This window comes from Quercus robur, chromosome 3, assembly GCF_932294415.1.
Source record: "Quercus robur chromosome 3, dhQueRobu3.1, whole genome shotgun sequence".
NCBI lineage: Eukaryota > Viridiplantae > Streptophyta > Magnoliopsida > Fagales > Fagaceae > Quercus > Quercus robur.
Window position 1 is genome coordinate 49,672,651 of NC_065536.1, and position 59,140 is coordinate 49,731,790.

Here is a 59,140-nt window from a genome sequence, read left to right on the forward strand (position 1 = left end):
TTTAAGGCTCGAGCTAGCATAATTTTTATATTCTCTCTATCATGACGCCTAGATCAGAATTTTGGGGTCCTTGAACTTTTCAACACTGAATCTATAGACTTGTAACTGATACGCTGATTGTAGTAGTTACCGCCCCAGTAGACTCTAATCTTCGAACATGGTTTGTCAGTATAACTTTTGAACGAGGATTAATTTAAACAGCTCCTAAAAAGTAATAACTAAGTTAAAATATTCGCCTGGTAGGCGATTTCCAAGCAAAATACACATATTTTAGCATTATCTTCTGGGAAAACGACGTGAAGAAGGTGAAAGCAATTCAATTTTTTATTTACTTATTATTTATCTTTTTATAAATTAAATATGTATATATGACAACTTATGATATGGGGCTCCATGCCTCCAGGCCAGCTTAACAACTTTAGGAGTTTTAGGTAAAAATTTTAAGTGGGATTTTTTTTTTTTAAATATTAATCAAATAATATATATATTAAATTTTTTTAATTTAAAATATATTTTTCTTGCTTTTTGAAATTCAAAATTGGTATAATAATTTATTATAATAGATAAAGTGAGAAATCGGGTTAAAAAAAAAAGTGAGAACCCGGATTGTCTTATAAGTCGTAACTGTGGGCTGCACTGTACAGTTGCGCACTGGGCAGTGCAGCCTGAGCACTTCAGCCTGTACTCCTATGATCCTATGGCTAAATCTTTTGCATTTTAGGATATAATTAGACCTTTTTAATGCATTTTTTTACCAATAAAAGTGCTTAAATTTTTTTAATTAAAATATATAATTTTTTTTTTACAAGTGGGGCCTCATTTTATTTGGAGCCTTAAATAATTACATCAATTGCATCACCAATTGAGCCGGCTTGCATGCCTTTATCTAATCTTATCAAATGGACTGTACGGCTTTTCATATCCTTTTGAAGCAAACAGATGCATGATCAAGAAATTATAAGGGTACGTTTAGTACACTGAATGTAAATTATATTAGCAATAGTAATCTTTCTTATTGGGAATAGAAGACATTATAATATAATAACTATTACTATTCATAAGTTTGGTTGTTACATATAGAAAGCTTGTAAAATATGATATATAAGGAAACTTTATATTTTTGGAAATATATTTATTTTAAAACTTATTATATGAACTAAAGAATAGCTATTACATCCATTTTAAAGAGAAATAACTATTCTTCAATTTAAAGAATAGTTATTTCAATGTAATAACTAATCTACATAATAAAGATGTAACCAAATGACCGAATTCCTATTACACATGAATAATTATTTAATTACAGAAATTATTACAGCATACCAAACATACCCTAATTGTTTGTGATAGTGCAATCAATGTTAGAAATAATTCAAAGCTTCAAACCCTCTTATCCATTTTAAAATTAGACCAAAAAAAAAAAAAAACTTCATCGCATTTTTATACCCAACATTATATTGAAAAACCAGCACAATTTTTATGGTCATTGTGAGTAGAATTTGGCACTTGTTAGAGGAAAAAAGGGTGAAATTTGACGAAGTAGTTCTTAGGGAAAACCGGAAAAGGAGGATAAAGTGCTTAAAGCATTGACACCAAAAAAAAAAAGTAAGCTGGATATTCAACCATATAGATCTCAATTATGCATTTGTCCACTTATTGGGTAGGACCAAGTGCAATGGATATAGATTTAGACATCAGAATCAGACTTTTGAACCGAGTAAAAGAAAAGGGAATATATATATGGAGAAGTACTTTTGTCAATGCTCAATACACTACGGCAAGTCGACAACACAAAGTTCATATAAAAACTAAAAATGGTGGTAGATGATCCCAACGCACAAAGCAAAAATCAATGGCATCTAAGTTGTTACTTATTAAGTAGATATACATCAGAGTTGTTATTGAGTAGATGATACGTGTCGCCAGTGTTTGGCAAGATAAGTATAACTTCTCTAATAAAAAGATTGAACACTTATAACTTTCAAGGTATTCGAATTTTTTTGAAAAGAATTTCGATTAAATAAAGTGGTTGGGGTTGTTGATATTCTTGATTATTAATGATTAATTAATTACTCAAGGTAAGCCCCTAATTGGAATTTGAAAGATATTGGTAGCCACTTGAAAGTTATTGAACTATTTTTTTTTAGCAAACAAAGAATGAGTTGAGGGCGATCCACGTGGTTACACTGCCTGGGTGTTACCATAATAACAGCCAACTTGCCTTAGGGCATAAATGAATAGGACACCCACAAAGTGCTAATGGGTGTGCTTGAACCTGTGTGCTTGAACCTGTGTGATGTGCATGAAAGCTCGAGTCATTTTCTATCAAGCCACCAATCATGTGTGTTAATTATAGAGTTATTTGTTCAGAAACAACCTAACTGTGAATAAGGTTACGATTTTACCTCAAAGATTTCCAATGTCTAATAGACAATTATTTGTTTATAAATAAATATAAACGACAATTATATATCAGCCGGTGAGACGAAGACTTTGAAAGACACGTACTTATATGAGGGTGTATGTTGCACCGTGTAAAAGATATGTGATGTATTGCATAAGTAATGCCAGTAGGTGAGAAATTATTGTCTACCACTTCGCGTGCAACTGCTTTGGCAGGAATTTATTTTTTAATTTTAAATATTTTTATAGGTTCACCACACCGACCGGTAGTTAAATAGTTTTTCTTCTTTCTTTTTAATCAAAATATACACAATTTGTAAACATACAAATCCACCTCGATGAGATTGAACTGCCAAAACCTCCCCTTAAGAAATAAAAAAGAAATATCATATTATTAAATAGGTTTTATATTTGATTTATATATAACTCAGCTATTTAAATTTATCTATAAAAAAACAGATATTAAAATTGTCATTGTTGAAAGCTTATCAAATCTGGCTATACCTTTCACCTTTGACTATGTGGCTTATAAGAAACAAAGAAATGATATTCTTAAGGAATAATTTAACTACGTATAAAAGTCCAGAGTTCACACCACATTTCTAATTATTTTACAAATTTATAATTTTGTCATGAAAATCATAAAGTTATAAAACTGTTTCAATTTGACTGCTTGAGATTTATGTTTATCTTCACCATTCATTTCTACTATTCTAGATAGTAAGGAAAATAATAAATTAGTAAAATTTTATGTTTCACTTAGCTAAGTTAGATTTTTGGGAAATTATTTTTTCATTTTAAATGAAGTTTTTTTTTTTTTTTTTCTCTATCTAAATAGTCTTCCCTCTCTACCTTTTCTATTCATTGGTTGCCAAATTGATTATGAACAAGTTGTAGGTAAAACACATAGTTTAATTAACGATTTTTTTTGTCTTTCTTTACTCTATTACTATTTAGAATAACGAAAGTAAATAATTGAGATGGACATCGACTTCAAATTAAAATGATTTCATAAATTTAGGATTTTAATTGATAAAAAAAGTTAGAATATAATCTCAAATTTAGATTTTTTCAATATCATTTTCCATTTTTTTAAAGTAGTAGTTTTTTTTTTTTTTGGGAATAAATAATGTTGCAGTCCAAAAACAAAGTAAAAAAGGTGAAGGAAATAGGGGTTTTTATTTATTTTTATCTTCTTCTTTCTTTAGTGACTTGAGCCTATCTTGATGATCATTTAATTGTCTTGGGTCTAATAATTTAGCATACTAGATTCATCAAAATGATGACACTTGGTTAAATGTGAACTCATAACATTTTCTTGGGTCCAAAAGCTTTAGAGTATTGATTCCAAACTTTGCCCTTCGTTGTCAAGGGAACCGTGGACTCAAGAAGAACTAGACGATGAACATGAACCTTATCCCAAATTGCTCGATGTCAAAGGGAATTGTGGACAAAAACCCTTTTGTCCGAGTAGATAGACACTAAAACTAGTCTACTAGATAGTCTAGAGTCTAGACCCATCAACCATATCACATTCACATAGGTTTAGAATTGCTAATTGAATCGATTTTATAGAAATTGAGTGCAATTAATTCTTCCACACTCTTCCCAAGCAAGCACACGTCTCTTTCCACGAAATTGGAATTAAATATCCAAAAGCTGCTCAGCCATACCCTCTCAATAACGGCAAGTCAAAACAATCGGACCGTCCATTCACCCGTGGTGGGCCCCACCCAATCCAGTGGGCTCATCCGCCGTCAACTTCGACCCGACTCCACAGTCCATGCAATTGACCCAAGCCAGTCTAGTTGTCAACCACCCCCCCCCCCCCACCAACAATCATCATCCAACAAATTGCCCCAAGTCTATGCCGAAATTACATCTCTGCCATCACCATGCCATGTCACATACTATAATTGTAACACCAGTTGGAACCTGGAACATTGTTTGAGGTCATGTTCCACTTCCACAGGCACAGCTCCTCTTACCCAAAAAGAAAATAATAATAATATAATAATAGTAATACTCTAATTAGAGTATTATTGTTTTTTTTTTTTTGAGAACTTTAGAGTATTCGCCTTAGCCTATCAAAAAATAAAAATAAAAAGTATTCGCCTTAGTTTAGCAAAATTTTTTGTTTATATTAATCTATTTCTTTTGTTTATTTTATACACTCACTTTTTAAAATATCTCACATTAAATTATTTATTTTATATTATATTTTATTAAAATATTAATTTTTCTTAATTTTTTTAATTGTTTTTTTTTTCACACACAACAACTATCATTCACTCTCTTCTTTCATCCTTAAGATACGTAAAAAAAGAATAAACAATTAAATGCAAAATGAATAGTGTCGATGTAAATTTACACGATTACTATAGCAATCTTGTAAATTTACACAATTATATACAAATTAATATAGGTCATTTTTAGGTAAAACTATGTAAATTTTACATTTTTTTTTTATATTATACACAAATTGATGTGAATACTCTTAGGGTATTTGTTAATGAACAATTTTGTGAAATTTTTTATACTTTTTTTTTATTAGAAATATAAAAAGTTGTAAAAAATATTTTACTTTTTTATTTTTCCATAAGAAGTTCTAAAAAACATTTTATGAACAAATACTCTCAGAGGATACATTAACTTTCTCATTATTATTATGGGTCATATTAATAAATGTTATTAGGGCAATTGTTGATAGATATTTTAGAAAAATTTTGATATAACTTGTATGAAAAATATAAAATATTGTCAAAATAATTAATTACTTTTTTCTATAAAATATTTCTTTAACCAATAAGTGTGGTTAACTTTTCCTTCTTATTATTTTTAGTAATAATGAAGGGTCACGTTCCACCACCACATCCACATGTCTTAGCTAAGGATGCATCCCGAATCTTGATTGTTGAGGCCACGTAAAAATCAACGTCCCAGGTTGCGGGAATCATCGGGGTTTATTTTTATTAATTTTTTTTAGGAATCATCGTTAATTCTAGAAATGAGATATTGTAGTTTAGGACAATTTAGTAAAAGTGTGGCTTCCACTAGCTAAAACAACCGGTGGTTCACATTGAACTTTATTGTTTAATTAATCAAGCCACAAATATTTCTTTGTGGCGTGTGATTACCATAAAAGTGCCTCGGAATCACTTGTCAAAATCAAATCAAAATCAAAATCAGACGTGAAAGTTAAAAGTATAATTGATATTTCTCTTGTTGATTACCATGAAATGATTAATATGGGTTTCTCTTAGACTTTTGAATTTCTGTGGGCTATTGCTAAAACCGGATTTTATCTTGTACATGACAATTGACAAGCACTATTATTGGTGCCAGGCATTGAGATTCTCGGTTTTTGGTTCAGCAAGTCCCTAGTGTCAGAAAATGCATGGTTCGCTATGAAAATCTGCTTTTTTATGTATTTGACGGTATGGATAATGCGAGTGATGGTGAAGTTGAACGTTGTGTCTATATCCAAAGAGGATAGAAACATTTGATGAATCATCCCACTTGATCAAAGCTATATGTTAAAAGGCTCTGTTTTAAGGGTTACGGTAAATTTGGCTACCACTCGGATAAATTTTTTATCATTTTAAATTTTGATTTTGATTTTTTTAAAGTTGTAATTAATGAGGTATAAATTGATTCATTGAATAGATGGTTTTTAAATTTCTTTTTGGATAAATTATATATTTAATCTTTATCTCTTACATTGTATTTTAATTTGACTCCTAACTTTTCAATTCTATCAATTTGTTCTTCTAATCTTTCAGTGTCGTGTCAATTTAGTTTCTATTGTTATATTTTGAATGAAAATGGATAACATAATAAACGATCAAAATAAAATTCTAGTTAATTGTTATATCAACGAAAGCTAATTTTTTATTTTTGCTATTAGACATGTTATCAAATTTCATCTAAAAGATAACGGCTCCTAACTTTTCAATTCTGCCAATTTGTTCTTCTAACCTTTCAGTGTCGTGTCAATTTAGTTTCTATTGTTATATCTTGAATGAAAATGGATAACATAATAAACGATCAAAATAAAATTCTAGTTAATTGTTATATCAACGAAAGCTAATTTTTTATTTTTGTTATTAGACATGTTATCAAATTTCATCTAAAATATAACAGCAGAAACTAAATTGACACAGTACTGAAAGGTTAAAAACCAAATTAACATAATTGAAATATTAAGAATCAAATTGAAATATGATGTATTTGATAGGAACCAAAAACATAGTTTACCTTTTTTTAAAAAAAAATTATTACATGCAATTAAAATTACATTGAAGAAATTAAATTCAATAAGAACTAGTATAAAAGTTTTTATTAACATCCTTGTCATGTAAACTTTTCACAAATAGTGTATAATATGTTAAAGTGAAAATTCAATAAAAAATTCAAATAGATTCTAATTGGATCTCAATTTTTTATGTTATTGAACTATAATTTGATGTAAATTGTCTTTAAATTTTCAGTACATTCTAATTGGTTGCTGTCCCCCGTGTTTTGTCGTTTTTGTGTGGGATGAAGCAGGCAGCTAGTTGTATTTTTGGCTCTTCTTTGTTAATAAAGAATTTTCACTCGTAAAAAAATAAATAAATAAATAAAATAAAATAAAATTGTCATACCAAATGTGTGCATTTATATATACCGATTTTCGTTGCCACCATTAACATGATCTTTGCCACTAGATCACCATAACGCTGCGATCGACAAGATAACTAGCGGGAATGATCCAACTACCAAATCTCCCTTGGTGGATTGGTCGACAACCCACATACCCATAATCGAAAGCTAATTATAGAGGCTTTCAAAGCTAATGTGATAAAGTCGATTGATGGATTAACAACAAACTCGAACCCACTTGACATATGATCACCCCTTATTTCTCCCAAAAGTCCAAACAACCTAGCATAACATCACCCTCGGAGCACAAATTGTATCACACACTCATGAACGTTGTGCTGTATTCTTGATCCTAAAATATTTGACAATTGTTGCCATTGTGTACTTCCTTCTAGCCACCACCTCGAACGATCAGATGGGTGACCTAGATGTCTTGACTAGGTGATTGGGCACCATGCATGGCGACAATGTTCCCAAGGGATAAAGTGGGTTTGCTTGTAACCAATGCCACAAAGAAGGTGATGGAGCAACATGAGAGAGAGAGAGAGAGAGAGAGAGAGAGTAGGGATGGCAATGGGGCGGGACGGGGCCGAAGGATGAGATCTTCACCTTCACCTCGCATGAGATCTTCACCTCCGCCTCGCATGGATTTTTCTTGCCCCATCCCTGCCCCGCCCTACATGACGAGGAAAATTTCTTGCCCCATCCCCACCCCTTAAGGCCCCGTGAAGACCCGCGAAGCCCCGCCCTTCACCGTAAAACTTTATTTCTTGTTAATTTTCCCTACAACTATTACCATTTTTTTCAAATAAAATGACATGTTTCAATAATAAAAATATACTTGAAATTATAAATAAATTTATCCTATCAAATCAAACTAATTTTTAGCAAAAACTAAATAATATTATCTAAATGTTTAACAAGACAATATCACAACAAAAATCTCATAGTATGACACAATAAAATAATCCAAACTCCTAATACATAACAAAATAAAAATTGCCTAGTTCTTCAAAAAGAATCTCCACTTTCTTCCATCATTGTGACACCACTTTCTTCTTCATCATCATAATCATCCAGGATATTTTGGAATTTATCTTCAATTCCATCTATGGTAGATGAAGAACCTAAAAAAAAGATAAAATAAATTCAATCAAACAATTGAAAAATATAATAAAGAATGCAGCAACATAAATCATTGCATAATTAAACTAGTAAATTTAATTACCATTAATTTCAGCCCATAACCAATTTTGAGCACACATTAATGCCTCCACAGTCTTTTGATGAAGTTTCCTGCAATGTGGACTTAACAATCGACCACTTGTGCTAAATGATGACTCTGAGGCAACAGTTGACACTGGAATGGTAAGGATATCCCTTGCAATACGTTGCAAAGTAGGATACTTTGGCTCATTAGATTTCCACCATGCCAAAATATCAAAATCCATAATTCTTGGCATTAAATCATCCTCAAGGTAATGGTCCAACTCCAATTTAATATTCCCACCCCTTTTTTTCTGACTAAGATATCTTTCAAAATCCATAAGGGAGTCATCAACTTGCAGATCCTCTCCTACACAAGGGCCACGAGTACCTTCCTTACCCATTCTCCTAGAACTGTAGTCACGAATCATTTCATAACAAATATCTCTAATCCTTTGAATTTCATTATCAGCTTCATTACCATAAATTATTGGAAAATAATATTCTAACAATTCAATCTTATATCTTGGGTCTAAAATGATTGCCACAGCCATAACACCATGAATTACATTCCAATAACAATCAAATTTTTCCAACATCTTAAATGCCATACTCCTAATCACATCATTTGCGCTTGTAAACCAAGAATTCAAAGCTATTTTTATTCCACACACCTTAGGAAAGAAAAGATTGGTTGTAGGGTATGAGGTACCTGAAAATAGCTCTGTAACCTTGTGAAACACTGCCAATCTCTCACATATATTACTTGCCATCTCCCATTCTTCCTCCATTGGAATGCACTTATAAGATGACTCACCTATGTTCAATTGATAAAAGACATTTTGATACTTTATAGCAATAGAAAGCATGAGATAGGTAGAGTTTCAACGAGTCTTACAATCAAGGGCTAGTTCTTTGGTACATTCAACATGTGCTTGTTGAGCTGTCTCTTCAAACTTCTGCCTTCTCTTTGTTGATGTAGTCCAAAATCCCACACTTTCTCGAACCTTTTCAATGCATGATCCAATTACATCCAAAACATCCTGAACAATCAAATTAAGAACATGTGCAGCACAACGCATATGCAACATTGATCCACACATAATAAGTGCACCACGTTGAAGCTTATCTAAGATAATTTTTATAACTGCGTCATTGGTACTGCAATTGTCCATAGTCACAGTAGATAACTTCCTATCAATATTCCACTCCGACAAAGTATCTAGAAGGACACTAGAAAACACTTCTTTCGTATGTGGAGATGGCACATAAATAAACCTTAAATGAGAAATTTAAATAATTAGAACCAACAATGATATAAGTTCATAAAACATTTGAAAAGAATTTAATTGAAACATAAAAATGAATATATACTTTAAAAAAAGTACCTCATAACTCGGCTTTGTAATCTCCACAAACCATCAATGAAGTGTGCTGTTACAACTATAAACCCTCGCTTTTTGTTTTGTGAAGTCCACATATAAGTGGTAATAGAAATTCTACCCTGATTCTTATCAATTTCATGCTTTGATTTCTCCCTTTCTTTCTCATAGATGCTCAAAATGTCCTTCTTGATTGTGTTCCTAGAAACCATCCTAAACAATGGTTGAAGAGAAGTTGAATATTTTCTAAAACCGATGTGGTCAACTATAGAGAGGGGATACTCATGCAAGATGATCATACGAGCAAGTTCATTTCTTGATACCTTTTGATCAAAATTATAAGCATTCACACCCGCCATTGAATCCACTTTATTTTGATCCCTTGCCAAAAATTTTTGATTCATATCCCTAATGTCTTGAAACTTTCTCCTTGGACATATTTTCACGTGGTCATGCAAATGTTTAGTGCCATAATTGGATCCCTTTACTAGCAATTTCTTACAATAATTGCACTCAGCCTTGTCTTTCTCATCAACTCTCTTTCTTTTAAATTGATTCCAAACAATTGATTTGTACTTCCCCTCTTCTTGAATTATTTCATTGCTAGGCTGGATTGCTTGGACATCGTTTGGCATATTCAACAGAGGTGATGATGGGATTGCATTATCTTCATCTACTATCAAAGGAAATCGATTGCTGCCAGATGGATTGGAGCTACCAATATTTTCATGTGAAGTCATTTTTTTCCTGATGTTAATTTAGCAACTTAGTAATGGACAAATTATATTTCTCCAACAAAGATAATATAAAATAATGGGAACGAAAAAAAAAAAAATTAAAACAAATCTCCTTGGCAATGTTGTTAAACAATTAAAATATATTTAGCAATGTCGTTAAACAATTAAATTAAAAATCATAGCACCCGTAGCACATACACAAATGGGTATTCATATTTCATTGGCCTAAAAAACACTAAAACAAATCTCCTTTATACTAAGTAGTCAGTAGTATGCATTAGTTAATTCCTCCCATTTTGTGACTATTTCATAGAGAATGGGACAAAGTCTCAAACCTGTACCCCTTTCAAAAAAAAAAAAAAAAAAAAACCTATACCTTATATTTTTTTAATAAAAATACATAAAGCAAAATTAAATTGTAAATAATTTTTTGCATGGAGAACGAGAATGAACAACTAGAGCTAGTAGCCTAGCACATGATTGATGCCATCATATTGGCAATCAAACCAATAGGGAAACATATCCTTGACCCTCATCATCTTGTTCTCCAAAAATTAAAAAACAAAAACCTAGCTTGTAAAATAGATATGTATTTTAACAAGCATAAAGAAGCAGTGTTGTTAAGTAGCCAAATGCCCACACAAAATTACAAAAACAATGACACAGACACATATTTAGAGCCACAGACCCGAACCTCATTAAAAAAAATTATATTATTTTCATGATGAAAAGTAAGTTAAGAAAGACCGTATGAATCATGAATGAAATCAACAATTCAATAATATATAAATTTGTTTCTAATAAAGACAAAAAAAGTTAAAATTGGTACCTTATTTCCAACTTTGCTAGAGAGAAAAAAGAGGTAAAGCCACGTTAGGTAGAATAAAATAAGCTGATGATATTTTAGTTTAAATAGTAGGGTTTTAGGGTATGATAAAATTACAATTTAACCCTTATTAATGCGGGGTGGGGTAGGGCTGGGTGGGTCTAAAAAGTGTAAACCTATCCCCGTCCTGCCCCGTGGTGCGGGTCTAAAATCTCGACCCATCCCCACCCCACCACCTTTGCAGGGCGGAGAAAACCCGCACGAGGCAAAGCGGGGAGGGGTGAGTCAAGCAGGGCGGGGAAAAATTGCCATCCCTAAGAGAGACCATATTTAATTTGATAGTTACAATATTGCTTTTTAAAAGAATTAACAATTGCATTTCTAATGTGAGCGAAAGGAAATGTTAAGCTGACAATAATTACAAATTAAAAAGTCGTGAATTATAGTTAATTTAACTAGTAAAGTCTCTTGTCATCAAATAAGAGATTTGGAGTTTAAACTCTACCTACACCATAAACTAATTGATGTCTTGACTTGATAACAAAAAACAATCATTATGGAGTAGACATCATAAATTAAAATTATATTGTATTTATAAATAAATAAACGATACAAAATTGACAAAATTAGAGTCCAAGTAACAAATAATCTAAATTTTAAAAAATATAAAATAAAATTTAGCCAAATAAATATTATCAAAGATGCGCACGCATGATCGTAATAATTGGACGAGCATAAAAGAGATAAATTATCAAAACATTGACAGGCATGTATCTCAATATTGTTTGTATTTTATTTTATTCTTTGATGGGATTAAGATGATATTTTATATAGCTAAATGTAATATTTAAAATTTTTTAATTTATACTTATTTAGATTCCTTTTCTTAGCAGTTGTTACCTTCATATGATTTGAAAGTAATTATTAGAAGTTTTTGGAGCACGATGATATGGTATGCTAGTATTTCCTCTTCTTACATTCAAAGTAGATCCACACAAATTAAATTTACAATGAAATCCACGTGATTGTGAGAGGAAGAATGCACCAAATCATAAAATTTATCATATTAATAATTTATAAAATAGTTTATGTCTGTAGTATTACTTAAATAAAAGAGAAATGATATGTCTACAACATTTTTACAACCAGTAAGTGGCAGGTTGTTACTGGTTGTTATTGTTAGGGCAAAAAGTAATCTTAATGTTAATTTCAAATTTGAACCAATAACAACTAACTACCTGTGATTTGTTATAAAAATGTTGTAGACGTAACATCTCTCTAAATAAAATAATGAGAATTTTGGTAAAAATTTATCTTGAAGTCAACGTAACTGTTTTTTTGCCCTAAATAAAGGAAGAAAATGACTTTGAGGAAGTGATTATCTGATTGATCAGCCACGACTTGTTTTCTCAATTTGACAACAAGAATTTCATTTTACAGAGCACCTTGTGCCTAAATTTACCACACCCAAAACTTTCAACCCAAAAGTAGAGTAGGGAACTAAGTACCCCACATACGCATGTACCAATTCAGCATAACTAATTTTTTTATTTTATTTTTTATTTAATTTTAACCTCTAAAAAATATTGACCGTGAATGATCGATAATTACCATATATAAATCTACTATAATCTTTTATAGTTTTAACTTGTCCAATAATTGATTATGAATGGTGAATAATAACTTTACATAATACTATAATCTTTTATAGTTTTAACTTGTCCAATAATTGATTATGAATGGTGAATAATAACTTTACATAATACTATAATCTTTTATAGTTTTAACTTGTCCAATAATTGATTATGAATGGTGAATAATAACTTTACATAATTTTACCATATTTTATTTATAGCTTAAGCTAAATATTGTATTTGTTAATACAATATTTTAAAAAAAAAATTATTACTATTTTTATAAGAAATATAAAAAGTTATAAATTTTTTAAAAATTTTTTTATAAAAATATTTCTAAACATATCTAGCAGATTGGACGCACGGAATCATAATCCCAAAAAGTGATCACGGATTTAGTCATAATCCCAAAACTAGACCTAAAATCCAGCGGCTCAAAAACGTGTACATGGATAGAGTCATAGAGAACACTTCTGTCTGAGTAAGCAATTTTCACCTTATCCCATCAGTCTAACTTTTTTGACACACACAAAATAATTAGAAAAGAAAAACAAAACAGAATGTAATATTTATAGATAAATTGTATAGTAAAAAAAGTATTCCTTTATGTCGGGAATAATACACAAAGATAATGCTGTGCTGGTCTTTTTCCTTATTACCAGTTAGGCAAATATCTCTCATACATATATTTCTATTTCTCTGACGTGGTCGGGTTCTGTCAATTTTATCTTTCCCTCTTGTTTTGGCTCTCCTTGATATTCCTATAAAACCACCCACTCTGCATTCACAATTGCCTCACCTTATATTTCATACACACACACATATATATTATTCTTTCTTTTTTCCCAGCTCTGTAACAATCTCTTTGGATTTGGAATTTGATAACATCCTCGTTTTTCAGGTATTACTTTTGTCTCTAATCTTTGTTTCTTTTCATTGTACTAGTTCATGACTTTTGATTTCAGATCCACCAACATTTGCTCCTCTGATTCCTATGTTAGTGCTTACTATGACATTTTTAGAAATCTATATTTTGTTTTGCTTGTTTCTCGCTTATGCCCAGATTTTATTTTTGAGGTTGTGATTTTTTACGTTGGTTTTTTTTTTTGTTCTGCAAAATGGTATTTTGTCAACTGGGGTCTCGGTAAATATAGATTTTTTCATGACATTAAATCGAAAATTTGAACTTTTTTTGAAATTTTTTTGTGGTTGTGTCTAGCTTTCAATGTCAAATATGGTACAATAGCTCTTTCATTAGTGTTTTAGCTCTTATGAGTATATAAATACATGAAGTTTTTCTCTATTTTCTGCACACTCTCTCTCTTTCTTTGTGTTTCAATTGTTGAGCTCCTATCTCTCGCTTTATTTGTTTCTATTTAGTATTTACTACCTCCACCTTTACTTGATACACTAAACTTGTTCTAATAGCTTTTAATTCCTAAAGTTTTCACTTTGTCATTCTTTAAGCAATTGACTTCAGATCTGGTTATTAAACTCTCTCTCTTGTTTGTAAATTTCGAGGTGAGGATATTAGATCTGATCTATTCATGCTTTTCAATTGGAAAAACAAACACATAGCTACGTGGCCAGTTAACGATCTACTAATCCCTATAGCTTGAGTTTTACTTGTTTGTGAATATTTAGTTCTGCACCTTGGTTTTAACATCTATGCTGAATAATGATTTAGAAAAAAAAAATTGTATAAATCTTTGATCTTTATATTTCTAGGCTCTTCTATTGTTATATTGTTATTGTATTGGTAGGTGGGTCGGCGAGTGGCCTTTGAATTTACGCGTTTTGAAGTTTAAAGAGGAATATATAATAAGGCCTTTTTTGGATTGTTTATTGGGTCAATTTCATTTGCCTACCACTTCCAATAAAGTAGTGCCCTTTTTTTTTAATTTATTTTTTATGCGGTGATGAAACGTGATGTATAGATATGAACACAGGAAGTTGGAGAAAATGCTTTTTTTTTTTTTTTTTTTTAATTTTTAATTTCAACCGTTTGTTTGCAATTATGGTGTTTATGACCAGGCTAATAGGCCCTTGTAGGCCCCGTTCTTTGAAAACGGTAGTCGTGACTTTTTGAGTTTTATAATTCTCTTAGCTTTTCTGTTTGATTCTTGGTAATTTTTTTAAAGATACTTTGTGTTCATCATCCTGAAAGTGAAGTAATTCTCTTTTTCCATAAAACTTATCAAAGAAGAGAAAAAAGATAGTTATCATGACTACTGAAAAAAGTTTATGCATTTGTTGAGTCCATGTTAGAATTTCAGCCATAGGCTTAGCTGTTAATGTCAATGTTTTTTTCTTCGTGGGGTCTTTAACTCAATTTTCAGCGATACTAATTTGAATTGACTTTTCTTCTTCTTATATGATCAGGTTGTCCTGTACTTCAATCAAATGGAAGTTACAGGGGGTTAAAACTTGCTGATTTTTATGGCCTTGACTGGTATGAGATTCCCATCATGTTTAAGTCAATGATTTTATGTATAAACGTCTGTACTTTTGCATTCCTGTTTTGAAAAGTAGGCAGTGATAAATTTGTTGTATGCTATGTAGATATTTGGGCAATGTGCGGAGGAAGAAACAACTTTGGAGGCTTTAATAATTCATTGCATAGAAGAACAAGAAGAAACTATTCTAAGGGCAAAACTTTTGGCATGGCATTTGAATCAGACTGGACGAAACACAGAAAATCCTCAGCATTTACAGCTCAAGTGATTCGTTCTGCAACATCTTTTATGCCTTGGTCTTGCAGAATTCCTATTGGGGAAGGATACCATGAATTTCTCTAGTTTAAAGTCTGTCATTTAAATATATTGATACATTTTCTGGGTGATATAGTTGATGAGACAAGAATCAGCTATATATTTCAAGATTTATATAACTGCTCAATTCAGCCAATGGTGGGATTTGTGAGTGGAAAGAAGAGAGTGACAAAACCGAATATGTGTTTCACCAATCCAGTCCAGCAAAATATACCCACTTGTGGGAAAAGCAATCCTCGTTTATGTTCCCAGGTTGTTGATGATCTTGACAGCCCTGTTCTACCTGGGCTGCCTGATGATGTGGCAAAGCATTGCCTTGCACTTGTTCCTCGTTCCAATTTCCCAGCTATGGGTGGTGTGTGCAAAAGGTGGAGGTCGTTTATCCAAAGCAAAGAATTCATATCTGTGCGGAAATTAGCTGGGGTGCTAGAGGAATGGCTCTATGTCTTAACTCTCGATGCTGAAGAGAAGGAAAGCCACTGGGAGGTTCTGGATTGTTTGGGCCAGAAACACTGCCTTCTTCCACAGATGCCTGGTCCACTGAAAGCTGGATTTGGGGTGGTGGTTCTTGATGGAAAGCTTCTTGTCATGGCTGGCTATTCTGTAGTCGATGGGACGGGCTCTGCCTCCGCAGATGTTTACCAATATGATTCTTGCCTCAACAGGTTTATTTTCTGTTATAGGTTTTTTAAACGCTTGGAACTATGTTGCTTTATACTTGATTGATATATCTCAACTGGTTATGGCAATAGATTCAGATCAGTTGTCATATTTAATTGAAATTTTATTAATTTATATTTCAGGCTTGTAAATATTTTGCAGCATTTTGCTGGATGGTAATTTTTTATTTTCTTTTTCTAAATGGTTTTTTATATAACTCTGGAGATTTTGAGTTTAAAACAGCCTTAACGTGGTAATTTTGTTCAAAAGAAATAACAGATTTGTACTGTTTGACCAACTTATTAGTTTCACACTTTCACTGCTTACAATAACGGTAATAATAGGGTATTGTTAATGGTTGGCCTAAGGCCATAGGGTAAGAGATACTAAATATTCAATTATGAGATGTAATTCACTCGATTAAAAAAAAAACAGTAGGCAATGATTTATTGGTTGTATGCACTATATGAGTACAAATTCAAGGCGGTTGTGTGTTACTTTTAATAGTTGTATACAATTTGCCTTTATTTGTTTCATAAAGGATAAAAAAGAAATCATTAATAGGATTAAATACATTTGAACTTATGCCTATAGGGTAGTTGCTAACAAAATCCTTTATAATATTACTACCTTAAAATATTTAGAACTTCCCTTGAGATTACATGTAGTATTACAATCAATGGTGTTCTTCGAAAGCAGAATTCCATATAGAGATTTGTGCTGTGACCACTAAATCATTTAATAAGATACATTGTTCACTAGAATATGCAATACTTTTCCTGTCCAAAAATGAATTTATGAATTAGTTCCTATGTTTCTTGCCCCATAGCAGAAAATAAAAATGTGATAAGACTGTAAGCATAGACATCCTTAGTGCAATATCCTGTTCCAAGAGAAATTTGAGCCTAATTTTGGGGGTATTGACTTCAAGTTCGTTCGGGTTGATGTGCTTCAGTTTCAAAATATTACAGAACTAATCTTTCTTTTTTCTATCATTTCCACCCATACTGAAGTGTTACAGAACCAAATCAAAACAACTTCAGTTGAGGTAGGAATAGTGAGGGAGATTTGACCCTTGTCTGCACGAATGCCTTGTTTTAGTCAGCATTGTGTTGCAATACCAAGTTGTTGCTTTCTTGTGTTTGATTTGGTGGGTTCTCCATTTAGTTTAAGTATTGAATTGGGTTTCTACTCTCCCAACCGCAAGATATCAAACACCATAAAAGATCTTGGTTTCAACAAGGGACTTGGTCTAACCTTCAAAAACGAAGCCCCCCTCCCCTATATTTCCCCTTTTCTTTACTTCAATTTTTTAAATCTCTTTGGCTAGTTTTGTGACATTTTTTTTTTTTGTTACTGCAGCTGGAGTAAATTAGCAAACATGAATGAGGCTCGGTATGACTTTGCTTGTGCAGAGGTTAAAGGTATGGTTTATGCAGTTGGAGGTTATGGGATGGATGGCAACAGTCTATCTAGTGTTGAGGTGTACAACCCAGATACTGACAAATGGACCCTGATAGAAAGTCTTCGCCGCCCAAGGTGGGGTTGCTTTGCCTGTGGGCTTGAGGGAAAGCTGTATGTCATGGGTGGAAGATCAAACTTCACAATTGGGAATTCTAAGTTTGTTGACGTGTACAACACTGAGAGGCACACCTGGTGTGAAATGAAGAATGGCTGCGTCATGGTCACGGCTCATGCTGTGCTGGGAAAGAAGCTCTTTTGTATGGAGTGGAAGAACCAGCGGAAACTGGCAATCTTCAATCCAGATGACAATTCATGGAAGATGGTTCCAGTTCCATTGACAGGGAGCTCAAGTATTGGGTTTCGATTTGGAATACTGGATGGAAAATTGTTGTTGTTCTCACTCCAGGAGGAACCTGGTTACAGTACTCTGTTGTATGATCCAAATGCAGCCCCGGGCTCTGAGTGGAAGACTTCTGATATAAAGCCATCAGGTTTTTGCCTCTGCAGTGTGACAATCAAGGTGTAAAAGCTGTCTTTGGAAGTTGAGGATCTTCTCAACAGTTATGCATTTCTAAATGTGTCGGTCTTTTGCATTGACTAATTTATGGCACTAGTCATAATTTACCCGTTTCTTATGTTGAGTTGTCAGGTACTATATGACTTATTGGATCTCAGTTTAATTTTGTTATGTATTCTGGTTCTGGATGCTACTTTTAATTTAGAACATTTCCTATGCCTGATGTTAAATACAAGTTTTATCTTGTTGGAACATTCTTAGTTGCAGCGTGTTTCATGAACAAAATTGATTTACGTATACAATAGTTATATATAGTCAGTGTCTTTCAGTTGAACAGGCGGATTAAAAGAGGGATGTTGTCGAGTAGCAATAATTGCTGCCCACTCTTTAGGATTGTCAATAAAAAGGAAGCGATTAAATGAGTGAGTGAAGTAGCTCAACACTCCCAAGCTGGAAGCCATTGTCCCAAAAAGTGGAGGGGAGTCTAGCATTTGAAGTGTTGAGCATACTTAAGAGAGCGCAGTGATGTCCTCAAGGGTAGCCGTAAATTAGATACGTTTAAGGACAGCCATAGCGAGGAGTAATGCAGCGGAGTTAATTCCTCTGTTCTAATGAGAAGCACCCTTAATAGAACTCAATCCGTAGCTTCTAGCTGCGGCTCTGTTGCTTTCATGTCAAGAAGTGACCACTACTGATTGCCCGACTCGACTTCTGCAGCTCTCTGCTGTAGTACTAGTGATGAAGGTTCACTACACCAAACATCATATCCCCTGGAAGTGGAACTCTCCAATTGCCACAACAAAGCATAAAGGATGGTTCTCCTCCCTTTTGTTTGTGATTGCAATAATTGTGTATCAGCATTGGAGCTAAGTTTGCCCCTCGTGTAGAAAATTTACTACAAATCCTGATGAGATCTCGTTCCACATTACCCCAAGTTAAAGAAGCCGGCTGTTCAAGAGACTCAATACTGCCAAGTTAACTTTTAAAACAGTATAAAGAAGCCTTGGCCTCCCCAAGTAAGGCAATTCTCTGATCCTTCAAATCAATTCTATCAAGTATAAATGAAAAAGAAGATTAATGAGAAGTTCAAGGAAGCTATTTGCGAGTAGACATTTGTGTAGCTCTTCTACTGAAATTGCACAAACTGGTGCCCAATTTTTTTGGGGAGGGGTGTTATAACTTATAATGTTGTTCGAGACATTGTATGCATGAAATAAACTGTGTCTGATTTATTCATTAAAGTGAGGGTGTGCTAATTGCTAATTTAGATGAACAATTGTGATTTTTTTATTTTATTTTTTATGGAAGTTAGAGGATTTTGATTTGATTTGTAGTTTTAATTTATTAGAATGTGTAACAGTGTAAGTTATTTTTTTATTTTTTTTATTTTCAAGGTTGTCATATTAAAAAAAAAAACCACATTTCACAAAAAAAAAAAAAAAAATCACTAGTTTTGTGAAAGGACTTGGTTTAGGTTCAATGTACTAAACCAGTCAGATGGTGACATGTGTCCAAAAGTGGATACGTATCACTATCTTAACACTGGATCCAAACTTAATCCTTTACTTAAAATTACAAAATAGAAATAATATATACTGAGTTTTATAAATAAAAAAACCCTAATCAGTGAGCTGTTAATTGTTTTCAAGACCATTTTGCCCCTAATAGGTCATCAAGTACCAGGCTCATTCATACGTATCTTTTGGTAATATGAAAACAACAACCCTTATGTCACTTGCTGGTGACCGTATAACCTTTATCGATATTTTTTTGTTTTTTTGGAGAACGAAATATAATTTTTGTGATTGGTCTTTTAACTCATTTATAAACTTCATTTAATCATACCCTTGGTTCACTTTCTTAGGAAGAAAAAACAAAAAATTATATTCGTGAAAAAAAAAATTAGCACTATAAACAAATCAATTCAAGTTGAGTGTCAAAAATTCAAACTTGTTTATTTAGTTTTATTTCAAATAAAAGTCAAGTTTATAACTCATTACTAAACAAAATTACATATTCAAGTTTAATTTTATTTTTGTCAAACAAGGTTGAGATTACTCTCAAACAATTTATTATATTTGAGACTGACTTGTTTAATAGTAGAATCTAAACTTAAACTTGTCTTATTTGCTAAACAAACAAATATAAAAAAATATTTTTTTCAAACTAAAAATCAAGCCATTCATAAACAACTTGGTTTGATGATAAACTGATAGTTTAGATGGTTATTATTATTATTATTATTATTATATTTTTATTTTCAATAAATGCCCCTCCCCAATATCAGTAAAAAAAAAAAAAAAAAAGAGTTAAAAACAAATTTTTGACTAAAGAATTAAAAACAAATTTAAATTGGCAGCATAAAAGTTTCACGGCTTCTGGCGCCCAAACACAAAATTCTCAGATCTCACCATCTCTCAGTCCTTCTCAACTTCAGCCCTCAAGCCAAATATCCCAAGCACTAAACACTCAAAAAAAAAAAAAAAAAAGGAAAAAGAAAAGTTGGAGCACCTGAGCTGCAGAACTCAAAATGAGGCTCTGTGTTTAAGCAAAGAAACCCCCCACATTTTCCAGTTTCCCTCTTCTCACCACCACCACCACCACCACCCCAACAACAACAAGAGCAAAAATGTTCGGCACTCCGTCCTCAACCCCAGCCTTCGGCACTCCATCCTCCACCCCAGCATTCGGCACTCCTTCCTCCACTCCAGCATTCGGCACTCCGTCTTCCACCCCAGCATTCGGTACTCCGTCTTCAACTCCAGCTTTCGGCACTCCAACGACGCCGTCTTTCGCCGGCGGTTTCGGCTCCTCTCTCTTCTCCACACCATTCTCCTCTCAACAACAACAGCAACAACAGCAGCAGCAACAGCAACAGCAACAGACTTCGTTGTTTCAGCAACAGTCGCCATCTACCGGTTTCGGCTTCCAATCGACGCCGTTTTCTACGCCGCAGCCAACTCCTTTCCCCAATGCGCAATTGACTACTCAGATGGCTCCTGTGTCTCCTCTCCCTTTCTCGCTCGCCGATCGCGATATTCAAGTAAAACCCTAACCCTAACCCTAACCCTAACCCTAAGCTCTTTTTCATTTTTGCATTTTGGTTTTGAGTTTTTGATTTTCTTTTGTGTTATCTGGATTAGGCGATTGTCGATGCTTATAAAGAAGAGCCTGGAAACCCTAAATATGCTTTCAAGGTTCGTTTATACGTTATCTTTTTCGGTGTCTCTCTGTTTAGATTTTCGAATGCATTGGATAACTTAATGGAGTAAATTCAGCTTAGGTTGTGTTTGTGGAGTGAAAATTTATTGTTCTTAAATAATGGAGTGAAAATTTCAGTTTGATTCAATGCCATTTCTGAGCAAAGGAATTGAGAAATTAGGGTTTTGGAGGTTTATGTTATGTGTTTACGATTGTGTTGATTTTGCAGCATTTGTTGTTCAGCGTAACGGATCCGCAGTTCAGGGTGAAGCCTGCTGGTGTATCAGATGTGAGTTTATGTTTGCATTGGTTTTTGTATTGTGAGCTACAAATTTTTTTGTTTGAGTCATTTTTGCTAAGTTTTGAGATAGTTTGTGTTCCCAGATTATGTGGGCGGAGGCAATGGGAAAGCTGGAAGGTATGGAAAGTGCTGACAGGGAGCGCCTATGGCCTCAGCTCGTTCAGGGTTTTAAGGATCTTTCACAACGTCTTAAGGTAATGTATGTTAATTTGAACCACAAATGGTAGCTTTCACAAGTGATCTTCTTAGAAGTTTGTACTGAAAAGATTGTTGTTTTGGATCCAACAAAAATAATATTGTTGATTTGAACAATTTCCATGCAATTTTTAGTTATCGAGAAAAAAATGATAATGGAATTATGGAAGCTATATTATTGCTATGACTTGATTGAAACTTATGGATGCAGAAGGAAAAGTCTTTGTATATTAGTAATGGTTTTGTAATGAATGAGTCCTAATGAAATAATTTTGAGTGAAGGAAATAGCATCAAGTATATGATACCACTTATGCTTTGGGTTAGACAAATGGCTATGATAGAAAGAAAAGGGTTAAAAATGAATTCATTTATTGGAACTTTGTATAGCTAGGTGATGACGCATATCGAGTAAGATGTTATGGCTGTATTGAGTAAGATGTTATGGCAGTAAACAATCTACAGCAATGAATGAGTTAAATGGGGGGAATATATATATATATATATATATTCTGTTGGTAAAGTGAAATATTTTATATGAAAGGAATAAATTTAGCGATGAGGAGAAGATTACCTTGTTGAGGCTGCTATAGTTATTTTTCTGTTGTTTCTAATGTTGCACTTCCAAGGAGAAAAAATGGCAAGGATAATAGGATGTTCTAGTAAACCTTACCTTATGGATTGTGCCCTCTTCCCTTTTATTTATCATATTTTGGGGTAGGCCAGTATAACATTTTACTACTGGCTTGATGCAGCTCCAAGATGATGTCATTGTTTCAGATGCTGAGAGATTGCGAATTACCCAAAGCAATGTGAAGATGGTACTGTCTCTCTCTGTTTGTCTCTCTCTCTCTCTCACATGGATTTAGCATTTACATAACGAATAATCTCTGCAGCTTCAAAGACATTTGCAAGCTGACACTCTTCCGTTGATTGAAAGAATGAGACAGAAAGAGCAAGGTCTTCAAAGGCGTCTTTTAAGGGTGAGGACAAATTCTACTCTGTTTGAGAAACTATGCTAACTGTGTAGAATGATCTAGTCAATTGCATCAGAAAATCAATCTGTCTTGTCTGTTCTTCACTCTACTTTTGGTCCTTGAAATTTTGGGGTTCAAGTTTGGTCCTTCAAATATCAAAAAGTTCGGATTTAGTCCAGGAAACATAAAAAAATTCCACAATTTTGTCCCTCCGTCTATGGGGTCAATTCAATTTTGGTCTCTTAAATATATGATTAGTTTGATTTGACCCCTCAAAAATGGGGTTCCTTAGCATCCTGTTAGTCACATAAACCAAAAAATAAATTGGGGGATGAAACTGTTCACTTTTTGAATTATCAGGGACCAAATCTAAAAGGATTGAATCCACACACAGTTTTAGGGACTAAAAGTATGATTTAGGTTTCTCAGGGTTTGCTTCTTTTACTGTTCTCTATTTTTTAGTCAAATCTGCAATTGGCTCTGAGGCTCGGGATAAAGAATTTCCTTGTAATTTCTTTTGACTTCTATCTTTGCATGTGATATTCCTAAAGGTAATGAGAATGGTGGAGGCATTGGAGGGTAAGGGTTTCCGATTACCCTTAATGAAAGGGGAAGTTGAATTGGCTGAGAAGTTAGCTGCAATAACTAGACAGGTAGACGTTTCATGCCCTTTACCCTCATTTTGATGCTTGGTAATTCTCTTGGGCTGTTATCTGGAGATGGTACTGATAAGTACAAATTTTCAGCTGAAAGGATCTGGAGCAGAACTTTCTAGAAGAGTACAAAACCTGCTGACTTTGTCCCGTGTTCAAGCAAATGGCATTGGTGCCGGAGGTTCTGTTTATCTTCCAGGATCAACCAAAATACATGAACAGAGTCTTGTTGATATGCAGGAGGTGAGAGCAGACTAAAATTTGAAAGCTCATCATTTTTTTCTTGACGTTTTAATTATTTTGAGGAACACTTTTTTTTTTGGGGGGGGTTAGAGTGCACTAATATCGCATAATAATTTATAACTTCTCAGTATGGGGCTTTACTACTCTTTAAGTTTCATTATTAGAATTCTGAAAATTTATGATGTATGACATCCTTGTATCTTCATTTTTTGTGGCCCAGGTTGTACAACAGCAGACGGAGGCCATTGCTAGGCTTGGCAATGTTTTGAAGAGAGATATCAGGGACATGGAGATCATTATGGCCGAGGACACAGAATTGACAGATTGAGCTAATAAAGCTTAAACGCCGGACACTTTTGCATTTGTTTCTGATGATATTTTCAATGTGTTAAAAAAGCTTTTGCCTTTGAGGTAGCAAAAAAATCACTGGCGGCTGATATAACTCGATACCTATAGAAAAATTTTAAGTAAAATAGCAGAATTCGTTTAAGCTAACCTTTAGAGCATTAGAAACTCTCATTTACTCGTCATAATAAAAAATCCCCATTTTATAGAGAACAGGTCAGGCCATGAGGCAAAAATGACGAATATAGGTTTTTTTTTTCTTTTGGCCCAGTGAGCACACTCTAATACAGTATGATGTAGACTAACAATTGGGTTCCATTAATATGCATTCATGATAATTACAGCCAGTGGATGAAATTTGCTGCATTTGTTGCTTTTCTCCTGTGAACGTTTTCATAGGTCGAATTTTTTCTTTGAACTTTTATAAAACGGTTTGAATGATCTAATATAGTTGTGATTCAAACATCATTCCCGTTTCTTTAAGTACTTTTCATCAGTTGTCGGTTTTAAAGCACTGTATTCTTTTAAACAGATGAAAGAAATCACGGTCTACAATCACTATCTTCTGACTTCTCTCTCACTAAAAAAAAAAAAAATCGCGTCTCCAAGTTTAAAATATCTATTAGATAGTCCCAGCTCTTTATCCAGATAAGAAAATGCTTCCGGTTAATTTATATTCAATGTTAATACGTGTTTGCATTGATATTCCCATTTAGAACTCTTCACGCATTTGTCAACTTTAGAAATCCAGTGCTTGCTTATCATATATGCAAACCTAGTCGAACATTTAGCACAGGTACCTGGTGTGCGGACAAGTTGCTAACCATGGATTGATCAGTATTCTGATTCTTTCTAATTGCACACTTCACTGGACTTGCACATCAATAACAATATTTGGGAGATTCCAAAGGGCACGCCTAGTCATGTTATCATCTGTTTTCATCTTCAACTAAAAAAAAGAAAAACTGAAATAAAATGCTTGATACAAGCTCCTGCAACATTGGATCCTCCAAAACATTATGCCACAATGATGCACGCAAAAGGGCAAGTGTGCAAATGTCGATACCAATGATTTTATCAACTTATAATTTCCCTTAAAACTGTAGGAAAAGGTGAAACAAAAAAGGAAAAAAAAAAAAAAAAAAAGGGATGCTCCGACCATTAAACATCTAATGATATATTACGGCACAACTGATTCCAAGTATCCTAACTTTCGCCATAAGCTTCTGCCATCATTAATACCACAAGTGCCGTCCAACCAGTAAATACACGGGCGCCTTTTCCCTTGCCTTTCCTCTGATCATATTGTTCCCACAGAAACCCAGTCTGGTGATAATTGCGTACCACATTTCTGCAGCAAGGTTTGAATAATATTTAAATTAACTAATGAGTTCACGAGAGCTTCGGCCATATTCAGGCATTGTGGGCAAAAGAATCCGAAACAGTACCTAATCAAATTGCCTCGCAAGTCAACGTAGATGGTTCTGGCTTTGTCTCTATATGGTCCATCCTCTGCTACAATCAACCCAAAAAGATTTGTTGTAAAAGATTTTCTTTGTGGTTCTTTTTGTTTGAATGAGGTGCCGAGTTATACCTTTAGAGTAATGGTGGAGTGCTGAAAGAATCATGTAATTCATGTTCATCCAAATAGGACCTCTCCAATACGGTGGGTCGTGCTCTGTGTTGCGTTTCATGTATAATGAGCTGCAGCATACAAAATGAGACGTGGTGGTCTGATTAGTTCTAGGAAAAACATGATCTCAAGCAAATTATGTATCAAAGTACATTAATTAGATAGAATAGATTAACACCTTGTTTTGGAAAGAGAACGGAGTCCATAGTCAGTCCATAGGATGCTCTGGTTTGAAATGAGGTCAAGCTGTTTCTCCAGAATCCATGATTCCTGTGTAAAACAGTTCACATGAGAGATCTACGAGAACAAATGGACACAATCCACCCCCCTCTCCCCCCCCCCCAAAAAAAAAGACCCCACACACACTGGGAAAAAAAAGGAGAAACAACTTTATATTACAATGCTACAAAGTACAAAAAGCCAAGCACCAGAAAATTGGTCAAACATTGTCATCAAGATTTTGATTTTCTGTAACTTACAGGTGGAATGATCCTCCCCATGAATGGAAAAAGACTAACATAGCCAACATGAGGAACCAGTCTCAACTCAGGCCTTTCTAACACTTCACGTACAAGCTCTCGAGTTGCATAATTGTGTCCTACCATATTTTCTTTCCAGTGCAGACGAACCTAGCATGGTTAAACCAAAATTCAATACAAACAGGTGATCTTGTAAGCAAAAAGGTAATATCTAGGCATGTTCTCCTAACAATATATGTGATTCAGCAGGGCAAGGGCCTATTCCACAACAGAGTCAATCTATATCTAATGTTTCAATGATGATAGCAAATGCTAGCATGTCAAGCCTGCAGATTCAATGTCTAATGTACTAAGAAGCCTAGAGAAGTCCCTGAATCAATTCTTATTCAATTACCTGCAGAGTAGATAGATTGGTGGTAATTGATGAACCTTTTTAAATTCTTACCAAATGAATAAGATGAAAACATGTTTATGTAAAAGGAGAGTAAGGTGTAACGATGAGAAAAGCTATCTAGGAGACTATGAGAACTCATATATTACTCAATTGACCTTTAAATGAAACAATGCAGGACAATGGTGAAGTCACGGGTTCAATCCGACAAGATGCATGTGTAACTCACCAGTTTGTGAAAAGTGCACCACAAACATCATATCATATTGAGAGAAACAGAAACATGCAAGCAGCATACCTTTTCTGTATGATTTCCAAAATCAAAGTAAGCTCCGTATTTATCATCCAAGTGCATCTGTTTAAACATCAAGCACATATGAGACATAAAATAAATCTTTAATGGCAACCCTACTCTTATATGTACTCTACCTAAACATCTAATCAAATACTCAACTACATCCTTCTTTCACGGCTTGGAGTTACTTCCTAGAGTTTATATTTTGCGGCTCAAAACTTTATTTGTATTTTTCATTTGGACTTTTCATTCTCTTCCTTTTTCCTTTTCTTAGAAGGGTTTACTCTTGTAGAAACCCCGCGCTCTTGGGTTGAGCTTTGCTTTTATGCTTTTTAATAGAGTTTACTCAACTCCTCCCCCTCCAAACCAAAAAAAAAAAAAAAAAAAGCAAAAGGACAAAAAGAAAAGTCATCAAAATTTATAACACCTTTTTTTTTTCTCCTCACTTCACTGACAACAGTAAGGGAAGAATTGTTTGTGATCAATATTCCAATAGTACTACCTATTTACTCAATAAAATAAAAACGACATATCATAGATTACCTAATGATAAGCACAAAAAGTAGAGGAATTAACACTTTCAGACAGCATGATAATAAAACTAACCTGATTCAGAATTTGAAAATCTGAGAGCAGCTTAGCTGTTGCACCATAATCCTGCATCATTTAATTTCAAAGGTCAATTAAGTAATAGATGAGTTCTACTTCTTTTTTGATAATTCAAGAGTTACAATGGGGGAGCGGGGGGGTTGGAATTCTAGATGAGACCTCTAATAGTTTTCAAGATATCTTTTCTCATTACCTTTCCAGGTTTAGTATCCTTATCAAGAAGCTCTGCAATGGAATGCATGCAATCTGAAGCAAGATACATCCAGCATCTAAGATCCAAGTGACGTTCATCTTCACTTGGGTGTGAAGCACGTGGATAATCATCCAAACCGGAGCTCAGTGTCTGGAAATGCCAGAAACAATGTAAGTTTACCACTAGTTTTCAATTAGGGAAACGTTTCCAAGGAATCCAACATCACATTGATAAAGGGGTCAATAAATAATGCACAAAATGAAGTCCAATTTCTAGATCTACACATGACATCATATTACTCCTAAGATCGCCTAAATCAATAGAGTCAAGTTTGCCAGAATTATTTTTGAGAAGATTATGGTGACAAGTAATAAGGTTTGGTAAATTTGCAAATATACGCAGATGTGTTTTTGTTACCAAAAACACTCTACTGAATCCCTAGGGGCAAACATAGTTAGAAGTAGGGATAAAGCACAATAGTTATATATTTGGTCCCAGTAATTCATTGTACCAGAAATGCTTTAAAAAAAGAACAAAATAAATAAAAGGAAAAAAGATGATACAGCATGATGTGAAGGCACTCACTTAACAAACTCATAAGATAATAGTTGTCATTTATTGAAACTTCAAAAGAATTTAATTTGGACATGTCCAATAAATTAAAAAATAAAAATAAAAGATTCAACCTATGTTATAAAAAAGCTACCTGATAATGAAAACATATGAAGAACATAATTAAAAGCTAACCTTAATAGATTTTTTCTCAAAATTTGGACCTTGTATATTGTAAAATTGATGCTATTTCTATATTTACACACCAAAAGAAAGTCATTTTCCTTGTTTCTAATTATGAAATGCTGAAACATAGAACCTTTGGATTTAATTCACGAATTGTTGTAACGTCTCTCCCATGCCAATAATAGCTGCTCATCTCCTTCCCTGTGCAAAGACAATAGTCCAGATCTATCAGAAATTTGAAAAATAAAAATCCAGCATTGTGAAAGAATAGACACACATCTATTTATCCACAAAAGAAGAAGAAGAAGAGAGCATAGATGCAAATGAATGTGAGTGCACAATTGTGCATTCTTGCACTCGAGAATGTGTCTCTTGGTATTATACTTGTGGCAAAAAAGCACATATAAACTAAGATATTTCAACAAATAAAATTGAAACTGAACAATAAAAATGAAAGATCAATAGTTATTTTAAGTTACGTGGTGAAAACACATTGTGTAAGACCAGGTAAATTATTAAAACAATTTAAAATACATAATGAAACTTCTTTTTTACATTTCTTGAAACATTTGGAAATTGAGTTTTAAATTTTTAATTGAAGTAAGATTTTAAAGGCCAAAATAAAATTACACCCTTTAAACTTGGTGAATTGTCTTTTTATTGTCAGCAATGGTCCTTCCATCCATAAACTCCATTAACTACTAAAGAAATATTTTTTTAATGACAATTTATCAAACCTATGGGGTGTACATTGTATTTTTGTCATAAATAGAATGAAATTTTATTATCTTTTAGAATCAAAAAATATTTTTTAGTAGTTAATACTTAATAGAGATTGATGGAAGGGCCAACATTGACGACAAACACAAACATTCCGGACTAAAATGACCCCAAAAAAAAAAAATTTAAGGGACCAAAATGACAAATTACCAAGATTTTGCTTATTTTAAATATACCAAACCCATGGGTAATAGAGTTCTATAGAAGACAACAATGTTGACAAGAGCTATGTTATACCTTTAAAATAAAAGGGGAAAAAGAACTGTTCATGAGGCATAAGGAGAAAAAAAACATACACACATACAAAAAAAAAAAAAAAAAAAAAAAATTAAAAAGGACATCCAGTCGACACAACCACAATTTGTAGGAAAATTTTATAATAAAAGTATATGATATGATATACAAATACAAGCATATACATTTACATACACCATGCCAGCAATGGCTATATATAGTCTATATCCTTGAGTAATATTAAACACAATCATATACTATTTTAGATGACATCAAGCTCAGAGAATGGAGCTTCACATAGGTTGATGTAATTTTTTTTGATAAGTAACAATCAATGTAAACATTATAAACAAAAACATACATTGATGTCAAATGTGCTTTTTATAGTCTACAGCTTCGCAAAATTACAGCCCCAACCACCACAGGAAATTTAAAAAAAAAAAAAAGAAAAAAAAAAAAAAAAAGAGGAAAAGAAAGATAAACCTTATATACCTGACTGTGTAGTGTTGAACCATTGGAACCATGCTTCAAGGCGAACATAAGCCCGCTCTAGGAATGAAGAGATCTCCTTGCTTTCCATGGAAGTAAACTTGTTTCTCTTTAAGCTATGAACAATGTCTAGAAGAAGCAAAGTTTCGCACCACATGGAAAATTAGGTTTATAGAAAGATGGTAAACTATTATTAGATTTTTTTTTTTTTTTTTGGATAGGTGTATGTTTTTTGATAAGTAAAAGTAAATGATATTATTGAGTTCCTACTGGGAGTCGAACCCAGGTCGCTGGATTCAAAGTCCAGAGTGCTAAATTATTATTTAGATAACAAATGCATACAAGGAATAGGGAAAGAAACAGAGTAGCAAATTCTTTAATCTACCATCATCAACCTTTTTAAATTTTCTTAGATCTTTTGAATCTCAGTTTGTAATTTTAAGGAGTGGTTTTCGAACTAGCTCTTCTTTCGAATAACATTATTTTGCTTATAAAAAAAATGGGGACAGAAAGAAATAGAGTAGCAAGTTCTTTAATCTCCTGTAATCATGCATAACTGAATGACAAAAACAAGAGACATGCACGATTCTGGAAGAAAAGAAAAAAAGAAAGAAAGAGAAGAAGAAACTGACTTGTTTTAAACAATGTGCCACAGATACAGAAAACAGGGCATGGGCAATAACTTCAATTCTTCTACATAAAAAGTGAAGGGATGTTCACCCACTGTATGAACATAAGTTCTCTCCTTCTACTTGTTTGAAATGGCATCTTCATAATCAAATTAACAAATAACCCATGTCCCAAGCAAGTTAATTTAAAATCCAATTTGAGTCATTGATTCCTAAATTTCTCAACTACCTTTGAATCCAAATCCCAGTCAGAACTCCCAAGTCAGTATGGTCCAATTTTATTTCTATAAGTTAGTGGAATTTTGCAGTTGGGCTCAATATTGCTGAATGAGCCATGAGTGCTACCCTATAAGAAAAATATGAGCTATGGTTGTTGATTCTCAGATCTTTTTTTCTTTTTAATTGGTAAGTTATATATGCACATAGTGGGTTTTGAACCCATGATCTCACCTTCCAACTTGCTCTTATAAGGGAAAGAGATGCCATTTGAGCTAGATCTCCTTTGTAGATTTTCAAATCAAGATGACTTTTCATTCACTTAACCAGAAAAAAGATATTAATTTATCTTAACCTCTGTTGATAAATTATTAATCATTAATAGAAAGTGCATCAGATAAGACTCAGCCACTACTTCAATATGAAATCCCAATCTTGAGAATCTAAGGATCATATTTAGCTTTGTTTTTTGATTGGTAATTGGTAAGTTACACATGCACCTAGTGGGTTTTCAACCCATAACATCACCCTCCATCCCAATATTATGAAGGAAGTGCCAATTAAACTATAGTTCGTTGACAAATTATAGCTTTGTTATTTGTATAACTGGCACTTTAAAGCTAGCAATGGTTCCACATTTCTTACTATAGTTCACTATTCATCTTTTTAAAAAAAGAAAATAAGTACCATAGTTCACTATTTATCATTAAAGATATAAAAGTTTAATAAAGTATCATCTCATTGTTGTTTTGACATCCATATCAGCCTCAATATTGCGGCATGAAACAGCACTATAGCAGATTCAGTTTCAGAGATATTCTTCCGATGGTGATTTTCTCCATATTTATTCCATATAAATGCTCTTAATTCTGATCACCCACATCTAGGAAGTGGTAAATCATAAACTGATGCATCATGTACAAATGTAATCTTGAAGGGATCCATTCCCTAATTATTAATTGTCCCTTGCTTGTAAGCTTTGTACTAATTGCCCCACTACAAAGTAAGCACATTTGAAGGGAGAGAGGCACATTATCAAAGAGAGAATCTAGTCTACAAAAACTTGATTTTTTGCTAAGCAATAAGTAACCACAACTACAGTACTCAGTATCAAACTACTTTCTACATAAGGATTCAATTCAGAGAATCAAGGCCTTATGTGATCTTGCACTAGGCCATAACTTGTATCAACTTAAGCATCACCATCAACTCATTGACATTATTGTTCAACTTAACATATAAGAAGCCTCATAAAATGATCAGAAATTGATTCTCCAGTAACATATTTATGTAAAGTTATTGCGAGAGAACCTTACCACGCAGGGCCAAAAAAAGAGTTGGTGGATTTCCATTAGTGGGATGCTGGGGAATGAATTCCTCTGGGACCTTACTGCAAGTGCACAAGAAAAGACTTTGCATTACTGCACCGGAAAAATCTAAAACTCTTAACTTTATTGTGCATAATTGAAAAAGATTCTCTACACAACAAAATAAAAAAAATAAAAAAAAGGGAAGAGGAAGAAGAAAAGAAAAGAGCACAGCCAAATGAAGATTCAATTTTACCTTCGAGCTTCGGCACCCAAAATTTGCTCACGTGGAATCCATCCATCAATATTCATTAGATCTAACCAGTGTCCAATGATATCCAAGCTAATGTGAACATCCCAATGCCTGCTCAAAGTTAAATAATATACATATGGTGTTAATAATAAGTATTAGTATTTAAAAAAGCAATCAACTTCATACTGTCAGAGAAATTGCATATTTCCTTAAACATACTGGTAACAGAAAATCTGCACTTGTGACAATGGAAAAAAAAATGCAGATTGAACAATAAAAGAGACAACTAACCAGATCAGCAGCTGATGAAAACCTTCATCCCATAAAAATCCCCTTGGGAAGAAGGGTCGACTTGGAACAGTTGAGTAAAGCTCAGCTGGCCAATATGAAATAAAATTATTGAGACCCCCAAGCTGCAGAGAAAATGGCCCACTATAGGACTTTGTCAGATGTCCAAATTGATGACAGCTGATGACATATATGAATAATAGCAGTTTCACAAATTGTAAAACGAAGGGGAATAGATGAAAACTAAATAAAACAATGAAACATTTTTATATTTCAATTGTTACAAGTGCGGGGATGGGGGATTCAAATCCTTGGTTCTCCACATAAAGGGGACTAGGCATTGCCACCGAGCTACAAGACTTGATAATGTCCCATTGTTAAAAAATGTTAGAATGTAATTACTAACATGAACAACAGAAGTTAATGCAAAAAACCTAACACATAATACTTGACGGTTTCTTTTCCCCCTGATGTATACTACTACTCTCAATGACAAAGGTTTCAGAAGTGAACCAAATCAAGTGATATTTCGTTATTTAGCGAGACTCTCTAATTATGTTATTGGAAAGCCCCAAGAAAGACAGGAAACCACTGAAATCTTTAGTTACTTTTTACTCTTACCGTCCACTAATCATGGAAAGCTTTATTTTCGTTATTTTGCCAGTCTCTAATTATGTCCATTAATCATTCTTTTAACAGTCACATGTCTAAAATACTTAACAAGATCTAAAATTCCATCTTAATCACTATAAGCACTCTAACTAACTAGAAATCGGGCTTGATAATGGTGCAGCTTAAGACATGGAATAATACCTCAAATCATGTAGAACAAGAACTTCATCATATGGCTGATGTTATCATTTATGTTTGGAATAATCAATGTTCATTTAAATACTTCAATGCTACTGAAAGAGAACTTAGTTCACATAAAGAAAATCAAACAAATTCATATTACTCACATTAGGGTTTCCTGGGAGCGAAATTTTCGACTGGCCATAGAAATAGCCTATGCCACCCAACATGTTTCCAATAGCAGCTTTACCAGCAATCATGGATTCAGAATCGAGCTGAAAATATAACCCCACAAATTCAGAATTCTTCAAGTTTAGGCAGAATAAAGTAGGCGAATAAAACAAAACTTAAGGGAAAAAGACTTTTAATGAGTTTTGACTCTTCCTTCCATTAATTTCCATTTGTAATTTTAACTTTCTTAAAATTAAATCATATATATAAGTTCAAGTAATCACAAATGTACAAATTATGCATTGTCAGTTGCACTGTTTTTAATGAAATGTATTTAACCAATCTCAATAATTGTTCGGTTTTAGTGTTTGATATTTCAGAGATGGCTGGGTCAAAACTAAATATCACATCAGAAAGCATAAATAGCACCCTAAAATTTAAAGGCAGGGTGAGGGAAGGCATGAATACAAGGGAAATAAGGACTTAGGTAGGCTGCAAACATCACATCTCATACTTCAACAAAGTACTCAAGATGGTGGGCAGGGGCATTTAGTTATCAAGCTTTAGTCAGCTTATCCAGCATAGTCTCCACCATATTACTCAGGATCAAATTGATATCTTAAACAAAATGATATCATTGAAGGGAACTCTAAATTCTTCTTCTTTTTATATATATATTTTAAATTAAAAGGGAATTCTATCTGTTACATCACTTCATCTAATGCAACTATAAAAACGAGAGACATCACTGGTGTCATGACAATAAAAAATCAGGTATGATAAAGTAGATGGAAAAAGCTTCCAAAGATTTAACAATTGATACCTTGTCAGCCAGATTAAAGCTCTTCTCAAATTTAGTGTCAAATTCTCTTTGCTTCTCTTTCAATTGATCAGTCAGTGAGGTACCTAAAATTTAACAGTAAAACAAACAGAGTTAGAAAGGAGAAACAACAACTTTTAATTTGGAAGCTAAAGTAGAAAACTTCCCCTGGATTCAGGAAAGACCTGCCCCTGGGTCTGGGCTCAACTGGCAAAGAGAGGTTCAAGCCAAAAAGGGAGGGGAAAAGGACTATAAAACTATATATAGAGAAATACATCCTAGATAATTAGCAGAGAAACTGAAACACATTCTAGATAATTAGCAGGAAGGAGAACTATGATTTATGGATTGACAAAAACCATAATAGAAAGCAACATTAGCAGTAAGATTGAAGGCAGAGTGAAATTGGTTCGATAATTAAATCATAAAGGCTAGCGACAATACTTTTCAAAGACTAAACCCACAGATAACCCTATCTAGAACTTCAATTTTATGTAGCTCAAATTTCAAGTGGCGGCTTTCTATTATCTTGTACATTTCTGATTTTTCTCATATATAATTTGTTGCCAGCAGACATTGGAAAACTCAATGAACAGATAAATAAAACATTTGCAAATGCATATCATAGACATATTGAATGCATGTGGAAGGCACCTGTAAGGCTGTTGACACGTTCTTCAACTCCTGAGCTATGCAATCCAGTTCCAGAGACAAACACAATATCTGTTTTGAAAGGAATCCTAGCAGAAACCTGCATAGAATTGCATAACTTCAAAAGAAGGTAGATGATAATGAAAAATTCAAGGATGGAAGGTGTCAGTTAGCTTATTTATTAAAGTCTTGGTTTCATATCAGAGACTATGAATTGAAACACACTTTCACTAGGGACACCCTTAATTAAATATTTATTTTTTTGGGAGAAGGGGGGTGGTTTGGTAGCTGCTAGCCTTCTGTAGTAGCCCATAAGCTCAAGTGGCCTCCAATGGATTGGTGAAAAAAATTCTTGAGCAGTTAACAGATAATTCACAGCTTTAAGATCCTAAATTAGTTAAATAGTTGAATATAATTCAAAGAATACGTGGTACCCAATCACTCTATAACCATCTACCTGAAAAACTAGAATATTTGGAGAGCCATCAGATGTGTCAGACAGCTGCAGCCGACCATACTTTCTTGCCTGGTGGCGTTATGAAGCAAAGAAATTAATAACCAGGTTAATAATTTGAAGCTGCAAAGTTTTTCTAATAATACAAAAAAGAAAAGAAAAAAAGGAAATGGAAATTGGGATGCAACTATAAATATGACATACTTGAGCTCCAAGGTTTTCCTGGACAAGCTCAGATAAATTGTGAATGTGATTAGTCTTAAAACCAGAATAATGGACTTCCAAATCATCCTGCAAAAGCACAAACACAAAGTAGGCTACAGGTAGGTATCCAAACTAGGAAAAAGATTAAATTAATAATGCTACTCCATGGAAAACTTGATAATATCTACAAATATAACACCAGAAAAGCTAGGTGGCTCATGTTCATGTGATTCCTCAAGGGCAATACTTCTATCATTCACAAAGAAGCAAAATTTTGGCTACTTTATTATTTCATTCCATTGCTAACATTACCATTGATTTTAAATGTAGCTGCCAACCTCCAACATCTATTCGTGAACCCGATGCAAGGAGAGAACCTTCATGAACATCCAAGTTATCTCTACTCAAACTTAGAGCGTGGCCATCTTCATCAGCCATATAGAAAAATATATGTGCAGTTCTCAACATATCCTCACTCCTTTCAGATCTGTTGATGAATTACAACAACTATTAATGTATGAATGGCTAATCAAGAAATCCTGAGTCTGCCAAAAACCATGTGCATGGCAAGTGTATAAAGTATGCAGGCAATCTTTTAACTGTAGGCATTATGTTGAAAATATAACACTCATTCCCTCAGGCAATCTTCTATTAATAAATGAATGATGCACGCAACTTCTGGACTGTGGCTTGTCTTATGCCTACTGATGTACCTCATTTCGTACAAAATTTGTGTTGCAAAATGAGACCGGCAAAGCTTCCACCCCCCCCCCCCCCCCCCTCCTCTCTCTTTCTGTAAGATTAACAGATCATCATTTTCTAACAAAAAAGATTAACACAACACTAATGTGGTTCACATTTTTGTGCTAGCATCAAAGTAGGGATATGCATGTGTAACTAGCAACAAGAAGCAGGAGAAAAATAAAATAAAATAACCCCTGTTGGCTAACCCATGCCGTTCAGTCACTTCTCTCCAAGATATTAACCTAAAATACGTGATTTACAAAGTGCTTAAGAGCTATATATTAGTAATAAAAAGCATTAGAAACTTCATAAATTTCTTTAAACAACTTAAAATAATCAACTATGGTCTTTATGAATCAGAGCCAGAAAAGAATGCCAGAGAGATTACTTGATGCAGTCCTAACAGGTCCATCATTTTTTAACTCAATTTGAGATGCTACTTTTTCTTTCTTTCTTTGAAGATGATTTTTTCCTTATATTTATTATTAATTTTTATTAAAGCTTAACATAGTATATGCATTTGATAAAGCAAAGATCATAACTAGCAGGTCAGGTCATTTACTGCTTGCTTTGAACATCAATCCGAACAGCCCAATCTCCTCCATAGCCACTGCCATCAACCTTGGATTTCAGGAAACTTGTTGCCAAAGTCATGTCCTGGTCAACCAGAATTTGGTGCCCAAAGTCACGTCCATTATGATGTGTCCAACCGTATGTGCTTAGCTCATCTGAATCTTGGCAGACATGTCTCATGGCATATCTTCCATCCTTTACACCAATCCACATCAAGCCAGCAAGCAAAGACCGTGGAGTCCTGCCACTTAAAGCAGCTTATGACCACATCTTTTGTAATTCATAAAGTTGGATGAAAGTGAATAATAAAACAAACATAAAAACAATCAGATGCTGACAAAAATGTTTTCTTTTTCCTCTTCTTTCTAACATATAACAGCCATGTGATCTTCCCAACTATATCATTTTGCCAGGAACTGGCTTTCTGATTGTAGCAATACAAAGTTACTTACTTTAGTGTTTAAAGTAACTTTAGTCATGTCCAAACATGAACTCCAAGTACACAACACGCACAATTGCAGATCTGGGATCATGAAATTCCTCAATTTTGATTTCAAACTAAAGTCTATTTATCTACTGTTGCAAACCAAAAACGAAACCAAAGTAAGGTGTTTTTTTTTTTTTGGATAAGTACTGTGTAAAAGGTGTTTGATACTTTGAAGTTTAAATCTGGATCTTTATTTACATACTTCAGCACAGAATATGAACAGCCATAATCAACCACCCACTTTTTTACACTTAAACCCCAACTCCTATAAAATGTATATATTAAGAAGGTAGATTACTTCATGTGTATGATGATGAACACAAAGTAACTTAATAAATTACAAAGAATTATACACAAAATCTAAGTGAATCTCGGCACTCAAAAATGGAATTCCCATGTGTAGAACACCGCATTTGAGACTAATCAAACAAAGTTCAAATCAACAAGGATTCCAACTGATCCATTGGTCTCTCTGTATCTTCCAAAGTGCGGCTTATTATGTTCCCTCCACAATGTCCACATCAAAAACAGCAAAATAAGATTCCGAACATCCCAAGAGTATTACCCAAACCAAATCCTCTACCCAAAACAATAGTTCTGGTATCATCTTTGGCTACTTTCAATGAAACTTCCAAATGTTCTAAAAACTACACTCCAAACAAATTCCTATAATATTTACACTGAAACTGGTTTAAACATAAACTCTACTACAAAAACAAATAAATCAATTACTAGAAACATTTGGTCTCTCTTTTTTTGAATTTTCAGGATTATCATCATGACCTGGATAATAATCTATATGACCATTCCTTCATTCCCATACATAGTTCATTTCACAAAGAACATGTTGTAATTATTAAAAAAAAAAAAAAAAAAAAATCCTCAAACAAATAAGAATATTCACTATACCTGGCACGAATTCCGAGATAAACATGAGGGCGATAGGTTCCCCAATACAAACTCTCTCTGTGCTCTCCTTGAAACTGCCAAAACCAATTCAATTCACTCCATAGACATATAGTAATACCAATAAAACTAACACTGAATGACTAATCAACCAGAATTCAAAAAAAAAATAATTCACATTTCACCTGAGGAAGGTCCATGATTTTTGGCGCCGGAAATGGCGTTACAACCCTCGGTCTCCGAATTTCTTCAGCAGGATTTACAAGGCGGCGAATTAAGAAGAAGATCACAAAGAACGCAAAAACGCTGACTCCTAGCATGACTTTGAGATTGACGTCGAAGATCCGAATAGAGTTGTGAGCTCTATTTCTATCTTTACGTAGTTTCGGGTTTGGTTTTGTGTTACGGAGAGGATCGTCGCCGTCGGCATCGGTGGCGGATTTGGTTCTGCTCCGAGTAGTTCTCCGGCCATTTCCCCTCATTTTCAGATTAGGGTTTATCTGTGCTCAAATGCACAGCATGTCGATTTTTGTGGATATATTCAGTGATCGATATAAGGTTGAAACTGAGGGTGTTAGATCAAACGCAGACACAGTCTATATAACTGGAACTGATAGTCACGACGGAGAGAGTGTCCTTATGAGTTCACGATGGAAATAAAATTGAAGTTAGGCCTAAGATGGGCTTGTATTTGGGCCTGGCAGTGTGTGTTGTTCCCAAAAAGCATAGCCCAGGAAATAAATAGAATGTTAGAAAACTGGGCCGAAAGACTGGTTAAGGAGTGGTTTGGATCATTGTTATTAATTCTATTTTGGACCCGTTCGGTTTGTCTAGTAGAACAGACTATTTCAGTACCGGCCAATTCTAGCGTACCGTTTCAAAGTGTTTCGGGTTTTTAAAAAAAATTAAAAATATATATACAATATAATTTTTTTCATACTTATTATTATAATAAATTAATTCCCTCATGTTGTGTGGTAAAGAAAACTCCATGCCTACATTCTAGGCAAAATTTGCTCAACAGTATATATTTTGGAAAAAATTCGGTGGCTAGCATGCGTTTGAAGTTATTTAGTAAGTTGGACTATTTTTTGAAAATCGAGTTTCTCAAACTTGATTTACACCTGACCTTGATTTAAAAAAAAAAAAAAAAAAAAAAAAGTGGAACTCGAGTTTACTAAACTTGAGTTCCATGATTTAAAAAAAAAATAACCCAAATGGAACTCGAGTGTAGAAAACAGTTCCATGATTTAAAAAAAAATAACCCAAATGGAACTCAAGTGTAGAAAACACGAGTTTTGTTATTTTTTTTAAATGGAACTCGAGTTCCACCTTTTTTTTTTCTTTTTCTTTTTTTTTTAAATCAAGGTCAGGCATAAATCGAGTTTGAGAAACTTGATTTTGGGTTGGAACTCGAGTTTCACAAACTCGATTTTCAAAAAACAGTCCAACTTACTAAATAACTTCAAACGCGTGCTGTTTATCTAATATTTTTTTGAAAAAATGCTATTGAAAAAATTTTGCCCTATATTCTATATCCAATGTACTTCAATAGGCAAGTAGATACTAATAAGTAATAACCCCTCAGTCCATCACACCATTCAAAAATTAAATAAAATAATAATTTTCAGATTCACTAAAAGACAATTATATCTTGGAAGTAGGAGTCATTAAAAACTTTACCAAACCACATTGTTCAGAAATAACAAGTCTCAGTTTTTTAGCATTCAGCTTAACAAAGAAAAAAGTCTCAAGCTCTTAGCACTCTGAAGGTTTGAGGAAATGTGAAGACAAGCAAGCGAAAAAATGTAGTGAAGAAAGAAAATAAAGCCAAAAATGAAAAGGGAAAAGAAAAGATAGAGCATGCAAATGAAGGTTGGACACTGCCATTGTTGTTAATTTCCTTCTCTCTTCTTAATTACTTTTTGGGTTGTGATTTATTTTCTTATGAATTTAAAGCTTTAGATCTTGTCAAAATAGAAGCTTTATATGTGTGAATGGATCTGTGAACATCTGATTTGAGATGTAAAACAACGTAGTTGCAGGATAGAATTTTTTTTTTTTTTTTTTTAAGGCAAAACCAGTACCGGCTGAAATTCCCATTTTACTCGAAATTGGCCGGAATTGACAGGAACGGCTGAAACACCCCGAAACAGGCTGGAATTTAACCTGAGGTGGAATGGGTGGTAGTAGCTTTTCCGATTGCACACTGGCACGAGAAATTTTGATCGTTCCGGCCAAAATGGAACGGAATTAATAACATTGGTTTGGATAGTTGAAAAGCAGCGTGTTTTGTGTCTGCGTTTTTTTTTTTTTTTTTTTTGAGCCGTGATTTTTGACTTTTCTGTCAGTGCACTGTTCACTCAGCAAAATAAGCGGTGGACAGTGCACACCAGTGGGTTCCGTGCACTATTTACAGGACCCATAAAGCTCAATTTTTAGCAACTTTTTTTATTAAAAATGGGTCTCACAGTACTATTCACACATTTAAAAATTATTTTACTACAGTGTTTTTAGTTTTTAGTTTTTAGTTTTTAGCAAAATAAGCTATATCCAAATGGACCCTAAGTCTATTATCACTGAAGGCCTAGGCGCCAAGCCATTCTTAGAAGTAGAGCTCAATCGGGTGGCAATTCAATGGACATGGACCATGGGCAGGAAACATGTTAACTCTTCTAATTTTTGGGGTAAAATATGTTACTTCATTTGTTCTAAATTGTTTGGCCTATATTTCATTTTGAGATGTCTCAAAATTAAGTCCTCTTTGAAGAATCAAACCCCATTATTTTATTAACATTCCCATTATGCCCCTGTAGAATTTATCAATACTTGTATTAAAATTTAATTTGAAGACTAAGATTGTATTTAAATGAGACTTGACTGCTATAGAATTTAAATTTGAAGGTAAGTTTGTGATTTAAAGCAAATAGAATTGTAGAAATAGTACACCAATAGAGTTTGTATTCTACAATAATTTTGAAAATTGAACATTGTAAAACTTTTTATTTTTTATTTTTTATATCTATAGTTGTTTAAATTTTTGATAAATTTGTTTAAGAGTAATTTAGGAAGCTTTTAACTTTTTAAAAAAGGATAAGGCATTTAATGATGTTTCCATAAATAGTTGGGTTTTTTAAGTAAGCCAAACAATTTGGGATGAAAAGAGTAATAATTAGAGTCGAGCATTGTCAAAATCTAAACTGAATCTAAATAGCTTCTAATTTCAGTATGATTTTATGGCAAGTGTCTATTTTAAATTTTTTTTTTAAAGTGATCCATTCATAATATTTAAAATCGATATAACTACTTTACTTACTTAGATAAGACTACTTCATTGTTACTCTATTGAATGTTTTCATGTAAATACTTAAGCACGGATTATATAACCTAGTACTATTCATATGTTCTTACAACTAAATTAATTAAATTTTTCTATAGAAAAACTAAATTAATTAAAAAAATTAAACAAAAATGGCAAACGGGAATCCAACTTGTAATAGGATTTATTGGCCTATTTAAAGGTTCTTTAAGGAAAATTCAAGGGCTAGGTGCCTTACATTATTTGGTGTAATGGCTTGCTAAAAGTCTTGTTAAGGCAAGGGATGAAACCTAACTATTTATTGGTATGTTCTTAACAATAATTTTATGGTTTTAATGCTTATGTTCTTGTGTTTTTAATTGATTTTACTTATCTAGAAAAAGTGTTTAGTTCTATATAATTATTTGATTTAGCGTAGATTTTGGATATGTTAATTGCTTAAAATTCTCTGTGAGTTAATTCATCGATTTGTCCTGTCTAAAATTAATCAATTTTATCGATGCCTCGCGGCCTTCGACCACTTCAGACAATGACGTGTGCTTCCCACACATGTGGATAGGGCTTGGAGAAATGGGCAGCAGGGCACTTGCAGTCCCTTCTTCCCCTATTTTTCCTCTTTTTGAGAATGAATTATGCTTTGGGGTGTGAACTATGACTAATGAGTCATTTTTAATTAAGGTTCAAGAGTTACCACCAATCATTGAGTTTTTCTAAGGTGTGAACTGGTCACCTAACTCTATGTTGATTTTATTACCAATCCTAGATTAAGAAAAAATTAGTTTTTTTTCCAAATCTTAATGGATGATAAAAATCTTGATTCTTGGATTCAGAAGTCAGGTTACATGTGGGGAAGGTGTTAAGCACTCCACAATGCCTATCGTAAGACAGTCCTTTGTTTTGGTAAACTCTTAATTTTTGGTCATTGGTAGATAAAAACAAGCTATTGGTAGTAGCTTTCAGGGCTTTATAGACATTGGTCTTTGAGATTTGATTTGGGAAGGGCGTGTGGCCTTCATCAATGCTTTGCTAGCACATTAGAATTGTTACCAAATTTCTACGACGAAAATCTGGTAGTATTTTGCCTTATTTTGGTAGCAGGAATCCGGTAGCATTTTGGGTTAGGTGCATCATGTCATGCATAACGTTAATTTCACCAAGCTTCGCAGTGAGAATATGGCAAGAAGATGCCACATTTTCACAGCAAAAATTTGGTAGGGTTTCATGTTAGGTGTGCCACGGCACACCAATAGGGTTTCATGCCTATGTATATGACATGCATCAATATGCTTGGACTAAGGCATGCTGAGGCTCACCAAAGTACTAAACATGTGATGTGTGTCGTATACATGGGGAAACCAATGTCACTAGTTGACATGTACAGGGGCAATCACACGCGTAGTAAATCATGCACCCAATAAAGCGTGGATATACATCTACAACACAAGCCTTGAATGCATACCTATACTCCAAGGTCAAGAGCAACGATGATTAGGGAGGGGTTGCCTTCCTAATCATGAACGCCCATCATCCGAAGTGCATGACTACCTTTACATATAGCATGGACAATATAACAACACATAGAGTAGAAAAGTGGACATATCCACACCTAGATGGTGTGGCCCAAGCAAGGTACAAGAAACGAACCCTAATCTAGGATAGCGACTAGACATGGTTCTAATGAAAATGCTAGGAAAGAAAGGACCTCATAGAGGGGCTAAGCCCCCAATCTACTGATCAATGCCCTTTTTGTTTCGTCTTGGAAGTTACGTGCATGCTCCATACATCACATTCAATAAGCAAACAAGAACACAAAGTAGACAAGCAAACACATTGCAAACAAGTAAAGAAAGGAAAGCATGCAAGCAGACAAACAAACAAAAAGAAAGTGTGTTCACAAGGAACGAATGTAAGTTTGGATTTGGTGTCCGTAGATCCATTGAATTGAATTACGGATGACACATGTGCCAACAAGCAAAGCTCCTAAAAGCGAATCTAAGGATTTCATGTATAGAGATAGGTGTTCTCATGACCCAAACCTGTACTTCAGATTTTAGAGCATAATTAGCATGTTAATATCAGGTTAAACTCAATACTAACACAAACCAACTAAAGTTGAAGGTGATTATAAAAATTTCATTTTTCGTCTACCTTTGTATCTCCTTGTCCAAAAGCCATAATATACAAAATTTCATAAAACTTAAAACTTCATTACTTTCAAACTTGTAAGTTTAACCACTTTGTTGAAACTTAAGATTTTCGTGTAAATATTACATAACTAAATGTTTAGCAAAAACACTTATTTACAAACCTAACCTCAGAGACACACAGTTAGGATTTCAAAACAAGCGTAACAAACTAAGGTTCCAAAATATATCTATGCTCAAAAGGATCAAGTACATCTTGATTCCTCCAATACAACAAAAGAGATATATCTTCCATACAACAAAAGAACTATACATTCTAACAAATGTGAACCATAGATCCCTTCTCACCTTTAATACTCTCATTGCTTTCAAGAAAGAACTTGTGCACTCAAAAATAATAGGGTGAATTGCAAAGGCTAGTAAAGTTTAAGTTCTACAAGCATTTAATAAGAATGTGTGTAAATCAAATGTCTTATGGATATGCTAGCTTTGATAAATAGTCTTCATACTATTCTTAAAATAGCTTATGAAGTTTCGTATGAAAATAAATCATTTTCCCTTTCAAGTAAAAATAAATGGACAAAATGAGGAACTTACATTAAATAACTTTTTTCACTTTAACATAATTCAGTAACCTTATCGTTAAATAAACTATAAAAGATTTTATCATAAACTTTCTATCAGACTTATAATACATTCATGATTCACCATACTTTTCTTATAATCATACTTTTTTTTTTTTTAATAATTTTGAATAGCTTAATAGCTCACAAATAATATATTAGTCAGTTAGTCAATTTGTAATTCTGTCACAACTTTTGGGAGGCTTCCAACACACTGTGCTAGGCATCTAGCATTCTTCACAATGTTAGGAAATCCCAAGATCATATTAGAAAATATCATACCTTTTCAGTGTGATCAAATCATAAACAATGGGGGTTGGTTGGCATCCTCCATAAGTTGGTATTTTCCAATAAGGGAGGTATAACAGAGTCCTCACCACTTTCAATGATCAATCAATCAATATTTCCATGGAATGCCAATAATTTAACCCCTACTAGTCGAGTTCAGATCATAACATTGGACATATCCCAAAAACTAAATCTTTCTAACAATTATGCTTTTACATAAATATTTCATAATAGTAGCATATCCAATTCATTTTAAATATTATGTTCGTGGTATGAGTAATAACATTAATATGCTAAAAAAAATCATATATTAGATTAAAAAAATTCATGAACATATATCTTTACTCAAATAATGATTATATGCAACATTTCTAATTAAAATGTTTTAATGCATAATAATTTTATTAACAAACCTCATGCTCAAGTGTCCACATTCTCGTCACCTAAATGAAGGTCCAAACTTATTATTGACAATTTTTCCTAAGTATAAAAACTTGCACATGAATCACAACTTAACTCTCAAACTTAAGAAAATCTTAAATCTCACCTCAAAAAGGTTCCCCACAGCACACACATACATACATACATATAAAAATATACGATTCATATAATCAAAGGAATCCATTATTCATATCAAACAATATTGTACCAAAAGACAAGTCCCAAAGGTGAGTTCCTTCTATGACACACTTAGCTAACTCCTTAATAAATAACATTTGCCCTTTGTAAAATTGCACCTAATCATTATTTTGTTGAAATAGTAAAACCGGCCCATAGACTAAGTTTTGAATTTATGAAGCTTCTGCCTTGCTAAGTAATCATAATAGAAAATTCCTACTGCAACTTGTTATCCAGATTATACTTATTGTTGATACTATATTTTGTTCGGCCCTAATTAACACGTCAAAATAATGATAAAAATTCAAGAAAGGGTGAAAATTGTGATTTTAAAAGCCAAAAAGGAGTAATAAACAAATGCAACATGATCGAACGTTGAATCAAAAAGTTGAGACAATTTAATCCCTTTTGATAAGAATTAAGACCCAAATCCCTAATTGGGATCGGTCAAAAAGTTGACTTTTTTATCTGGCCGTCCGATCAGACTAAATTTTGGACCATTTTGTAGGTCATATTTTTCCCTTTGAAACAACGGTTCATGGGCCAAATCAAAATTAAAACAAATGAGATATTAATAAAATTCTGAAACCCTAATTAAATGTTTCACTTTTTTTTCCCAAGTCAAAAGGGTTGCTTTTTGGTCGCTTTCATGCAAAAAATTGTACCAATTGAATAGTAATTAGGGCAATCTGTCTAAACATGATTGAAGTATGATGCCTCGAATACCTCCCATAAAAAAGGCTCAATGATAACTACCACAGATTGAGAGAAATGAATTTTTCAAGAAAAACGTTGCAGAATTTCCTACACTGCGTCACCTCTCTTCTCAACGTGATATCTAGACGACCGTAACTCCAAATCGACTGAAACTCCAACTTCTGCCATAACTCTGTGTCCAATATCTTTGAAAAGTGAAAACCCAGATAAGAAACACTACAATTTTCTTTGGATGAATTAGATTTTCATTCAAAGAAATCAAAAACTGCACAGAATAGAAGCAAACCAATTATTGATAAAGAGATATGAACACTTCTTATCTGCCAAGAAAAGAGTGACTCTAATTTTCTCTACAATTGCGTAGGTAATTTCATGCAATGAACTTGGAAGTTTCCTAGTTTGAATAAGCGCATTGACTTCGATCTTTTGAGTATTGACTTGAAACCGAAGGAACAAAGTTTCTCTCCAAACTAGTTTGGAGAGAAAGTCTTCAAACTTCTCATATATTTCTTTTTTGAGTACGAATTTTGAAAATCTAACTATTGAATTTCATGTTCCTTATGTTCTTAACATACGTATCAAATTTCATTCAAATTGGATGTTATTTACTATTTGATCAATTAACTTATTTTTTATATACAATTTTAGATCACAAAAACTTGAAATTATAACATTTATTTGATGATCTAGCAATTGATCTTTGATCTTCTTGAAATTTTGTAAGCATTAAGAATGCAATAATAACATACAATCTAACGGTTAGATTTTCAAAATTCACACTCAATATAAAGATATAAGATGAGTTTGTAGGGTTTCTCTTCAAACTAGTTTGGAGAGAAACTTTGTTCATAAGGGAGATACCCAAAGAGTCTTCTTTTTCTTTTTATTTTTTTTTTCATTTGGGTTAGCACTCTTTTTTCGAAAGTAGTTTTCAAGAATCAAGATGTCCCGATTTTGGATGTATACATCTATCCACTGAGAATTACATTCTAATATACCCGTAAATAAAAAAACTAAACCTTCAAAATGTCGCCATATGTATATTAAATCTTGTTGATGTTTTAGAAGTTTATAAAATAGCAATTTTTTAACCATAATAATAATAGTATTTTGATGTTAATAATTATTAATAATAGTATACTAATATAAACAACATTTTTATTCTTTTATTTTGTTCATTCTTTTTCTTCCCCCCCCCCCCCCCTTTCAATGATTTGTAGAAGAAACGTTTCTTGTGTCCTCTAGGCGTTTCTTGTGTCCTCTAGGCTGTCGAAACCATCCAATCCAAACATACTAAAGTGGGATACTTTTTATACAATGGGCCTAGACCTATCCGACCATGATAACCCAAAATGACACAGTCAAATAATTCCCCCATAATAAGTCTTTTTGTTTTTTTCAATAAACTGGAAAATATTATAGAAGAGACTAAAGAGTTATGGCACTGCTACTGCACCACCTACGTAAACAGCACCCAAGGCATAAATCCTAATTTGATTCAAAATAAAAGAAGGGGGAATGACAAAAGAAACAAAATCAGTAAGCATCCTAGCTCCCATTCTAGCCAAAGTGTCAGCACACCTATTAGCCTCCTGAATGCAGTGCTGAATCTTGTGATGTAGAATCCTGATGAGAAGGACCCTACAATCATCAATTAGAGGAGATAAGGTTCTAGAGAATCTGTTATTATTGCAAAGCAAATTAATAATCATAGAGGCATCCAATTCAATATTAAGAGACTGAATATGGAACTGGTTGAAGAGACTGAGTCCATCTCTAAGAGCCCAAAGCTCCGCAATAACGCTAGATGTTGACCCAATGGCACACGCTAAACCTCCCCTAGCCTTGCCAGGATTACCTAAGAAGGAGCCGTTAGTATTAAGTTTATACCAGTTGACCATAGGCAGGGATGGAGCCATGTTGGACTAGGGCCCTATGTTTTATTTATTTATTTATTTATTTTTTATTATATATACTAGTCGCAGACTCACGCGTTGTACGTAATAATTTTTTAGATAAAATAGTATTTTAGTCCCTAAACTTTATAAAGAGTTTTTATTTTTTAAAAATAGTTTTATCATATTTTTCATAATCTTGCCTATAACATTTTTTACCATTATCATATATTTATTGGTTGATAATTTGCATAACATAGACATTAAATAAGAGATAAAACTGTTCATTAATTTTTTTTAAGTCATGGTGTATGAAGATTATGATTATATATATATATATAATTTCCCTAGTTAGAGTTTGATTAGTTTTAAGTTTAAATTTTGTATTATTATATTTGTAAGGGCACAATTTTAGTGGCCCAATCTTTGTCAGTCAAGTCTTGGCCCAAAAAGTCCCACACAATAAATTTTTTTGTAGAGTATGAGTTAAAAAACTTGGTTTCAGTTAGTTTAAACGGTTTGTTGCATGGGTTAAGGGAATACAGAAATAAGAACGAAAATGCCACCGTGAAGAGAGGTCCCTCACAGATGATAAGGCTAAAAACTTGATTAATGGACACAGATCAATGCAGTAAAACTTCTCTACCATATTTTCTCCTCCTATTTCTCCGTCCCCTTTCTTGGGGGACTTTTACATGTTATATAGGCCCTCTCCAATCATCTGGGCTTTACACTTGTTGATCATCCAAACCCCTACTTGAGCACCTGTCCCATCAGACACCCCTATCAATTCTTTGTGAGTTGCGGTAGCCAAGGTAGCACTGTTCAGGGGTCTTCTCTTCATTAATGCGGCTAGGAGAGTAGTTGTAATACATTTAATGTGGTGGTGGCAGCCTTTGCTGAGATATTTTGGGTTTCCTTCCTTTTTACGTATTTGGAAGATGGACTATAGTGGTTTGAATGCACCTTTGATCCATATCCGAGGAGAAATTACTCCTCGGACATGATCTCTTTGCCCCAGTAGACCTGAATAAGGATTGCTTGGGTCACGATGTCTCCTCGGACAGGCTACGTCCTCAGACGGGCCTAGGGCCCAGCCTGCCTATTATTTTGGGCCGGTCCCCACAATATTTATTTGTTGATTATTGATTTAATTAAATGAATGTTTTGGTTGATTTTATTACACTATAAAGTTTTCAATGTCCTCTGTGTAGTCATCTCTATTCTATTTCTTACTCCTCTTGACCACCTTTTTATTTTCCAAATAACGGTTATTAATTGACGTTTGATTTCATTTCATTTTATTTTCCTTCATTTTTTCTTTATTACTTTGTATGTTCCTGGCTAGTTGTAAATTTTATGGTTATCAATAAGAAATAGATATTATAGATGGCTTAAATAGTTATAGACGTAGTTACGTTAGTGGTATGTCAAATTTTTTTTTTTCCTTTTGAATTTTCAAGGAAATATGAAAGGCATTTCTCTAGTTTGGTCTCAATCAATTAAGATATCTATAATATATTAACGGAAGTAATAATGAGCCTTAAAATTCTTTTAATGTATGAAATGGTTAGGTTAGTGGTATGTCAAAGGTTTTATTAAAAAAAAAAATTAAAATAATTCCGAGGAAATGTAAAAGGCCTTTAAAAAAAAAAAATTGTGACTTTTTGAATTGTAGAAATATGATTGTTTTAATTACCTTGTTTATAGATTTCATTATTAAGTTATAAACATCTAAATTAAAGAAGATGAATGTATAAATGCAAAATTATATGTAACCGCACAAGATAAATATGTATATATATATATATATATATATATTATTTTTCATGAATCATTATTTCATTGTTTACTTATAAATATCTAAATTAAAGTTTTTTTTTATAAAAAAAATCTAAATTAAAATAGATGAATATGTAAAGGTAAAATTATATGAAAAGTTAAAAATATCCAAGATGAACATTTAACTACTGGTAGATGTGTGTTCTTTGAAGACTAAAAGTATACACAATTGCTTTAATTGGAACTATATAACTATGTAAATATTGTTGCAAGTGGTTCCATCATTTACAAATTATCAAGTTTGGTAGACTTACAAAACAGATATTTCATTTCGTAAAAAACTTTAAATGAACTCCACTTTTGTGACAATTCTTTTTTTTTTTTTTTTTGCCAAAACAACTTAAGAATATAAGACTTAAGTTATCACATGTGATAGTTGTAAAACACGTCAGTGATATGAAAAATAGAAAGGTTTAAATATTAAAAAAAAACATTTTTAGTAGATTGTTATATAAAACATTTTTTCCTCAATATTTTATGTAACTTTTCCCATAAGATCAATATTTAAATATATAGTAGTATTCTTAAATGATATATAGTAGTTCATATTTTTTTTAGACTCGATTCAAAAAGTTCATTCTCAATAGCCTTTTAAGTTTACAAATTGCTCAATCTATGGACCTAGACACATTTAAAGGGTGCTATCTAAATTATAAATTATAAGACCCTTTATCACACAAATATTTTGATTCCCCCAATGTATGGTAAAGGAAGGCAGGTTTATGTCTAGCCACTTTCTTGATTTGTGTTACATAATTTAATAGTATGGAGGATGTGACTGGATTTAAATGATGAATAAAATGAGATGAGAGGAAAAAAGAGTAAAAATAAAATATACAGTAATAAACATCAAATTATCCAAGTCATTCTATGTAATATAATAACATTATTTTATTATATACTATATGTATAATGTAGTAGGATAATATTTAATCAAAGAGAATATAAAAGATAACAAACTTAAAACACAAAACTAAATTGCATCAACCCAAAGTAGAATTCTAATTAACACAAAAATAATCAACCTAAAGAATTGATGTAATAAAAAAAAATCAAACAAAAAAAATGAAAAACAAATTGAGAGAGAGAGAGAGAGAGAGAGAGAGAAGTAACCTGTTGTTTTGTGTGGGAAAACTATGCATAAAATGAAAAAGAAAATGTCAAATTTATAATAAGATGTTGAGAATAAGATGAGTCAAAATAAAGGAAAATAAAAAGGTAGAGAAAGAATGATATTAATGTAGAAAGTAGTGGGGAGATGAAGAGGTAAAAGGGAGAGAGAGTTTTGGAAAATTAATAATAAAAATAATTGTTAAAAGATATTTTAATTTTTAAATAATGGAGTTTTTAAGTCACCTTAAATGAGAAAATGTTTAAAAAAATATATAAAAAAAATTGGAAACAAAAAATGATAACGTGGTTGTTGAATGTGAGCGTAGTAACATAAAATGCCTTGCTTCAGATTTTAGTAATACTAGCCGCGAACCCATGTGTTGTGCGTAATAATCATTTTTATGGTAGTTTTATTAGTTTTTTTTTTTAAAATTTAAACTTTAATAAAGAATAATATATTTCATAATCATATTTTTATTTATTATAGGAACAATCATAAATGTAATATAAGAACAATCATAAATCATAAATCATAAATATAAATTTTGTTGTATCAAAATAAAAATAATACAATTTTTCTTAGAAATTCAATAGGCAAGTTAACAAAAATATTCATTTTTTAATAAAATTTATTTATAACATTTGTGAATCATTAAAAAGAATATAAAATTTGTAAATTATTCTTTTATTTTTAAACAAACTTTCTCAAACCTTATTTTTTCTGCCTACAATCCAAAACACCGAAAAACGTAACTAAGAAAATTAATAAACTTAACAATGGTTAATTGGACCAATTAGGAAAAAAAATTTGTTGTTGATAATCTATTAAAGTTATTTTCTTTGCAGAAATTGTAATTTCACCCACCCAAAACATATTATCAAATAACCAATTATTAGCAAAATCTAAGAATTAAATTTCTATATATGCATTGTTATAAAATAATAATAACTGTGGGAGGAACGAATCTACCCCAAGAAAGAATTGTCTGTTTTGGGTTCAGGTGTGACCCTCACGGATTTGCTCAATCCCACATCGAGGAGAGACGACCCTTACCTTTTAAAATGATGATATATATATATATATATATTAATAAACAATTTTATGCATTAGAATTCACAAATAATGAAAAACTATGGACGAAAAATGGAACTTCACCATGATGAGTGTGATGTGCAATTCATATATAAAACCCAAAAAAAGGGGTTTATGAGGAAACATTTGATCTAGGCTTGCTTCTCTATCAAGTGTTTTCTCATAATCGAAAGTAAATTAAATATTTTTTTTTAATTTACTTTGGATTCAAACTAAGAAGCAAGTAGTTAAGCCTAGCTCTTATATATAAATAATATATTTGTACGGAGATGAATTAATTCAATTGATTCTCTATTTTTTTAATCTAAATGTCTCTTGCTGCTTAGTTTCCTTTTCTCTTCGCTTCCCAAACTCTCTTATTTCTCTTTTCAGTTTCTTGTTCGTTGCTTTCAACTCAGTCACTCATCAACCTTGAAAACGCACACTGGTTAATAGACAAGACTATAACTTCCCAAGTCTTGTGGAAGTTTTGAGTAAAGACCAAAAGACTTGGTGAAACACACGGTGGTTGAATGAAAGATATCTGCCATCAATTTGTAATAGAGAAAACAAAATACAACTATTCTTACCAAAAGATTCAATGAACCTTGAAAACGTGTGGTTTGGATTAGTAGACTTACTACTAACGTTTCACAAGTCTTTGGTCATTGTTTGGAACTCCCAAAGACTTTGGAAAGTTGAAGTCTTGGAAGTTTGGACTGTATAACAATTGCTTGATGCCAGTAAATTGTTCTCTGCCATCAGCTCCCTTGCACAATGAACTGGCCATTTTTTCCTCTCATGTACTGTACAAGTCATTTCTAGTCACTGTTGTTGCTATTACTAGCTCTCTATTTTGGCATTTACTCCTAGTCATGTTGTTGTTGCGTGGAAGTATCCCTTTTAAAAAACAATTGTGTAAATAATTGTGTGTATATATATATATATATATATATTATCATTGTTTTTTCATAATAAAAAACGTTTAATGTAACTATAGTCAAGCATCCGAAGTGGTTATTTATTTATTTATTTTAAAGAGGAAAACAATTACTTAGCCATTTATTCCTTATCGTTTATGGTACAAGTATTTTGTTTAAACGGAATTGGTTTTTTTTAGGAAATGCTTTAAAAATATTTTTATTAAGAAAAAAACATAATAGTAGTATGAAATTTTTTAAAAATAATTAATTAATAAATACCTTTTTTTAGGAAATGCTTTTAAAAACTTTTTATTTTTTTAAAAAAGCACAATAGTAGTAAGAAAATTTTCTAAAATAATTAACTAATAAAAAGACAGTTATTTGAGAACTTTGTTTCAAAAAAATTCTTGGCCCCCCGAAAATTAAAAATCAGCCTCGAAAATTGAAATTTGTCCTTAAAAACTCAAACATTGAAGTGGCCACTTAAATTATATTTGGTTATACACTATATCTATGTATCTGGTCTGAGAAATTGGCTTGTTGCTTATTTAGACTACAAAATTAAAGTTTGGGATTTCAATATCGGGGTATGTGTTGTCTAACTCTATCTAAAAGATTGTTTAGTTGTTTTTTTTTTTTTTTGGTTCTCAACAAGATGACTTTGCAATTTTGCATCATTATTAACTATTAATTTTCTATGTTACAATAAATTCTTTAGTAAAAAAATAAATTAAATATCAATTTAGTGAACATTAAATAAATTCTCGATCCTCATGATCTACATGAACTGTTTTTTTTTTTCCTTTTAAAATGATGATATATTTTTTTTAATAAAAAATTTTATGCATTAGAATTCACAAATAATGAAAAATTATAGACGAAAAATAGAACTTCACCATGATGAGTGTGATGTGCAGTTCATATATAAAACCGGAAAAAGGGGTTTATGAGGAAACACTTGATCTAGGCTTGCTTCTCGATCAAGTGTTTCCTAATAATCCAAAGTAAATTAATTTTTTTTTTTTTTAATTTACTTTGGATTCAAACTAAGAAGCCAGTAGTTAAGCCTAGCTCTTATATATAAATAATATATTTGTTCTGAGATGAATTAATTCAATTGATTTTATATATTTTTTTTAATCTAAATGTCTCTGGCTTCTTAGTTTCCTTTTCTCTTTGCTTCCCAAACACTCTTATTTCTCTTTTTAGTTTCTTGTTCGTTGCTTTCAACTTAGTCATTCATCAACCTTGAAAACGCACACTGGTTAATAGACAAGACTATAACTTCCCAAGTCTTGTGGAAGTTCCGAGCAAAGACCAAAAGACTTGGTGAAACACACGGTGGTTGAATGAAAGATATCTGCTATCAATTTGTATGAGAGAAAACAAAATATGACTATTCTTACTAAAAGATTCAATGAACCTTGAAAACGTGTAGTTTAGATTAGTAGACTTACTGTTAACGTTTCACAAGTCTTTGGTCATTGTTTGGAACTCCCAAAGATTTTGGAAAACTGAAGTCTTGGAAGTTTGGACTGTATAATAATTGCTTAATGCCAGTAAATTGCTCTCTACCATCACATCCCTTTCACAATGAATTGGCCATTTTTTCCTCTCATGTACTATACAAGTCATTTCTAGTCACTATTGTTGCTATTGCTAGCTCTCTATTTTGGCATTTACTCCTAGGCATGTTGTTGTTGCGTGGAAGTATCCCATTTAAAGAGAATTGTGTAAATAATTGTGTATATATATATTATCATTGTTTTTTCGTAATAAAAAAAGTTTAATGTGACTATAGTCAAGCATCCGAAGTGGTTTTATTTATTTATTTTAAAGATGAAAACAATTACTTAGCCATTTATTCCTTGTCGTTTATGGTACAAGTATTTTGTTTAAATGGAATTGGGTTTTTTAGGAAATGCTTTTAAAAACTTTTTATTAAAAAAAAAAAAACATAATAGTAGTATGAAATTTTTTAAAAATAATTAATTAATAAATACCCCTTTTTTAGGAAATGCTTTTAAAAACTTTTTTTTTTAAATGCACAATAGTAGTAAGAAAATTTTCTAAAATAATTAATTAATAAATAGACCGTTATTAAAAAATAGGTTTTGCTATAAAGTTGAAAATGATATACTAATAGAATCGTAGGCTTGATTACCTTCCCATGTAGATCTATTCTTGTAGAAAAATAGAGGTTCATCAACTATTTTACACTAAAACTTACTTTTTCTATTTTACATTACTACTTTTCCAAAGTACTCACATCAATTCATCTATTTTATAATTTCCTCTATTTAAATAATAATATATTTTTTTTAATTTTTAATTATTATTTTTCTTTTGTACTTGTCCCTTTTTCCAAAGTACCTACTTTTTTTTTTGTACTTATCCTTTTTTTTCTTTGTTCTTATCTCATTTCTCTCTCAGACCAATCTTTGTCCTTTGGCTTCTTCTACTTCTTTCTTCTACCTTTCACGGTAAACTCGTCCTTCTTCCTTTCCTCATGGTCAAATCACCTCCCTTCACAAGCATCTTCTTCTTTCTTTTCCTCTCATGGTCAAATAATTTATCCACCACAAGCACCAATCTCCACCACAAGAACCACAAGAATAAAAGCCCACCAACACCACAAGAATCAAAACCCACAAGCACGGACTCCATCGACCCACAAGCACCGATCTCTATCGCCAGCACTAATTTGTCTCTCTATTGGTTTGTCTGTGTGGGTGTGTTTGTATGTGTGTATCTGAGGAAAAAGATGATGAGGAGAAGGGAGAGAAAAAAAGGCGCAAAATGTGAAATTAATAAAATAATGGTATACACAAGCTACAGTAACCGTGCATATATGCATGATTATTGTAGCAAATGTGTAAATATACACAATTTTAGAAGGACTGATGTAGAAGATTTTTGAGATAAAATGTATAAAATTTGTTACTTTTTGTATGTTGCATATTTTGCAAATGTTTACATCAATTGATGTGGATGCTAATCGTGCTACTTCAATTAGTCTAGCACTGAGAAAAATAGCTGTTATTCTTTGTCATCACATGATCACCTTCAATTCACAAAGTGAAAACAACTATTCTTCTTTTTTGTCTCTTTCACAAAAATTTGGCCATTATTTCTTGTCATGTACGGTACAAGTCTTGTCTAGTGTGAATTGATAGCTCTATGTTTTCTCCATTTTCTTGGCCCCATTCTTTCCTTGAATGCAAACCACAAATTTTTTTTTTTTTCTTTTCCGTTTACGACAGAGTGGAATTTTGGGACACACACGTCTATAGACTTCCAAATTCATAATTGCCTCTTGTGTAATTTCCTACTGTACTTTTTAACCCACACGTATTTTTATAATACTTAAACAATAATATTAAAAATCTCTAACCAAATAGGCCATTATTGATTTAAGCCTGTTAATGCATTCTTTTTTTTTTATGAACCCCGTTAATGCATTCAATCTCATTTCTTTTCCTCTTTTTAATTAATTACTAGTCGTATACTCGCACGTTGTGCATGATAATTTTTTTAGGATGGTCTCATTAAATACGTTATTAATACTATAATTTTAGTTATTAACCATTGGTTTTTCATTAGTTTTTAAGTTAATAAAAACCTTAAATATACATTTTTTTACCCTTATACACACACACACACACACAACACACACATATATATATATATGGTGAATCTTTACACATACCTTTAAGAAAACTTTAAATATTCTACTTTTTTGGATGCGTAAAATTATAGATTACAACTCCATAATGATAGTGGTTAATTAATTTTATATATTTTTTTTAGTGATCTCATTTGTAATGCTTCTTACCATTATCATATATTTACTAACTAATGATTTGCATAACAAAGACGATAAATGAGAGGTAGCATTGTTCATTAGATTTTCGAAAGTAATAGTGTATGAAAATTATATATATATATAAATATTTATATAAGGTTAAATGAAATGTCAAAAAATGGATTTTTAAATTTTCTAACTTTATTTCTTATGTAATTTCTACTACTATCAGAGAACATCTCTTTTTTAGTTATGATTAATATGGTTTCCATAGTTAGAGTTTGATTAGTTTTAAATTTAAATTTAGTACTATGATTGTATTTAATTGTTGATTGTTGATTTAATTTTTTAAGTGAATTTAATGGTTTATGTTACTACACTCTAAAGTTTTTAATGTTCTCCACACAGTAATTTCTATTTTATTTTTTACTTCTCCTTACAACCTCTTTGTTTTCCAATCAACGATTATTAATTGATGTTTGGTTATTTATTTATTTATTTATTATCTACTCTTTATTACTTTGTATTGGTTTTTTCTATACCATCTCTCTCTCTCTCTCTCTCTCTCTCTCTCCATTGGCAACCTATCGTTTTCCAAAATTTGATGATGATTCTATAACATTAAATATGCATTATTATTATTATTATTATTATTATTATTATTTAGTGTTTCTAACTTGATTTGTTTTGTATTTCATTCTTCCTTTGACGCATTGGGTGTGAGAATGGGAGTTTCCCTGGCATTACTCCACTTAATGTGGACAATTTTATTTATTTAATTTAGCCAAAATATTATATTTTAAAAATTTTAAAATAAAAAAGGAGTGGAAATATAAATAATTTAATGATATATATGGGGGATATGGCTGAATTTAAATGTTAAATAAAATGATATGAGAAAAAATAAAAATAAAATACATAACAATAAATACTAACTTATCCAAATAATTCTATGTAATATAATAATAGTACATTCTTATATACTATTTTTAATTATTTATAATGTAATAAGATAATATTTAACAATCAAAGTCATTAAAAAAAGAAAAAAAAAACTTAAAACACAAAACTAAATCCCATCAACCAAAATAGAGTTCTAAAAAATAAAAAGCTTTATCAAACTAAAATAGAGATGCAAGGAAAATAAAAATAAAAATCCACGGGAGAAAGAGTAGGAAATAATCACTTTTTTGTGAGAGAAAATTATATAAAGAATGGAAGAGTGAATGACAAATTTATACTAAGAGGATGATAATAAAAAGAAACAAAATAAAGGAAGATAAAAGGAAAGAGGAAGAGTGATATCAAGGTAGAATGTTTGGGGAGATGAAAAGGTAAAGAGAAGGAGAAAGTGTAAATGTTAAAAAAAAATGAGTGCAATTTGATGAACACAATTTTCTTTTATTTGAATTTAAGTAAAATATTTCATTTTTTTTATTAATATATTAATATATAAATAAAAGCCTTTACCACTCTCATTTAGGTTATTTATCCCCATCTTTCTCAAAAAAAAAAAAAAAAAAAAAATTTATTATAATTTGAATTTAGGGAAATGCTAACAAGCCCTTAGGGCATTGGTTAATAATCCATTTAAAGAAAGTTTTTATTGGAAAAGAAAAAAAAAACAATTAATATTTTGATAGTTTTTTTCATTTCTCATAAAAGTGATATTACAACTTTCTTAAAATAAATTCTTAACCAATACCCTAAGGACAATTGTTAGTATGACTTTAAAAGTTTCTTATATTGTAGTTAAAATGATAACCACCAATAATATTTTATATTTCTCTTTTTCAATTTTCTTCAAATGGCAACTCAATTACCGAAACTAACCCATAAATTAATATGAAATGACCCAATATCCAAATAATAGCTAAAAGGCAAAATGAAAATTATTCATTAAAAAATTTTAAAAAATGCTTTAACATTCCCGTGGTGTGTGTGAGAAGGTTAGTTTAGGGATGGAAAAAATTCCTTGTCCCCCAAACGTGTCATCCACTTATTTTTTTCTTTTATGGAGAATCTTTTCATTCTCCCTAATAAAGCCTAAGGGACAACCAATTTAGTTTTGCTTAGATTTATTGTCATCCACTTATTGATTCTAGGTCCTGCTCAAATTTTCTATGGTGACTCTTATTTTCCACAACGACTTGACTTGGCTCCTATTTTTCCAAAGAAGACCTGACAACTCCCCTACCGTGGACTCCAAAAAAAAAAAAAAAAAAAGTAAAAAAAAGAAAGGCTTTCCTACTGTAACTGTAAGCATGGTCTAAAGGTCATGATGTTTTGTC

At 32.3% G+C, this 59,140-nt stretch overlaps 4 protein-coding genes and 1 non-coding gene across 5 annotated transcripts; 2 read left to right on the top strand and 3 right to left on the bottom strand.

The window, feature by feature from the left end:
- Nucleotides 1-8,055: 8,055 nt before the first annotated feature.
- LOC126719710 (zinc finger BED domain-containing protein RICESLEEPER 2-like) lies at nucleotides 8,056-10,372 on the bottom strand. The gene is made up of 4 exons (XM_050422236.1): nucleotides 9,639-10,372; nucleotides 9,149-9,528; nucleotides 8,273-9,067; nucleotides 8,056-8,171 (listed from the first exon to the last, which is right to left on the bottom strand). Exons 1-4 carry the CDS (start codon nucleotides 10,370-10,372, stop codon nucleotides 8,056-8,058), a joined length of 2,025 nt encoding a protein of 674 aa, XP_050278193.1.
- A 442-nt stretch (nucleotides 10,373-10,814) lies between these two features.
- Nucleotides 10,815-10,910, bottom strand: LOC126720104 (small nucleolar RNA Z102/R77). Its single transcript, XR_007653265.1, has one exon. It is a non-coding gene; the product is annotated as a small nucleolar RNA Z102/R77 (small nucleolar RNA).
- Nucleotides 10,911-13,282: 2,372 nt separating this feature from the next.
- Nucleotides 13,283-18,495, top strand: LOC126718198 (F-box/kelch-repeat protein At1g67480). The gene is made up of 4 exons (XM_050420289.1): nucleotides 13,283-13,730; nucleotides 15,212-15,281; nucleotides 15,392-16,265; nucleotides 17,623-18,495. Exons 3-4 carry the CDS (start codon nucleotides 15,736-15,738, stop codon nucleotides 18,248-18,250), a joined length of 1,158 nt encoding a protein of 385 aa, XP_050276246.1. The 5' UTR covers nucleotides 13,283-13,730; nucleotides 15,212-15,281; nucleotides 15,392-15,735; the 3' UTR covers nucleotides 18,251-18,495.
- A 2,126-nt stretch (nucleotides 18,496-20,621) lies between these two features.
- On the top strand, nucleotides 20,622-24,520 carry LOC126718200 (nuclear pore complex protein NUP54). Its single transcript, XM_050420291.1, has 9 exons — nucleotides 20,622-21,284; nucleotides 21,385-21,438; nucleotides 21,672-21,731; nucleotides 21,827-21,937; nucleotides 22,692-22,757; nucleotides 22,833-22,919; nucleotides 23,465-23,566; nucleotides 23,660-23,809; nucleotides 24,030-24,520. The coding sequence occupies exons 1-9, from the start codon at nucleotides 20,871-20,873 to the stop codon at nucleotides 24,135-24,137; spliced, it is 1,152 nt and encodes a 383-aa protein (XP_050276248.1). The 5' UTR covers nucleotides 20,622-20,870; the 3' UTR covers nucleotides 24,138-24,520.
- A 600-nt stretch (nucleotides 24,521-25,120) lies between these two features.
- Nucleotides 25,121-39,124, bottom strand: LOC126718199 (mannosyl-oligosaccharide glucosidase GCS1-like). The gene is made up of 22 exons (XM_050420290.1): nucleotides 38,676-39,124; nucleotides 38,494-38,567; nucleotides 37,087-37,338; nucleotides 36,093-36,267; nucleotides 35,781-35,867; nucleotides 35,580-35,648; nucleotides 35,126-35,222; nucleotides 34,475-34,557; nucleotides 33,648-33,755; nucleotides 32,692-32,813; nucleotides 32,404-32,511; nucleotides 32,157-32,230; nucleotides 29,999-30,124; nucleotides 28,626-28,693; nucleotides 27,755-27,904; nucleotides 27,559-27,609; nucleotides 26,956-27,012; nucleotides 26,267-26,416; nucleotides 25,966-26,057; nucleotides 25,749-25,858; nucleotides 25,603-25,666; nucleotides 25,121-25,505 (listed from the first exon to the last, which is right to left on the bottom strand). Exons 1-22 carry the CDS (start codon nucleotides 38,970-38,972, stop codon nucleotides 25,361-25,363), a joined length of 2,559 nt encoding a protein of 852 aa, XP_050276247.1. The 5' UTR covers nucleotides 38,973-39,124; the 3' UTR covers nucleotides 25,121-25,360.
- Between the last annotated feature and the right edge of the window lie 20,016 nt (nucleotides 39,125-59,140).

What these genes read in the sequence shown, in the direction of transcription:
- LOC126719710 (XM_050422236.1), bottom strand. Translation starts at nt 10,372, where the DNA reads ATGACTTCACATGAAAATATTGGTAGCTCCAATCCATCTGGCAGCAAT. An exon ending in TTACAAAGCCGAGTTATGAG is followed by an intron (nt 9,529 to 9,638) that starts GTACTTTTTTTA and finishes TTCTCATTTAAG; the next exon opens with GTTTATTTATGTGCCATCTC. An exon ending in CAAAGAACTAGCCCTTGATT is followed by an intron (nt 9,068 to 9,148) that starts GTAAGACTCGTT and finishes AATTGAACATAG; the next exon opens with GTGAGTCATCTTATAAGTGC.
- LOC126718198 (XM_050420289.1), top strand. Translation starts at nt 15,736, where the DNA reads ATGGTGGGATTTGTGAGTGGAAAGAAGAGAGTGACAAAACCGAATATG. An exon ending in TATGATTCTTGCCTCAACAG is followed by an intron (nt 16,266 to 17,622) that starts GTTTATTTTCTG and finishes TTGTTACTGCAG; the next exon opens with CTGGAGTAAATTAGCAAACA.
- LOC126718200 (XM_050420291.1), top strand. Translation starts at nt 20,871, where the DNA reads ATGTTCGGCACTCCGTCCTCAACCCCAGCCTTCGGCACTCCATCCTCC. An exon ending in ATCTTTCACAACGTCTTAAG is followed by an intron (nt 21,938 to 22,691) that starts GTAATGTATGTT and finishes GGCTTGATGCAG; the next exon opens with CTCCAAGATGATGTCATTGT. An exon ending in GTCTTGTTGATATGCAGGAG is followed by an intron (nt 23,810 to 24,029) that starts GTGAGAGCAGAC and finishes TTTGTGGCCCAG; the next exon opens with GTTGTACAACAGCAGACGGA.
- LOC126718199 (XM_050420290.1), bottom strand. Translation starts at nt 38,972, where the DNA reads ATGAGGGGAAATGGCCGGAGAACTACTCGGAGCAGAACCAAATCCGCC. An exon ending in AGGAAAACCTTGGAGCTCAA is followed by an intron (nt 35,649 to 35,780) that starts GTATGTCATATT and finishes TAACGCCACCAG; the next exon opens with GCAAGAAAGTATGGTCGGCT. An exon ending in ATTTTCAAATTCTGAATCAG is followed by an intron (nt 27,013 to 27,558) that starts GTTAGTTTTATT and finishes ATGTTTAAACAG; the next exon opens with ATGCACTTGGATGATAAATA.